This window comes from Strix aluco, chromosome Z, assembly GCF_031877795.1.
Source record: "Strix aluco isolate bStrAlu1 chromosome Z, bStrAlu1.hap1, whole genome shotgun sequence".
Lineage (NCBI taxonomy): Eukaryota > Metazoa > Chordata > Aves > Strigiformes > Strigidae > Strix > Strix aluco.
The window spans coordinates 3,023,607-3,094,182 of NC_133971.1; the positions used below are offsets into that span (position 1 = coordinate 3,023,607).

Here is a 70,576-nt window from a genome sequence, read left to right on the forward strand (position 1 = left end):
AGCGCTCTACGAATATGCCTTTTGTGACTGCAACAGTCTTCACCAGGCAGAGCAACAGACTAGAATATGGAGAAAACAGCTTTTACGTGAGGGAGAGGTCAGACAGTTAAACAAAAGCAGCAGAAAGCAACTCCAGTCCGCTGCAGACTGTAGTATTTATACAAAATGTTAAAAATTGGGATCTGCTTGTCTACCACTGGGCAGGGGGAAACCCTACAGGTCAGCTGCCTTATTCATCATTTTTCATACAGTCTCTTTAGCAAAAGGAATCAAGAATTTTCACTAGGCACCAGGGAGAGCTGAAGAATGTAATAAAAACATTGACATTAACTGCAAAGGTTAATTAAACATTTCTGTAACAGTAACAAGAGTTCAAACAAAGTGCTCCTCTAGTTTTCACCAGTTATACACAAATATATTTCTTGCTATAAAATGCTCCACACAATCACAGCCAGTCAGGGAAAATTCCATGTTAATGTAGCAGGTATTTTTATTACAGGTGAATGAGCATGACTACTGAGTTTTGTGAGATGCCCAAACCTTACTGTGAGTTCGTGAAAGGACTCCATGTTGACAAAGAGAACCAGTCAAGTTATTATTACAAGTAAATAGTAAGGCTGTCTGGTTGCAAAGCCAACCATTCCTGACTATATATATAATATATATCATACATATCTCTCTCATATACATCATGGACAGTTGGACTAGATGATTGTTGTAAGTCCATTCCAGCTTAATTCTTCTCTTCTTCTTCTTCTTCTTCTTCTTCTTCTTCTTCTTCTTCTTCTTCTTCTTCTTCTTCTTCTAATTCTATTCTATTCTATTCTATTCTATTCTATTCTATTCTATTCTATTCTATTCTATTCTATTCTATCATTAATTAGTAACGAGGGCATAAACACACACCTATAGGATCTTCACAAACATCATTTTACTTCTTTTGTTCTTGGTTGTTTCTGATGCATATCTGGCCATTTAAAGCAGATGATGCTTCTATCTGGCTTACAAAAATCTAAAAAAAGAAAAGGTTTGCGAAGAAAAAAATTATTAATAAACACCACATATTACAGATGAATACCCTAGTTCAGCTACAAACAGTGTCACATTTATGAATGGTAAGAATTAACCGAAGCCAATGGAAAACAGAGAAACTCTGTGAAATAAAAGTAATGGGTAAGATTCAGACGTAGCTGAAAAGGCCGGTCACCCCTTAACACAAACAAATGTTGGCTCATCTATCTTGCTCCATCTGCACAGCTTGCTTCTACAGTAATATATCCATTTCTCTTCTCACTGTTTATATAACCAAATGTGGTTGAAAAAGGAAAAGTTGCCCCTTGTGTTAGGAGTAGGAAAGCAACCCTCCTCCTCCCCACCATCCTCCCAGACATCACTCAATTAATTATAGGACAGAACAATTGGCAGAACAATTCATATTTCTGAAAACCTGTGCAAACCAAAGCTCTTCTGAGACTTTTAGGTGTTTCTGCCTATTCATATCCTGAAGAATTAAATTTTAGCAGGACTTTTACACAGATGATGCTGAAGTGAAACATTTGTTTAAGAAGCACAGACAAGGGTATCTGAGCAGGACTTCTGAGCAAAGGGTCCCCTAGAAGTGGGGAGCTTTGAGCAAGACATGGAATCACAGAATGGTTTGGGTTGGAAGGGACCTTTAAAGGTCATCTAGTCCAACTGCCCAGCAATGAGCAAGGACATCTTCAACTAGATCAGGTTGCCTAGAGTCCCGTCCAAGCTGACGGTCCCTGCAACTCACCCCCTTGCTGAAAAAAACAACTCCCTAAGCAGAAATGCTGGTTTGTAGTGTCTTGACACTGGGTTTGCCGGATGTCTAGTAAGTGTTAAGTTTATCTGTAGTGGAGGGTCAGCGAAACCCCCTCTCCTCTTTACAGCTCCCTACTGAACCTGTAGAGACTCTCTTTCTGGTTTCTTTGAAGATGGCCAAGGTATTCAGACATCATTATGGAAGGGAGAAAAAGGGAGAAACTGATACATGAAGTGCTACTATATAAGCTTTGCTCCTTAAAGAACGGTGTTAGTGATGTTTCTTGTTTCTCACCTTTTTTTGATAGATTTATTTTAAAAACATTTCAACATGATAACCAACTCCTTGTAGGCTTGCATTCTAGATTTCATGAAAGCATCCCAATATCAGTTGTGCTCTGTTAAGAAAGTAAATATGATACAGCTGCTATAGGATTTTTTTTATTATGTATAATTTAATTACATAAGCCTAAATATGGTGAGGAAATAGAGCCAACCCCCTACATTTGGGGATTCAGCTGTGACACTATAAGTTGATTCATACATATAAAACTAGTGAAATGAAAGAAAAATGTTTAAGTATGTGAGAAAGCTAGTGAACAACTCTTATTTGATAGTGTCTTATCTCAGAAGGAAGAATTAACAGCAGTGGCTGGGACCTTTGAAACATATCAAGGGCAAACAACTGAGGAGTCTTCTCAAACACAGTGAGCAGCCTGAATGTGGGAAAGCAGTTGAACTCCACCCAAAACAACCAAATTAAGTCTTACTTGTGCAGATATTACAATGAAATATTATTTACTGCCATGCTTTTAGCACGAGCTTCATTAAATCCAGTTCTCTGATGTTTTGGATCAGCATTATGGCAGCTCCAAAGGTGCAACATGCCTGAGCCAGCAATGTGCCCTTGTTGCAAAGGCTGATGGTACCCTGGGCTGCACTAGACAAAGCTTTGCCAGCAGGTCGAGGGAGATGATCCTTCTCCTCTGCTCAGCACTGGCGAGTCCTCACATGGAGTCCGGTGTCTAGTTCTGGGCTCCCCAGGACAAGAGAGACAGGGACAGACTGGACACAGTCCAATAAAGGGACACTGAGATGATTAAGGATGGGGCATTTCTCCTATGAGGAAAACTGAGAGAGCTGGGACTGTTCAGCCTGGAGAAGAGAAGGCTCAGGGGGGATCTTATTAATGTGTATAAATACCTGAAAGGAGGGTGTAAAGAGGACGGAGCCAGGTGGTGGTTTCAGCGGTGCCCAGTGCCAGGACCAGAGGCAATGGGCACACACTGAAACACAGGCAGTTCCCCCTGAATGTCAGGAAACACTTTTTCACTGTGAGGGTGAGCGAGCACTGGCACAGGTTGTCCAGAGAGACTGTGGAGTCTCCATCTTTGGAGATATTCAAAAGCCATCCTGGGCAACTAGGTCTAGGTGTTCCTGCTTGAGAAGGGGTGTTGAGTAAGATGACCTCCAGAGGTTCCTTCTAATCTCAACCATCCCCTGATTCTGTGATTCTGTGAAAGGTGGTCAACCACAGTCAACAACACTTACTCGTAATCATCCACCAAAAAATGCCTTGGAGGGAATTCAATGGCTTCTTGCTCTACAGCAGGTGGAAAAGGAAGGAACTCGCAGGAAAATCCTAAATTTGCTTTAATGGGTGATGTCAGCTTAGATGTCTCTTCCAGTTAATGATCCATCAAGTAATTTGTCAAAGTATAATCACACCTAAAAAGATAAGACAGAAAATTCTTCTGCTCTTATTTCAGCAAGCCAAATGCCTGCACATAGGATACAAGAATGTCATCATGTAAGTACTGAGCCTCCAAAGGCCATAGTCATAAAAGCATTTTTGTGAGAAATACATCTTTAAAAATACACTTGATGGAAAATATATGCATCTTCTGAGAAGAAATTTAATGCACTGACAACAAACCTGAGCTTTATCAGGTTTCTTATAACAGACTCAATCATTCTAAATGTTTCTTGCTATGTATCAACAAGCTGGAAACTCCTATTACTAGACTCACTTTAATTATCTAAGTATACCTTTATATCTTGATATGTTACCTCATTCTCTCCTTCAGATATTTATTATACATCAGTCAGTTTGATTGCCTTGTATGCAGAACACAAGGGAAGATTCACAAATATTCAAACAGTTGTTTCATATAAAATACACTGCACATTGGGAGAGGTATTCGTATTATTTTCTCAGACTGCCACGGTTCTTTCAATTATAGCTCTTATGAATTTATGTGTCTCATTATAAAGTCATTCTGATGGAGTTTGGGGATTAAGAACTGGAATCATTAGCTGTTTCTTCAGAGGAGAACAACTGTGACCTAAAAAAGGCAAGTTGTAAATAATAATTTCATTTTTAATATATTTTCCATGTTTTATTTACAAGCAATGCTCCTACTTATCTATTAACCAGTCTCCTTGAATTTGACCATTTTCAAAAGATTGACCTAATCCTGATTGTCTAAGTTTGAATAAATCATGACACGATCCTGGGAACTTGGCAAGTACATCAATGATTTTACATCTGGCATCACACACCAGCTACATGTGGAGGGAATGAAAAAATTTTCGATTTCTTTACCTTGCCTCATTAGTCATCATGTGGTGATGCATGCATTACCAAGTGCATGCAGTCTGCAGCTCCCATGACAGTTAGAAATCCAACAATCTCATAAAATTCATGAATTACTTGCTGCAGTGCTGATTATCTTGTGCAAGAGCTAATAAGATTATTAGCTCTGCTGAAAAGTGTATTTATAAATCAATATATGCACTGTCAGTGAGAATATTAACTTACAGTATGTTAGAGGAACCTGTTGAAGAAACAATTAATGTAGGGGTAACCTTCAAGTGTTACAAGTACTCTGTCAACCCTAAAATCCTTGCACAGAAGGCAGCAACAGTCTTTTTGCCAAGTCTGTGTCCACAGATGTTTTTCAATTAGCTGTCAGAAAACGCTGTATGCTCAAAAGTCATCTGATAAATTGAGTTAGATGGATTTGATGAAGTTTTCTTTAAACTCATGGAACAAGCCTTTTTATTTTAATTAGTGAGCTGGGGTCCTGAGTTACTGAAAAGCTAAAGGTTACATTTCAAGCTGCAAGTCAAAAGGTTTGTAATGGATTATTATTTGCAAACTGTATAGTCAACCGAGAATTTTCCAACCTGTACAGTTAATTTTTACATTTGTAAGGCAGAGGGTTCGTAAGCACAAATGTCATCGTCTTCTGCTACTGAGGTATGAACACTGTTTTGTAACATCACTTCTCTTGTTTTATTTGAAAACTGACTACGTAAAATAGATCATTCCAGTACATGTGTTAGTAAGACTGATGTTTATAAAACAGTAGTGGTTTTCCACATACTTCAACATTTTCATTTTTCATTGCATTTCGTGTAACAATTCATCTTGTCTCTCGAAAACTGATTATAGACAAAGCCCCAAATTCACTGAAATCAGTCAATAACTTTGCATGCCCTTCCACAAACTGTTTCTTTTATGGACATTGCATCAGTTCCAGTGAGAAGCACATTTTACCCATTATTGCAGAAATTAGAAGAAAGAATTTAATCAATTCATATAACTCTTCATAATAAATTAAAAAAATGGTTGCAGGTTCAACAAAATATCCTCAGCTATGATTAGTACTCATATTTATTCTTTTTAATAACTTGTTCTGTGAATTTGTCTCATATTAATATTGATCAAGCTTTGCTGTTGAGCTTCAACTGGTAACGGAGTAGCTTCTACTTTTCTCTGCATAAGCAAGCGCTTTCCACATGAGTACGCGCAAGGGTGAGCTCAAGATGTAGTTTCTATAACTATTCATGCATGTGACTGATACTTGCTTTTCTCAGTCTTTTGCCAGCAAGTCTCACAGCATCTACTCAAAGAAAATATAAAAAAGGAGTAGGCTGTGTTTTAACATGCACATAAATGTTTGTTGGGGATTGGGGCGGGGCAGGTTTTTGTGGGGGTGTTGTTTTATTTTGGGGCTTGTTTGTGGGTTTTTTTGCATTTTTCACTGAAGTCTAGCTACAAAGCGAGCGAGCAGACAAAAGGCCAGATCCTAAGAATGATCCTAGCGCAATGGACCTCCATGACACTCTGCTAATTTGCTTCTGCTAAAGAGTCACAGCCCAATATATTTCAGCTCATAATTCATGAATAAGATGTATGAAAGAGCTGTCGACCAGCGATGGGTGGGGAGGGGGTGATGGGAGGGGGTGCTTTCCCGGGCTCTTGGGAGTGTCACACTGAAATTCTGCAATATCAAAGTTTGAGATGATTTCTTTCCTCTCTTCTTGTTTATCCCCTCTGGTTTCTGCTAATTCACCTCTGCCAGAGGTTGTTTATCACTTCAGCTAATAAAATACTCCGTAAGTCTCACGTTTTAAGCTTCAGTAAAATAAACTACAATGAACAGACTGTCAAATACCTCCTCCTTTTGCTCCTTTCCTGTCTCTCCTTTCTGGGCTGAACAACCAAACAATCTCCAAAATATTCTAGCTGCAGTCACCACTTAAAAGTAAGCATGTCAAACAGCACATTAGGTCTTTACATGTAGTTGCTTTAGGATTCAAGTGCAAAATTTATATTTTTCTTATGAATATAATTAGCACGTCTTAGCTCAACCAATTGAAAATTTTAAATCAAAACTTTTTTTCAAAAAAAGAACATATTCAAATCACTACACTATTGTGGAATTGCTGGTTTTTCTCCTTAAAATGAAAAAATATGTGCATATAAATATATGTACAATCTATTTTTAAGTATACTTCACATTTTTTTACCAGTGACACTTATTTCCTTCCTAGCTAACACTAAAAATAAAACAAGGGAAAAAAAACCCTTTCCTTATGATACTCATGGCAAATTGTTAAAGTGTCTTCTCCATCAGTTTTGAAAGAGGGCATTTTTATTCCAAAATTAAGGAATAGGTTACCTAATTCCTTTGTTCTTCCATCTAAAATGAGTTGTATGGATGGTTTACAGGGCTTTTCATAACATAGCTGCTCTTTATTAACATAATGCCAGATCTAAATCTGTCTGTGCATTCAGTGGCAATTTCAGGTTAAAGAAAGAAATACTCAGTATGATAAGTAGCAATAACCACTATCAGTAATAAGGGAAAGAGTGATTTATAAACCCTACTTTTAATATTCTTGTGGCACTTAATTCAGCCATCAGTATTCAAATCCATCTGACATCTGTGGGAGCTCAGAGTGTTCAGCAACTTGCATAAGTACTCAATAAATTGCTAGATTGAGCCCTAATCCTGCAGTCAATGTTATGGGTAAGGGAAAACCTAATTATAGTGAGATTATTTTTTTTTCAGGTTTATTTACTGCAAGAGTTCAAAGCAAGATCACATCATTGATCTCAAACTATAATACAATCAGACTCAAGAAGGAACTAAAAGCTTCCTTGTAGGTCTGATCTTCTGAAAGCTTTTTCTGAATTATGAGTCAAGAAGATATAATGAACACTTATCGGTCTCTAAGGGATTTTTTTTTTTTAAAAAAAGGTGATATTATTGCAAAATAAACCTGCATAATCGTGATGAGTGAGCTCAGTGTCGCAGCCCCCCTCAGCCACTGGTTGCATGCAGGAATGGAGTTGGCTGCCGGCAGCTGAACTTGCTCGATGCAGGGGTCTGACGCTGGGTCGGGGCCCGGTTACATGCTGTGTCACACAGATTCCACCCAGGAGCTTCGTGGTGCTTGAGCAGCGAGTTTTGCCTCCGGCCTCACATGCAGGTCCCACCAGACTGAGTCAGGAGTGGTTCAAAGCTTGTCTCCACTGGAAGTCAATTTTTGCGACAGTAAAAATAAGATCCACTCTATCGCTGGATAAAACAGAGACGCAATCACGCTTCCAGTTGTGTGTGTGTCAGAATGAAGCCTGTTCTTCAGGCTTTTAGCCAGCTCATGGAAAGGAAGCTTCAGTGGAATATGAAGCAACTTATCACGGTGCAGCCTGAGTTTCAAAGAACATGAACATCAGCTAGCTTGTCTGACCTAGTGGAAGCTCACATTTACTTTAATAAATTAACTAGACGTAAACATGAGGTTTAAAGTACTATTTTCCATAGAAGTAGCAGAAGTAATGTATGAAATATTTTTTGTTTTATTTGCAAACATTAACAAATAAACTGAGGGCCTGATTCAGTTACACCTAACCATTTGAATAGTTCCACTGTAATCAAAACTGGAAGAAAGCATAGAAACAAGTATAAAGATATTAGTTTTCCTTTGTACTTACTCACTTAGCAGCAGTGCAAAATTCTCTTGCTGAAACTACTATCAGTGGCTTCTTTTCAAAACTTGAAAGAATAACACCCTTTGGGGGAAAAGCAGTCCAAATGGATAATGGATTTTAAAAGCAGATTTTATGTTTTATATTCTTGTTAACCAGTCCTTACACTGGGTTGTAATGTTTGCTAATCCAGCTCCTTACATTAGGTTGACAGTTGTTTGTTGGGTTTTTTTTTATTTTATGCACACAGCCACAATTTTATTCTTCTATACTATTCCTAATTTTAGCATAAATAAAAGTTGACCTAGTTATCTAAGAGTAAAAATCTCCTTAAAATATAAAATAGCTTTCAATTCCATTCTTTGAAAATTAAGATGATTGAGTGCATAAATTTAAATATCTAAAAAAAGTCATGTAAACTTAAGAAATAAAATTTAAAAGCAAACACAAAATAAGCAGCCAAATTCTACCATTCTTGTAGGTCAAAGTATGAAAAACAACGCATCTCTTCTAAACAATTACTGGACGATTTAGCAAATTAATGTAGCTGTTGTTTTTTAAGTTTCTCATTTTCTACAGAACCAAACACAGGCGCTATATGCGTGCTGACCAGGCTAAAGTATGTCCCGTGGTGATAACTGCAGTGAACCCCTGAAAGGCAAGGCCAAGGTATCGATGTCCAGTCCTCTCCACTGACACCCAGCCCACATGTGGCTGTGAGAAAGCACTGTAAAAATAATGGAAACCCAAGATATTCCCACATCACAGGGGGTAGCTTCCATTTTTTGTAAACACGTTTTGCCTACAGCACTAGCGAGGGTTTCAGGAATCAAAATATGAATTAAATATGAAAATATGTATTCTCAACCAGCAGGGATGAGCACCATCTTTACCACCAGACCTTTTGCAACCCGGCTCTCAAACCACTTCTCCTGCTTCTAAAAAGCATGAGAGCTCTTGCAACGAAACAGGCAGCAACATTTCAAAATAAATCCCTTTACAGACTTTAATCTGAGGGAAAGAGATTCAAGGTCTGTCGCCAGTGGTAGGAGATAATCTTGTAGGGTAGCAAGAAGAAAGTGCTTGAGCTGTAGATAAAAGACGAACTCCTGCCGCGGAACATTATACAAATGCTGAAGATACTGGAAAGATGCCAGAGCTCCCTGGTGTTGCAGGCTGGAGACACGAGGTACACAGCCACCGTCCCGCCGAGTGGCAAAGGAAAACAGTCGCCGAATTCGATCAAGCACAGCTACAGCAAGAGCCGGTGGGGACCTTTCATCTTCAGAGCTGTCAGAAAGCACGGCCGTTCCCCGAGAGCCTTCGCCGCAGTGAACTGCCCTTTGTTTACCAACAGTGATGATGACTTAGATGGGGATGAAATAGGGGGAAGAGAGCTAACGGGACAATGACTTCTTTTTATATTTCATCTATTTTAGTAGTGATGCATAGCCCATGCGAAATAATCCTGCAGCCAAAGCTGACACACTGTGTCACCATTAACTTTGTTAAGAGCCACTTACCATAATTTATAAAAAAACAAAGAGTTGTAAAATGTAGAGAGCTATGCTGAATGAAGGAGCCATTTATCATTGTCTAATGCAGGTAAAAAAAAAAAAAGAAAAGAGTACATGAAATAAGTTTGCAGATAAGCGAATTCATATGTAGTATAAATTGATCACAAAATGGAAGCAAGTGACAAAGTAATTGTCCTAGTAACAGTTTGCTAGCTGTTTAGATGTTCTGCACATGTGACCTTGTGCTAGGAAATGTCCCAGAATAACAAAAACATGAAAAACTCACACCCTCTGCAAATCTCTGCAGGTTGGTAGTACTCAGACTTTGTGTTCCAAATGGATCTGAACGAATCATTATTTTATACAAAACAAAATACTGTCGAGATAAGACAAGGCTCAGGTTTGCGGATGGGGTGGGGTTGGCAGTAGACAGGTATGCTGGTGGACATGGACTGATGCTCCTTACGTTTGTCTTCCCAGATGACAAATGCGTGTTGATATCTGTTTCATATCTGGATGAAAAAAATTCGTAAAAAAACAGAAAGGTAATTACAATACTTGCCAACACATGCTCTCATTTACCATCATAGTGTTTATGAAGGCCACGCACTAAAATTGGGAATTGTATACATCTTCATTACTCCATTTTTTTTATTATTATGCCAGTAGTAATCAACACCACCTACAGCTCCAGCAAGGGCTTCAGCTCTGTCAGAAATAGCATACTGAAGCAAAAGATGCAATACTAAAATATGCATGAAATATGCACGAACATGATATGGGAAAGTTTTTACATGAATTTTAAAATCACATTCATGTACAATACTGTAAAATCCATTTAGACTCAAACACCTCATTGTTTCGGGCCATTGCGGGGTTGCTGTTGAAACCTATTAACTGCACTTGAGCACAAACAGCCATTCTCTGGGCAGTTCATTAAAATCCACCCTTTCTTAAGCTCGAAGGGACTTCTGACTGTTTAGTTCCCATGGGAAATATTAAAAGAAAAAAATTGCAGAGAAAAATCATAGCATGTCACAACAGTTAATAATAGCTACAAATGGAGTAATTTTAAATAGTTTGCATTAACTTGATGGGATAAATATTCTGAGGTACTCAAGACCCTTAGGGAGAAGTGTCACAGGGATAAGCCATAGTGTGAAATTGCTATTTGAGTGCTGAATACCAATTATTTGTGATTTACTGTAATTTACTTTTAAACCCAGGAGCTTACCCAAAAGCAGTTGGTGTATGTTTTAAATGATGCATCAAGGACTTGAGATGTGAAATATCCAGGGACAGCAACAGGAACACCCTCAGACAATGTTCAAGTTACTTCCAACTATCATATGAAAAAAAAAAAAAATATAGGGAAAATGTGAGAAGGGAGACACTGAGAGTGACATGTACATAGACTATTCTGCATCCGGGCAGCTACAGTACTGAAAATTAATACAACTACATAATCTATTTTTGAGCAAGTTTAGTCTTGCGAAGAGATGAAAAACAGGTGGAGTGGGAGCCCACCCAGTCATACGTACTACATGGTTGTGACACATGGGCAAGAAGCTGAATTTTGTCCTTTTTAATGAGCTGCGGAATGGAGCTGGTTGGAAAAGAGAGTCTCTGCTCTGGGGAACACGCTTCTGCTTGAACCTCTTGAGGTCATTGCATCTTAGCCTTTTAACACCTTTCTCATGCCTGGAACCAACCTCTCCTCCTACACCAACCAATTTCTTGACCAATGAACTTCAGCGCAGCCGTTTTGCCCAGGGAGAGCAGATGTTAGATCAGAGTGGGACTCAGGGCACCCAGCTTCAGCCACCCAAACATCCATTATGCAGCCCAAGTTGGCTCACACAGGCACCCAACACCATCAGGTATCAGCAGGAAGTGATGCACTGCAGCCCCTGATCTTAAGATTGAGTGAAAATATGTCTTTCTCCATTAATTATAAAGGTGAGTCAATAGCTTGTCTGTTACTCACCTGATCTGTAGTTGGTCAACTGATTTGAAGTTCGGTGAAATGAATCCAAAGCACAATTACATGTTTTCATGGTGGAGGCGAGACAATCCAGCTTTCAGAAAGCAGGATATTATTTATTTAGAATAGATGTACCCATTATATAACAGCCTACATTTGTCAAATTTCTGCTTGAAGATGCAAGTAGTTTAAGGCTAAATCCACACTATACTCCAAATGGAAGCTTCTACCCATGACAAGTCCAAATCTGTTCTGTGGTTATGTTGCAAGAAAACAAGCCCTTGATCAGGCACAGGATTGAAGGGTATTGTGGAAATAACTAGTGAGAAATTTTCAGAGCTCTGCTGACCAAAGCCCACTAAAGGAACACAATTTCAACAACTGCCACCACTTATCCTTTCGGCAATACCACTGAATCTTCAAGGAGCATCCAGATGATGCTCTTAAGTCATATGGTTTAGTTTTAGGTAATCCTGCGAGGAGCAGGAAGTTGGACACGATGATCCTTATGGGTTCTTTCCAACTTCAGGTATTCTGTGATTCTGTGAATCTTACATCAGGTCATTTGCAGGATGGACCAGATAATGTCCTTTGTAGGTGCAGGTCAATGTCGATAATGCTAATAATTCCCACTTTACAAGATCTCCATCTGGTTGTGGCTCCAAATCCTTTAAGTGCAGTAAGAGTTATCTCTTGCACAACTCTCTACACTTTTATTCTCTTTGTAACCAGTGATCTAACATTTTCTCATGCTGTTTGTCTGCATTGAAAAAGTAGATACTTGCAGAAGTTACCTAACACAGACTTTGTGTTATGAAAGAAGCATCTTTTTCCTGATCCATGTTGTCAGAAGTACAAACCACTAGCAAAGCTATCTGTAACACCTGCAATATTCGTACAGAAGATCCTGAGTGTCTCACAAAACCTTGCTTCTATACCTCATCACTACGTGTCTAAGTATTCTTTGATTTTACAACATCACTTTCATGACAAGTCACATAAAAATAAATGTGCTGTGAATTGATTTTAAATAGCCAATGCTGGAAACTACAGTGATTTTGATTGAAGAACTTCACTTTAACAAGGTCAAAAGGCTTCGTTCCAGATTTTTTAGAGCAATGGGAAATTTGAACTGCTAGACATGAAGCAACATGATTTGAAAAGAACCTGAGGACCAGGTGAACAAGCTGAACTAAGCCATCAATCTGCTGTTGTGGCAAACGAGACCACGTGCTGGGCTCTATTACTAAGGTGGAGGGATGGGTTGATGAGGCTGCATCTGAAATGTTGCATCATCTTTTGCACCTCCAAGTACAAGACAGCGACTGACCCACATATTGAAGAAAGTCTGGAGGAGAAAGGGCCACTAAGATAGGGGGCTGGATCACAGTAACCATGAGTAAAAGGCTAAAGGAACTGGGATTGTTTAGCCTGGAGAAGAGAAGGCTTGAGGGGTATCTAACTGCAGTCTTCCATGACCAAAAGTGGAGTTACAGAGATGGAACCTTCTCAGAAGTGCACAGAAAAAGGATGAGAGGCAACAGCCACAGGTTACAGCAGAAGGAATTCCAGTTGTACATAAGGAAAAAAACCTCTTCCCCTTGTGAGTGGTTAAGCCCTGCAACAGGTTGCCCAAGGCAGCTGCAGTGTCCTCATCCCTGGACATATTCAAAAGTGGACAAAGCCCTGGGCAACGTGATCTACTGTTGAAGCAGAAAAGGAGGTTGGACTCAATAGCTGCTAGTGGTCCCTTCCAAGCTGATTTTTTTTTTTTATTACCACTTATTTCTGTTGTCTTTATTTCATGAAGTTAGCGCTTTGTCATACCTCCAGTTAGTTCTGTTTGACATATTTTTCCATAGCTAAGTAGTTTTGTCTGAAATGCAAGATGCTTTCCTGTGTTCCACAAACTCCACTTCCTGGTTGCAGCAGAACATGTCATTAGTATTTCCTCACATTTTGGAATGAGGGACACAAAATCCAGGTTGTGAGAGGAAAAATCTCCTTCTTTAACACACTATCCCGCCAATACCAGAGGAGTCTCCACCCTCTCAGCTCACCAGAAGCCTCCTCCAGAAGAGCAGGCTTTACTCCTTCAGTTTCACAGCTGCCCATGGATACACTTCTCAATGGTATTCTCAGGCTACGGAATATTGAATAGCATCTGAGACAGGATTTTAGAATAATTTTTGTGTAATTTTGAGTAATTTTAATAGAAGTAGTAGAGGAGGAGAGATTTGGTAGAGCATTTCTAACTTTCACTACAACAGCATATGAGATGAGAAGTTAATCCTCTTCCCTGCCAGATTAATTATGAAATGTCAAAAATACATTTTAAAGTTTCATCAATTTCCCTAACTCTTTTTACCTCTTAAACTGGAAGCTTTACCACATTTTTAATCTATTTCGATTCAACCAGTAGGCAGAAGTTCTCCCATTCCACAATTTTCTTTAAAATTTTCTATCCTAGATATTAGCAAACACTTTTTTGCCTATACAAATGGCAACTGATACACATATATGCATTCCTATAAGAAATAAACTGGTCTTCAATCTTGAAAGCTTATCTCTGAAAAAAAAATCCTAAAGCATTTTAAAATATATTTTTCACATTTCATTTTGTCCTACTTTTTCCCTTCATTTGAAAAGGCATTTTCATTTAAAAGGATTAAATTCAACTGCGATATATTTCTTTCACTGAAGTAAAAGTTATTCTTGGTATTACATTGGGTTCTGATTGTCTCTCATATTCACAATACAGTTTTTCTACTATAGATTTGTGCAAAAATGTATGCACATAAAATCACTCCACATTCTACTTCTTCTGAAATAGTGTTGTGTCTTCAATATTGCTCTGAAATACTGAACTCAGTTTTTAAAGAAATCACAAATTAATACAAATTTTACTGCTGCTTAGTCTTTCTTCTGACTACAACCATGACCACAAAGCACCCAGGTTCATAGACCTCAGCTTCTTCCTCATTTGCCTCCAATCCTGTTGGACTCGTTCTGCCTCATGGGAAGAGTATGAGATGATAAACCTCTGAGTAGTGCTGAGTTATCATCCTTTTCATTCATTCTACTGCTGTTGGTGTGAAACCTTTTTATGCTACAGCTCCTATCACAGGGAAAAGATTACTTATCTCCCTGTCCTGTAACTTGTATTTTTCTTTCAAATCTTAAAATCAATCTCAATAATTTTCTCTTGTTGATAAATCATAATTTCTTTTTCAGCAACTTTTATGTGGCAATTGATTCTGTAATACTTCCTCTGAAAAAGATTGTCTGCACAGTTTAAAGATTTTTTCACATTTTTTCTCCATGTTTCCTTTCTCTCCCTAAGACTGAAGTCACATCATATAGCTCTAAAGAAAGGTATCATCTAGGCCTGCTTACGGCTTTAACCACAGCCAGGTTGTACCAATGGATAAAACAGGTAGGTGCATATCTTCCAGTGAATTCATATTTTTTAACTCTCTTGTCCATGCTGAAAGTACTGCTTATAGTTGATAGTTATTTCAAATTCCAAATTGAAGCTTATAGAAAGGAAGGAAGGAAGGAAGGAAGGAAGGAAGGAAGGAAGGAAGGAAGGAAGGAAGGAAGGAAGGAAGGAAGGAAGGAAGGAAGGAAGGAAGGAAGGAAGGAAGGAAGGAAGGAAGGAAGGAAGGAAGGAAGGAAGGAAGGAAGAAGGAAAGAAAGAAGAAAGAAAGAAAGAAAGAAAGAAAGAAAGAAAGAAAGAAAGAAAGAAAGAAAGAAAGAAAGAAAGAAAGAAAGAAAGAAAGAAAGAAAGAAAGAAAGAAAGAAAGAAAGAAAGAAAGAAAGAAAGAAAGAAAGAAAGAAAGAAAGAAAGAAAGAAAGAAAGAAAGAAAGAAAGAAAGAAAGAAAGAAAGAAAGAAAGAAAGAAAGAAAGAAAGAAAGAAAGAAAGAAAGAAAGAAAGAAAGAAAGAAAGAAAGAAAGAAAGAAAGAAAGAAAGAAAGAAAGAAAGAAAGAAAGAAAGAAAGAAAGAAAGAAAGAAAGAAAGAAAGAAAGAAAGAAAGAAAGAAAGAAAGAAAGAAAGAAAGAAAGAAAGAAGAAAAAATATGTCCTTATTAAAAACAAAATTTTGTTTACCAAACATGTGAGGACAGAGGAAGGGAAAGGCATCTGTAGATTTAGCAGTCAGGCCCCAAACACCAATTTAAATAACTATTGCTCAGAGAAAGAATGTGCCCCAAAATGTCACATTTAAGCCAAATCCTCCTCAAGAATAGGTCTTCCTTTCTCAGAGGAAAAGAAATGTAAGGTATGACTATTTCAGGAACTGTCACGAATCCTTTGGAGCTCATCTCCTTTATCTTGTAGGACAGAATTCATTTTTTTTTTTTTAGGATTTGTCCCTATTCCACTTTAGTACTTATAATTAATGCTGTATGACTCTTCCTTGACTGCTTGTATCTCGAGAACTCAACAGGTCCAGTATCCGTCTCTTTTCTCCCTTTTTTTTGTAGAAGAAGCTGTAAATATCAGCTAATTCACTTACAGGTCATTTTTTGGTTTACTATCCTTTTCAAGGAAGAAACAGCAACTTTATGAGACACTAACTTTCTTCTCCTCCTTTGTACGCCCTTGTACAATTCACAGTTGTGAAGGCTCTGGGTCTTGTCCTGTGAGAACAAGAGCCTTAAATTTTTAATGGCAAAATGTTTTAAAATACTCATATTTTTTAAAATTGGTCAAGTAACTACGTTCAAAGCTTTTCACTTATGCAAAACGGACTTGATAAAGGTCCTTTTAAATGGTGCTGCCTCAGTATTCATTAAGCTGAAACACAAATCTAGCTATGTTGGACATTTGCAATTAACTCTATCACCATTTTCCACAGCACAATTAGGCAGTGGATAGCCTGAACTCGAAGTAACACGCTTGAAATAAATAGCTTCTCACAATACTTAAAATCACAATAAACCAAAAGATGTAGCTTATTTTCTGTTAATACTGTAGGTGGTATGCAAGACTAGCTAATCTCAGTTTGATACCTGTGAAAACATATTTAACACCTTAATTGTCTAATGATTTATTTTTAAAATTTCATTATTTATACTCCAGAAGAAACATTCGATGATCCCAACATATATAACACTACAAGAATTTCAAGCTTAGTGTTAAAATTTCTACATACATTGCTTATAAATAAAGTGCTAGCCATTGTTTTACTTTTTTTTTTTTTTTTCATGCAGTCAACAAAATAAGATAAAGACTCTTGGTAATACCAAAATAGATTTCTCTTCCTGCTGCAAAAGTAGCTTTTACTTCCCATATCTACACATTCTTTCTCTTTGAGATACAGCTGGCTTCCCAGACTCTGTGGTAGGAGTTACTGACAGGATAATCTAGTGTTCAGCTTCCCTGTATTCAAGTACTCCCTTTCATGAAAGAGTGTAAAATTTGATTTTCAAGACTTCTAAAATTTTTATATTCAGTTTTTGCTGAATTTATGGTATAAGCAGTTTTCTTATTGTGTGATCTTAACTTCATTTATCTGCATTCAACACGTCTTTAACAACGATTTATCGATTCTTCGGTTACGAAATTAAATTCTGTATCAATACCCAATCTATAAGTAATAAGGGTGATATACATGTTCAGGTTAACACTCCTAGCTGATCTTTGGACAACTCCTTCAAAGAACATTCCTTCATCTGTGTTGCAGTTTTTCACTGGGTATGTATTTCTTCAGACATCAATAGTTTCTTTTTAGGCACATAAAATACCTGGCTACTCACTTTTGCAAAATGTTCCTGTTTTCTGTGGATTTTGTGGCTCTGCATGAACACACAGCTCTTTGCTCTGGGTAGAGTTCTTCATGTTGCTTCCTGAAAACACATTTCATCTACATTCTCCAGACTCCTCTGAAGTCTCAGATTGTGCTTTTTCTAGCGTATTCCTGTGGGTTTGACCTTTGTAGTCCAGCATGGCACTGTCTTATTTCCTTTCCAAATCTAGTCTATTTTTATTCTTATGAATATTTTATTCTTATGAAAGTCTAGCAATTTGTTCACACTTCCCTCTAGCCTTTCCCCTCCTCCCACAAATTTTATCTAGGAACTTTTAGTATTCTTTTTCTTAATGTTCTTGCTTTTATTTTTCTTGGATCTGTGATCATAATTACAATCTTATTTAAAAAAAGGATTCACAAGCCTTGGCTTATCAGCTTTACATATGCTACACATGCCTTAAAAGTCTTTCTCTCTTGAGTGAGATCAATAGCAGAACTCAAAAATACTGTGTTGAGGAGACTGTGTTGAGGACAGTTCCACCATTTCAAAATTGCTGTCTGCTTAAGCTAGGTCTCTTAACTGGCCTACTTTCCCTTACTTAAATGTATACTGCTAAGAAAACACAGGTAGTCTACCTAGGACTTTTCAAAAAAATGAAATACCCTTTGCTTCCAATCCTCTTTGTTAACAACACTTGGTTTCATAAAGAAACAATTTTCTTATTCAGAGTTAATTAAATGATCTTTACTAATTTAAATTAAAGGATTTGGGCTTCTTTGGAGTTTCTACTTTCCCTGCAATTTTTAGCTACCATCTTCTGGTTCTGCTTTCATTTCTCATATTATAGACTAGCAGTTAATGAGGTTACAATTGAAACACCATTTCATGAGGGCCATGAGGACTGTTAGACACTAATGCTAATGTCAGAGGAAAAAATTCATGAGAGCAGAGATTTAAGTTTCTCTGCAAGGCTAACTGACTAATAGGCAACTGATAATTAAAGTTGATTGATCCAGACTCTCCAGAGGATATCACATTGCAACCCAAACCACTTAAGGGGATAATTAATTTATATATATATACCATCTTACCCTTAGAAATTTTGGCCATGGAATAATATTGCACTGAAAGTATGTTTTGTGTAGTATATTTGTGTACACTAGGTGTACTTTTGCTTCTTGTCAAAGAGGCTGCATTGTAACTTACAAGGTTAAAAGAAAACCCTACACACTCTGACACTTCAAAGAGTTAGAGTAGAAGATGGATAATCAGTAACTGTTTTGGTTTTAAACTCCAACTAGAAACACAGCAGTATAACTCTGCAGTCAACAGACAGGGAATTGCTCATTTTAAAATCATAAATATTTCAAAATAATTTATAGCACAGTACTGTAAGATTAAAAATGTTTTTAATGAGAATAATTCTTAGGAGGATATGCTGCTGTACTGAAATTCTGCTTACACCATGCCCAAGTCTTTAAATGCCACACATCTAAAATGTTACTTTCAACTCATAAAAAAAAAAAAAAATAGACTGATGATTCACTTTGTCACAACGAGTACCAAATTTTTATGAAATTTACCAGAAATTAACTGCCTTCTAGCAGACCTCTTCAAGAGCAACTGCGTTGGCATGTTTGTCAACCCTGACCTTCAGCATAAGGGATGGGAGTTTGTTTTGAGGGTTTGAACAGGACCTATCTCAGAGACATAGGAGGCGTGACTGTCGCACAGTTGGCTAGTGCATTCCCACATCCCCTCAAATCTTTAAGGCAAGAATAAAGAATTGCTGATTTTGTAAATAATTTAAATCTTTGGCTCTTTGTCTGGTCCTGTGGGGAACGGTATGTGTGTGTGTGTAGTATCAGTATGACCTACCCTGTTCTACATAAAAGAAACCAAGACTCCAACTCGTAGTAATTTGGGTGCCCTCTGCTGAACCTTCGCTGGTGGCACAGATGGTTTCTGAATACCAATGTGCATCGCACACTTTGTTGTTGGTGAAGAATGACATACCTGCTTCTGTAATCAAATGGATAAGGGGCCTGCGAACAGCTGACTGTGGTTGTTTCTTGCAGAGGAAAAGGGGGGAGAAAAAAACATAGCTCTTTTATGTAAGCTTGATGCATCACGTTTGGATCCAGACTCCAGTACAGGAGTGACTCTTTAAGTATCACAGCCTGTTCACAAGCATAATGTGTAAACTGAGGGTTATATTTTGAAACTTTTGCTATTCTGACACAAGGAGTGATGGCTGGGGGAAGGGAAAAGGGGAAAAATTCATGTGTGTAAATGCAGTGTGCCACATGGTCTCTCCTGCTTGCTTATGACAGAGACCATTCTCCTTCACAATCTAAACCAACCTTTTAACCACAGACTACCTCAGCAGTTACCGGGGTGGGAATCAGTCCTCCTCCCCTACATTATTGGCTTGTACTAACTTCTCTGACCCAACGAATCTTGAATTATTTCATACACAGGTGAAAAAAAAAGGAGCAAAAAGCAACACCATCTCACAGTAATGGGTAAACGGATCCTTATTCCTGTCAGGGGGAGAGCGGCAAGTTTTAGCATTTCAGGGTGAGGAGGGGACTGTTGGGAAACCAAGTGGCACATGCTGCAAAAAGGCAATTAAATAGGTGGAAAAACTATACAGTGCTGCCGTGCTTCCAAAGCACATATATGAAATTCCAAAACACATATACAAAATTCCAAAATATATTTTAGCAGGTATGCTGTGTCTGAAATCATACCCCTTCCCGTGTCAGTGCTTCCTTACTAACTTGCTCCAGGAAGCTCAAAAGTTTAGAGTTTCTGGGTCCTTCTTGGGAAGCTGATCTACTCTCGTGGGCTTAACAAAGGGTGCCTCATGCCGTCCCGTAGCAGGCATGCAGAAGTTAAGCATTGCAGCTCTCACTGCTGGGGCATCACAGTAACTTTTTTGGATTTAGTCCAGAAACAACATATGGGGAGATGAAGAATGGCAGCAGATGTAAAATGGGCAGAGAGACAGACTATAGTGTTGAGACAGGAGGAAAGGGAAAAGATGAAGGCAAAAGTAAAGATAAATAAAATACAGAAGCACAGTGATGGCAGAGGAGAAAAGCCACACAGGAGATTGCACCTCAGGAATAAACAGAGGAGAAAAGTGAATGGGAAAAAAAACAGAAAACGATACTAGAGCAGAAAAGATATGTAGAAACAGAAATGTGTCCCAGGGGACAATCTGGACAGAAAACACTACATCCAAAAAAAGGAAAACAGGGGAAAAAAATTATTGAAGGGAAAATCAGGCTGACAGGTGAATGAATTATTGAGCTTTGTTAGCTGTAAAATAAAAATAACACACACACCAAGACACGTATCGTTCTTGCATTCCCACATCTAGACGGAGACAAGCAGCCCTAAGCTGTATACATACAACATGAATCACAGCCTCTTCTTCTGATGAGTTCTGGTTTAATTAACATGAAAGAAGCATAACTTGACAAAGAGAACTGTGTTTAGCAGTAAAATGGGATCTGTTTTCCTTCTTTCTTCTGTAATACACACACGCACACTTCCATCACTGCCGATCTGCACATTTAATGCTATTGCTACAGACTGTACTGAAGTTTTGGTACCTTGGTGAGGTGTTTCTTGCACCTTTCCTTCCTGTCTTCTGAGCACGTGTAAATGCAGCAGCCAGATGCAGTTCTTGTGCAAGGACCTGCTCAGCAAGGTCTTGCTGCTGGAGAAAAGCATGTTAGTTCTTTCCATCTAAAAACACCACACGTCCAGCTCATGCATTTCAATTATTCAAAGGCAGCATTTTTAAATTTTCTGAGATGCAAAAACATCCTGCCTAGGCAGGTGACATCAAAAAACCTTAATTAGGCCAAGGAGCAACCTGATGCTGTAATTCCTCTTATGCTTCCTCTCCTACGGCAGTGTCTAACTTAGCACAATCTCTGTGGTACCTCTTATCTCCCTTTAAAACGCTTGTTTTGTTGTTTTTTCCGTGCAAAATGGAGGATATCAGTTCAAACTCTAACCAAGGACATTCCTGACATATGCTCCTTTGTGTTTCATCTGGCTCACAGGTGGCAACTTCTGTTAGAAACACTGTCTTTTATTGAACCTAGTGATAAAAGATATACTCAATGTATCTTGATATTTAAATTGATATCTGCTTAATAAATTATGGAGATATTCCAGTACAAGTACTTGAACTTCTAAAGAACAGTTATCTTTGCAACACAAGTGTGCCATAAACAGTTGCAGTGAATCAAAATTGACAGGGGAACTTGTTCAGAAAGTGTTTGCTTAGAAAAGCAATCATCAACCTGCTCCTCTGCTTTGCAGGAGTAGGACTTCAGGGATTGGCTTCAGATTATGCTCAGTAACAGTACAGCTTGAAAGCACATGTAGACCAGTAGCTAGAGTAGGCATGGTGTCTGGAATCATAAAATGCACAGAAATCACAAAACAGAAAAGGTGACTTCAGTACACAGCAATCCCTGTAACATACCAGAAGCAGCTAATGAAACAAATGAGAGCAGCAGGTGTAGGAAGGAAAAGAAAATAATGGAGCCCTAACTAAATGATTCAGGCTCCGAGCTTACCATTGTTGGTGTGTAAATAGCAGCACCCACGTTTTCAGAAGGATTCACACATACCTTTGTGGTACTGGCTATCTAACTGCTGCTGACTGTAAGGGCCACGCATAGGGGCACAAAGGCTTTGCATACATTCAACACACATGCCTATAAATGTGGGCACCTAAATACAAACATCTTGCTGTTTCTTTCATGCTAGTACAAATTAAGCTGCTAATGAGGCATTAGCTTTTTGGGCCAGAGCATTTAAATATCATCAACCTATAGCATCAATTTCAGAGCAGGCTATGAAACTAGTTTTAAATAAGCAGAGTACCCACTTCCTTAATTGTAGTAAAAATACAGATGTAATTTTTAGTAAAGACTTGCTGCAATTCATAAAACTGTCAAAAATTAAAACTTATTTGGGTCCATTTACATCACATCATCAAATATCACCCTTTTAATCAAGTGAGGGACAACCTTGACCGATCAAGGCAAAATCTGGTTTGCTTTTGTGTGGTATTTTTTCCTGTTGTGATACTTATAAACCCATTTTGGAAAAACTGGACAATTATCCCAGACCATTTCAGTAGGGATGAGTACACAATCAAAAGGATGCAAGTGATGTATATTGAAACATTTGGCTGAAGATTCAGGAGAAGGAAAGAGAACTGTCCAGACAAGTTGATAAGAAACGGCCAAGGAGATGCCACTTGCACAGTGGGAGAGAAATCAGTTCCTGAAATGGCTACAGAAAGACCATGCAGAAAACTAAGTCCCTGGAGAGGACAAAAAATATTTTTGGCCTTTGTAGTTACTGATTCAGTAGTGTGCAGGCACAAACTGTTTAGAGAGAGCATCGGGCTAGAAGGGCAACTCAAAATTGTTGCACGCTTCGGGCTTTGTTGCAGTCTAGAACTGTTTGCTCAAAGAACAGGTGTTTGCTTTCACCTTTACATTGTGACTTCCATTCAAAAGACACAATGCGCTTTACAAACACATGCTTCACTTGAATCATCGCCCCCCCACCACCCCCCACAGGTATTTGCATTTCCATCGTGGCTTCCATGCAAGGGACATGGTGTGCTTTACAAACACATTTCATTACAGCATAGGACCCACCACTGACAGTCAGTATCTAGAGCTCATAAAAGCAAAAGTACAAGGAGCACTGCCAAGAAAGCTTGACATTTTACTCAATGTTTTTGCTGTTTCTACCATGACAAGCATATTGTTGACCAGAAGTTTGATGACCTGGAAAAATCTGCCAGGTTTTGTGGTGAGCTAATGTCTTGCCCATTTCATATATCTAGAAGGCTAAGAAAACTAATACAGTTTTGGTTTTTATACATTGTAGACTCCTGTTTTGCAATCATGTGTTTTTCACTACAGTGTCTTCCTGAGAAATCTACCTCAGGTGCTTTGAAGTATCCTCAAAGGCAACCACATATTTTTATTAACAGAATTTAGAAGTTTAACTTCATTCTCTAAATCGTATCTATATGAAATGCCTCTGGAGAAGTAGCTGAATATTGTTATAAATGGCGAGGCAGAGGCGAAAATGTCTTTAATAAATTTATTTGCAATAAGAACAAGCAAAAAAACTAGGCACGCCGGGGGGCAGGGGGGGCTTCCCACTCCGCACCAACGAGCACCGGGTGGTGCTACGTCACTCTCTTTTATAGTCCCTCCTTCACATGCGCAGCGGGGTCCCTCAAACTTTCCCGGGCTTTCTGGTGTTGCTGGGGCTCCTGGCAGGGATTCCTCCAATCATATTTCACCTGCGCAATCCGGTGTTGCTGGGGTCTTCTGACAGGGGTCCCGCCAGTAATTTTCCACCTGCTTAGCATCTGTCACGGAGGAAAAAAACTCCAAACTCCTTTTAACAATAAAACTACGACAAATCTCCTTTAACTTGTGTACATGGCAAACTCTTAACAAAGTCATCATATTCTAACACGAATCACCACCATATTCTTCACAATATCAATGTGACAAAGCTGCTGAAACATCTAATGCGACAAACAGAATAAATCCAAGTAGCACAGGAAGGACAGGACTGGCTCCTGTTCTGCATGTGTTTCTGCAGGCAAACTGGACAAAATGAGCTTTGGGAGAAAAGGGAGCAGTGGCAGAATTCATGGAATATGATGACTACAAAGAAATTTACTTCTACTTAGTTTATGAGATCATTAACAGAAAACTTGCAATTAAGGTTTCTATTTCATGCTTCTTGGTAAATCAGATTTCCATAACACCACAGCACACTGGATACTTGGCTATTGTGGAAAGCCAAGTACTAGAAGCTTCTTTGATTCCAGTAGAATTTTAGTCCGTCAGTATTTTAATCATTTCTTATCCTAAAAACAGAGCTCAATTGCTGTTAAATTATTACATAAGCCATTTTAATCCTGCTATGATCCCTTTACTGATACCCTACAGCAGACAGTTTTGTCACCTACAGTAAAAACAGTTTCTCAATAAGACTGTTCCTTGAACAGGAGTGGCACTGGAAAAACGTTTCATAGCACCTCCGATTATCCAAGGAATTTTTTTTTCCTTCAATCTTAGTCTGTAAGGACCATAAATTAAGGGTTTTACATAAAAGAATACTCAAACTCCCCCTTCCCACCTAGCTTCAGGCTACCACCCATTCCTGCAAGGACAGCAGTGCTCCCTCAGGCAGCCGGTTTCAATATGATTCCTGCTTGAATTTTCGGTCCACACACATGTTGTCTAATCCCTGAATAAACGATGGAATCAGGAAGTTTCTTCTGGTTGTCAGGGTCCAGCAGGGCTACTGCATCTCACCACACTGCTGTTTTGCAACCTCTTTAAAATTCAAAGTTTCTGCCATCCTCGCTTAGGTAACGCTCCCACAGCCACCGGGAATATAAACGGGCACAGAACAGTGTGAGTGGATCAGTATATCCCTGTTTGTTCCCCTGACTGAAACTTATAAAAAGCCAGCTTACAAATGGCAAGCAAGGTCTTACATATTTTGCACAAAGTGTGTGTGCTGGCATTAATGCTCCTACAAATGCTCTACCAGCTGGCTGGTGGTGGCTGAGCCAGTTCCTCTGCTGAGCAGCAGCATGACCTCTAGCTATCAAAGATTACAGCAGCATGAAAGGCTCATTTTCCAGCGTGATGCTAAGCAGGATGAAAAAGGGTACTGGTGTAGCCCCCGATGGGCTGGAAAAAGGCACTACCATAGACCTACAATATCAAGCCATGAGGCACATGTCTACCCTGTCATTAAGGACCCACATGTAAATTAATGCATTAATGCTTTATGCATTACATATACTGCAATACCCAGTGATGGACTAATTATCTTTAACCTAATGTGTCACTTCAGGCATCAGCTCCAAGATTTATATAATGTGTTACACAAAGTTTACTTTGTCCTATCCACTCTGACAATTTTTTACCTCATAGTACTCCCTTATATTCCCTTCCCTAAGGACTCGTCACAATGACTCGCTGCTCACTTGGGGAGGGATCTGGAAACAGAAATGTAGAGCCAAACTCTCAAATCCAACATTGTAGGTACTCGGCACCGCTCCTCTTTTTGGCCAGGACACATTCCAGGTAAGAGCCAAAGTGCAAAGGCATTTTGCACATTTCTGTATTTTCAGTAGAAAAAGGGACCATCTTTAGTAAAAATATGAAAGGACCATACCCATCAACAGCCCTGTAGCTTTGTCTAAAAGTAGAAATAGAAGCTCAAAAGTGTTTCATCAGGCAACACAAGGAGGTTTCACATAACGGTGAGCAAGGTCCACAGCACCCTACACAGATGAGTCCTGAGGTACAAACCCACCTCACCAGCTGCCACGGTGAGGAAGGCAGAGTCATATGAAATCAGTCTGGCAGAGGCAATCCTGGCAATGGTCTCACATCTAACTGCCACCAACTTCACCCACTCTGCTGATCTGGCCACCTTGAAGATGTTTCTCTTGGAAGTTACAAGGTACTGACCCTTCTGTAAAACGTACAGGGGCAGAAGGCTAAGCTTTAGAACAGTGATACTCACAACATTCAGAGAAATGCAGACACACTCTTTGACACCATCTTTATGACTAGAATGAGATGAGCTATGTCGTGGTTTGAACCCAGCCAGCAGCCAAGCACTACGCAGCTGCTTGCTCACCCTCCCCCTGCCCAGGGGATGTGGGAGAGATTGGGGGTGAAGGGGAGATAAAGGGAGACTCATAGGCTGAGATTTAAAAGTTTAATAATTGTAATAAAATAAAGCAATAAGAATAATAGAAAGTACAAACAGGTAATGCACAATGCAATTGCTCACCACCCACTAACCGGTACCTAGCCCGTTCCCAGCCGGTGATCCCAAAATACCAAGATCCCGCAGTCGCAATCCTGGAAGTGAGAGAGAACCCCCTCCTTCCCCTCCTCTATATCCTGAGCATGACGTTACGTGATATGGAATATTCCATTGGCTAATTTGGGTCCAGTGCTCTGGCTGTGCTCCCTCCCAGCTTCTTATGCACCTACTCATGGACAGGACATGGGGAGTTGGAGATCTTGATCTCTGAGCAACAGCTGAATTCCCAGCACTCTTCCCATACCAAATCCCTTACTGAATCCAAAACACAGCACTATTCTAGATACTAAGAAGAAAAATTAATTCTATCCCAGCTGAAACCAGGACAGTCTAAGAAATTCATAGTAATGAAAGGGAGAGCACATTCTCTGGCAGTGCTGTGTGATAAGAAGGAATATTTTTTTAAAAAAATATCAGCAGGAAGAGGCCTGTTCCAAAATGTTTCATTTTCCTGGTAAAGAATGATTAGAGAACACTAAGATATGTATTTTTAAAGGATTTGATTTAATAACAGAATCAGCCATAGCAGATTATTTTTTCCCAGTACAGACTGAAGAAACATGGATGACAGTCTAGAGGACAAAAAAAGACTGTAGCAAATGAGGCTTAAAGTACCAAGCAGTGTGGACAGCAGCAGAAGTAAGGAGTTTGCGTGACAGAAAACCTGGCAGACAATAACCTCAGTGTCAGCGCTGGGAGAGAACAGCTCAATAAGAACAGTATCACAAGCCAAGGCAAGAGCACGGCAAGGTCGGCGGACGTGGCATCAGCAGTATAACGGAAGAGGACGTGACTTTTGGGGATTGTCAAGGCTTTCTTCAATTGCTCTGCTTCATTTCAGGTAACGCATGCCTGCCTCCCGCGTTGGCAATGCAGTGCCCATGGCAGCACCAGTGCTGCATCTCTGGCCAAAGCCTTTCACGCTTCTCTGCTTTCCTGCAGACAGCTGCCATGGCTGCCAGCTGATGCAAGGGAAAGCCTTTGCGTTCACCAACTCTAACCACAGGAAAACTCTACGTTGAAGTTTTTATTTCGTTCATACTATCCACACACAGACACGTGTCGTGGGGCAGGCATAGGGCTCTAAAAACCACAGAAATTATACTTTCAACGTACGTTCAGATTTGTCACCTTGAAAAGGGTCTTCCCCTTTCTTTACTTACCTATTGTGAGGATGATTAACTAGTTGTTAGATCAGCGATCATGTTAAATCTCCACCCAAAAGTTTGCGCCCACAGAAATGGACACAACTTCTTTCTGGGTTTGCGTTGACATGAGCATCTTCTCCCCTCCCTGTCTAAAATGCACTTCCATAAAACCTGATCTAAACATTTTCCTGAAGGATTTTCTCTCACCAGCACATGGAACAAATAAGATGGGCTACAAAGAAGCAGTTAATGGATCCTTGTAACAAGCCACAAAAAAAAATCACAAACATTACACAAGAGTGGCACTTCCTTCTGCCTATGCAAAATGAAACTGAAATCTCAAGGTGAGCCCTTTATTTACACTGAAACTTACATTTCTGATAAAAGTATAACCATGTATGAAACTAAATGACAAAGTAAACCACACAAATATATCAATGAGATTAACAAATAGCATCTATTATTAGCACTGGAGTGTAGCAGACAGGATAGCAACAGAACATACTGAAGTAGAAATGCAAGCTGAGTTTCAGAAATACTGTACCATATATATCCTCATGTAAAAAAGAACTAATTCAAAGAGCACCTCGAGTTCTCAAGTAACTTCTTTCATTTTAGGATCGCTGAAGTTTTCTTTTGGAACTTATGTTACAGTTCTAGAGAACTGCACATACCCAATGCTGCACAGCACTTTGTTTTTTGATTCATACTGAGGTCAACAGGACTTTTAGGCTGCATTTCACACATGTATCATCTCATAGTATTTAAAACCTGTGTATTAATACAGGGTATTATATATCATGTTATATAGATTATTATCTATAATATCACAGTATTTCCTAAGTACACTCAACATTGTTTATACAGCTGCTGATTTTATGCTTTCTTTTTGAAATTGTATCAATACCAGCACACAAAAAGTGAGTAACTCGCAGTAGCTGTTCCTGACATATACTGCAACAGCCACCAGATGGCAATAAAACCCAGCTAATGAGCAAAGTTCTGGCTTTAAAGCAACTTCAGAATCACTTTTAATTGTTGCCTTCCCTTCTTACGGCTGCTCTCGTTTATTGACAAGAAGTTCTCTATTCGAATATGTATTGTCAGATGACACATGAGCATTTTTTTTTCTCCTTAAAGACAGTTGCTTTTTTTCCCATTACTTGTGATACCATCAAACACTCTCATTTCGTTATTTAATGGTTTTACTCAGGTACATATGCAAGGACCTATTCTTGGTGAATATATGGTCATGTACATAACAAATCTACTTCAGTTTAAAAAGAAAAAGAAAATCCATCTACATTAAAAAAACTACACTGGTAAGTGAGAAAAACTCCAGAACTTTCTCCTACTCATTCAGTTAGGCAAAAATTGCTAGTTAGGCTTTATTTTCAGGCAGAACTACACACAGTCATGCATAGAAACACAACCTTCATGGTGAGGGTCAGTGAATAGTTCCGCAGCTGACAGATGACATACAAACTTTGCCAGCGATAAACCAGCCAAAGACCTTGCACTGGGACTTCTTCACCAACTTTTTCAAAGAACATTTCTTACACACTTTATCACTCAAGTATTAGTTTCATAACAATTACATTGTCTGCTGGGAAGGTCATTATGCTGAACTACCCAACTGCATATTCCATTAATCAAGCTTGTTCACTTTTCTAATGCTTCATTAATTTGGACCACTTGGATCTTCTGCTCAGTTAATTCTTGACCTCCTCATGTAACAGCAGAATGCTGAAGGGGATTTTTTTCCTTATCCAATTAAAAAAAAAAAAAAAAAGTAGAAAGAAGAAAAAGGTGGAAAAAATGCTAAAGTATCTTGTCGACTCTAATAGTAGGAGATGTGAAACTGTTGGGTGATTTGGGATTCTTTGTGCTCCTCTGTTTCCTCGGCAGGAAAATGGGACTTTCTCCCTCTGCAACCCTTCCTGAGGATCACTGCTGAGATTACTGCAACAATTAATTTGTTAAACCATTTCACTGAAGTCAAACGAGGCTCACCAGCAAACCCTGGAAGGCCTGGGAGTTGTTTGGCCCTAATGAATGAAAGTATGTGACAGCAACATTTGTCATGTTTTCCATAATTTAGCTGCTCAACATTACCTTTCCCTGCACTGCAGCACTTAATAAGGCCCTTAATGTCCCCTTAATCAGTCCCTACTTAATGTTACTGCTCTGCTGCCTTCTTTGTGTGACTCTTTTCCCATAAGATATTAATAGCAGTTTCAAGGATAAAAAATACTGACAACTCCATATGTTATACAGTAGCAAGCTCCTTCCTTGACTGATTTATTTAAGTAGAGAAGTTGCAAAAATTTCTAAGCTGTTGTTGAAGGATAAATCAACACCTCTATCAGTGAAGCATTACATCTTTTGGGACTCCTTCTGTGCACCAGTCACAATCAATCCAAGAAATATATCTGTGTGTCCCTTCACCAGAGCATGGAGAATTTTTCTTGGCCAAATTCTCAGCAAGGACCATGGGTCATTAAAACTTAAGATCTATTTGCCTTCTTTTTATGCTTTCCTATTTTTAATGCATACTCATGTTGGATGAAAAGGCAGTAGGTAGCAGACCTGTGGTTCAGATTTAGCCACACAGGTGTCAGAAATTTAGCGTAACACTATGCTACACATGATGGTCCTCTTAAGGATTTTCAAACAGGAAGTATGCTAGATTCTGTCTTCAGTGTGAAGCTGATTTTAAGCATCCCCAGCAGGCTAGTGAAATAACAATTAACAGTCTCAGCAGAGCACCATCTTCAAACCTGCTCAGCCAATTTTTTTTTCTCAATGCAATTTTTCCATCCTGCTGAAAAGAACTCTTCTTTTGCAACCTTCACAAGGTGCAAGATTAACTCGTGGAAGACACGTAAACACATATGCGTTAACAATTTACCTGTCAAAAGAGGTTTCATATTTTTACAGAAACTTCACAGAAAAATAACAGTCTTAAGCTGCATCACTTACATTGATCTGAACACATGAACACCATTGCAAGTTTTATCACCTAATATTTCCCTTCTTTGTAATTTTCATGTGCTGTATTCTACTGTGTTGGTGATTTCAGTGAAACGTATGAGACTACATCCAGAAGATAGGTTTAATCAGCTGGAATAAGAGAAAAGCCCGAAGTGTTTCCTCCATTCCTTAGTAACCATGTCAGCATCACAGGCAAAGATGGGATTGAGGGAGAAAACACTAATGCTAGTAGCTTCAGTGTATGAGTTCCTCTAGATCAGTGTTGCTCAGATCATCCTGGGTGTTCATAAAAACACTGTTCATTTAACAACAGCATTCTTCAGGTTAAAAAAAAAAAAAGTATCACTTACATTCATACTTCACTCATCATGGTAGTGAAAAAGTATGAGTCACTACAAGTGAGCAAGAAACGCACAGTCCAGTAAAATGAAGAATGTCATTGCCAAAGCTGGTGGTTCCTGGGAAATCAGAGAGAAATTCTTTATTTCACTAGCTCCAGAATTGAACCCAGGCACTTCTCCTAGGTCCAAACACAGTATTCATGGAGAATTAAGCATCTGAGAATGGGACTCGTAAGCAATGTTACACTGAATCCACAACTATCTGTCGTAGCCCACAAATGTGTCCCGAGGACACAGATCAGCCTTATCTTGCTGCTGCATAGCTGTTGAGTTGGGGTGGCAGGGAAGCCAATCTGCTTGCTTGGGATCCACAGCCTGGAGAGAGGAAAACTTCAGATGAGTTACCAAAAAAAAGAGGTGCATTTTCTGGTATGTCAGATAGCATGAAAAGGTGAGTTCTGCAGTGGGAAGAGTGTAGATTTCCCTGTGCAAATTACATTTGGTACAATTTTACTTACCTGCCTAGACCCTCTCCTGCTTTTATACGGATTTTATATGAAAAAAAAACAACACCAAAAAAACCCACAACCCAAACCCAAAAAAATAACTATAAAAAAAACCAAGAGAACTATGAAATCCAGTTCCCTGTTTTTTAAAAACAGAATACCTGAGAGGAACTCAGAAGTAATACTGTGAACTACAACAGCCTGCAGACATACAAACTTTCAGATACGGTACGCAAGAGTCACTTTTGGGGACCCTACTGCGCATCACGCTGCGGTGATGCCTGAACCCCGGGAGCACAGTGCCAGGGGCACTGTTTTCCCACGGGAAAACGCAGCGTAATGAAGCACTGCCATCTGCCAGACGGCTGCGACTGCAAGAGTAGCCTGGCCTTGCAGACAAAATGTCCCTAAGAAATCTGAGAGGGGTGCGCCCATGGACATACCTGTCATACAACCAGAATGCCATTACGGCTTAATTGTGATACGTTTTCAGGTTGTGTCCCTCAGGGTTGGCAGCCAACAAATGCCCAGTTTCTGGATCCTGATCAGCTGGAATAAGAGGAAGACCAAGCTGCTCAACTCCGGCAAAAATGAGACATGCAAAACTTTCTAATAAACCTTTGAGGTGCCTCTGAAACAGGGTGTCTCAAAGGACAGACAGGAATTGGGCAGGGATTTTCCCACGATCCCCGCTCTGCCTAAGCTCCACTTTGAATGCCTAAATCCTTTCTTTCATTCAAACTTGGCCCGCCCTGTAGAACACAAGATGCACCAAGGAGCTGTGAGACAAACCCCCTGCTCATCTGTGAGGCATTTCTGCCAATACTTCCCTCTGTGTAATTTCCTCTTTACTCCTCCCCACCTCACAAGCACTTTGCTGTGACCGCTTTATCCACTAACACTAAAAATTACCAAAAAATCCTTAAAACGCCCGTGCTCAGCAGACCATCCTGCATCACTACTCTCTTGCACTGTCCTTTTCTGCCTGAGCATCTTCACACCCTGAGGTTCCAGCACAAGGCCACGTATGGCTGTCACGCCCCCACAGCCATCTCTTCCCCCCTGCCATTTTGGTTTCAGCGTGGGTGTGAAGGCTGACTTGCAGTGCTCAGCACCCTGTATATTTGTTCACGCCTTGGAAACCTTCCCCGCAGAGCTGCTGAGCCAACGAGGGGTCCAGAGTGTCCGTCTCTTCACCTTTCGACAGCACTCGACGTCACTTAAGGGGCCAGAAATAGAGAGAGTAGCACGACTTCCCCAGCGGTGATAAACGTCGCTCTTGTTGCTGAAATGCTTATCTCACTAATAAAGGCAGGTTGGATGCGCTTATTAGTTTAGCTCAGAAAGTTGAAGTAAAATAGACTGTCTAAAGCAGAACTCAGCTCGCCTCGGGGTCGCTTTCATTCTGAAAATATTGCCTTACTCAGGGTCTGAAATGAAGCTAAGGAAGAGCTGGTGTGCTGAAAGCTGGTCTGCTTTTTCCAGACTATAAATTAATCTAATAAAAGATATTACCTCTCCTACAATCCTTGCTTACCAAAAAGCTTAACAGCTTATTTCTGGAGATAAATCGCAGTATATAACTTTCCATTTTGAAACACAAAGCTGACAGGTGTCATCTGATGAACCAAAGGAAAGGAAAATTAAAAAAATTCTTAGCTTTCTTACAAAGCTCCCGTCCAAATATTTTAAAAATCTTTCTACTGCTTTTGCTGGATGTTGGGAAAGATCCTGACAAAAACACAAACAACAAAACCCAGAGTCTTTGTATGGCCTCATCTATCAACAAGACTTATCTGCAAATTGCTAGCAAGAAGAAGAAGGACATGGAAAGAGAGGATGTAAAAGCAGTATTAATGAGAGAACGGTGGCGCGCGATCCTTAGTACCACCATGACCCGAGCGTGAAGCCAAGTCCTGCTTTCTCTGGCAGCACAAGGTCAAACCTTCTCAGAAAGGCTGTGCAACAAGTTTTGACTCCTGCGTTCCCATTATGGTTTGTGACTTTCTTTATTTTGTAGCTTAATCACTGCTAGGTCATTTGGATTTCATCATCCTAACTTTTCCCAAACCCTTGACAAAGACCTTCTAGGAAGTTTTCATTAAAAAAAAACCCACTGAGGAACAGTGGCTCTCCCACATTTTTCAAGGAATACATCTTCATATCTTTTTTATACATAACTGTGAGCCTGAGCCAGGGATGGAGGCTCTGAAGCTATGGTGCAGACTCCAAAGAGGTGGTTTCAACATAATGGGGAGACTGTAAATAAATAAATAAAATAGACTAAAAAAGTCCAAGCTCCACTGAACCAGTGTCTGCTCTCTGCAGCGGCAGCTCAGGTATCTTTGCAGCATGCTTTCAGAAGAGGAAGCGCCCTGCTGAAATACTGAACGGCTCTGAATAGACCCAGATTGGCTCAGACACACTCCCCAGCTCAGTCACGGTGCCAGCCCTTTTGGCAGGAGATGGAGGAGTTGGCAGGAGCCTACAGATGAAGTAGCTGCAAGGCAAGAAGGGGGAAACGCCTCGGGGGAGTGGGGAGCAAGAACAGGGACAACCAAACCCAGTGCAGAATGTGGCCATGTCCCTTCTAAACTGTGTTTAGTATTTTAGCTCTGGCCCCTCTTCGACTGCCCATCGTCCTCTCTGAAGTAGGTATTTCAAGCACATGCTTATACACTACTGACTACCACTGTAAGCTTGTCCTTTGGTCGTGTTTTCCAGGGGAGACTAGTTTAAATACGTGTTTAACTGTTTGTTTTACTCAGTTTAACAGCACTACCAATTCTTTTCTCAAACCAAAACTTGCAAACATGATATATATATATATAACTCAAGTATATATAACATAATAAAAGTGTGTATATATATATATATAACATAACTCAAGTTCTTTTTTTAATAGTAAATACACCTCGGAACTCAAGTTACCCTAAATTATTCGCAAATCTTTAGAGGTAAAATGAGGAAAAAAAAAAAAAAACCAACTAAAAATTACAAACAAAAAGTTTCACTTTGAATACTTTCCTTACTTATAGTATGTACCTTCTGAAAAGAGAATTATCAGAAATACAGCTCTTTGTTGTGCACATTCTTTCTCACTAATAAATACTATTCTGCAAGGATACAGATATGACCAGGGACAGCTGCTCCCAGCTCCTGATTCCTTCAAATTCAGGAACAGGTTTCACAAACTCCAACTTTCTTTACATCACTGAGGATAGCGTTCTCCATTATAAAACCAAACCCAAAATAAGCTTACTTAGTAAAATTTTCTCTTCTCTGTACCACGGCGCTGACAGCTGAACAGCCATTTCAGTGCAGATGGCAATCAGAGGAAGGTCTGTAGACACCCCTCTGCATCTAGGAGTTTTGGAAGCAGCTCCTCAGCGCTGCAGTGCATGGATCCACTTTATTATAACATGAGGTCTCACCGTTCCACACCTTAATGTGACGATATTTCACAAATGTAACCTCGTAACAGGTATAAGGAGGGGAAATGTTATTCCTCTTATTTTTATGGATGGATTGAGGATCAGATACAACCAATGATGACCAGAAATGAGTCCGTTAAGAGAACTTTCTAATTACGTTTCACATTTTCCATTCATTCACTGCATGAAATATAGAAACCGCCCTGCAGCATGCTTTTTCTTTCCAGGATTCTCCCTTTGATACGAACACCTTAACCACCAGACAACAGATAACATCTGCTTTGATGCTCTAGACCATTCTCTGCTGCCCCTTCAAAAGGGGGGGGGGGGCAAACACTGCATCCACCCCAAACCAGATAATAAATCAGGATGCTCTTTAAGGAGATGGGAGAAGAACCTGAATCTTCCTATTAATGCTAGTTTATTGATTAATGAGTCAGGAGAGCATTGCAAGGTTTCTGGCTTTGCTTTTAGAAAACATAATGACTGTTCCCAAAACCGCTGTGCATCACACCCATCCTTGCAGTTTTATCAAGTGCATGGTGAGAAGTCAGATTAGATAAAGACACTAATGGGGCCAAAGCAGAATAATTCCTAACCTCTGATTTCAAGTGGCTTTCAGCATGAATGTACTATTCAGTTGCATCAAGGCTGGGACAGCTCTGGGCACATACAAAAGTACAAATCTAGGCACCCAACAAACTGCAAAGTAAAATAAAATTTAAAAAAAAAAAAGAAAAAGAAAAAAAGAACTCCAAGGCTGGGTGAAAGCTCATAAAGAATTTTCAGAATATTGATTTGGGGCTTGGTGACCTAAATTCTGCCTGTTTCTACGTCCACATCTTTCTACAGGATCTCAGCCTGCACAGCAGTCTGAGACATAAAGGATTATCTCTAGGCTGCCTAAACCCTCCAGCTAAGATCTGAACCCTACTGACCTCTCAGAAACAGAGCAGAGAGCACTGACACCAGCAGTCATCGACACTGGAATAGTTAAGTTCAGATGAATCAGTACTCGTTTTCAATGGTGTCCAGGGAAGATTCTCAGGCAATGCAATCTGTATTACCCAGCAGGCCAGGATACTTTTTTTCTTTCTTTCTTTCCTTAATTTTCCATAATTTTCTAACAAACTTTTCTCTCTTGTCAACAACAACAACAACAAAAAAAAAAAAAAAACCACAAAAAAAGGAAAAAAAAAAAAAAAAGACATAGAAGGGAGAGCTTGCCAGCTTCAGGAAATGGTTCGTTAAGTGAGGTCTAATCTTTATCTCTTTATAGAGGCTGGAATATTGCCATCTTCCTTGGAGCTACTGACTCCAATAATAGACAGAGCTTCACCTTCATGGTTTTCGTCAGCCAAAAAAAAAAAAAAAAAAAGATTTGGACTCGATTTTTTTTACACTTTATGCAGACTTGTGTGCAGAGTCTATCATACACAAGGCCTGAGAAAGGTTATTGGAGCCTCCTGACAAATAATAACCAAACTAAGTGTATACAAACTAAATCTTCACTGCCTATTGTTGATCTTCACTGCCTATTGTTGATCTAAGATGATAAGACTTGATCATCTTTGCATTCAATTGCTTAAATCCTGTTTCAGGATCTATAAAACTTGTAATATTTCACTGAAGGACAGTTCATTTGTAAAAACAAAAACTTAACTCCCAAAAATTAACTAATATTTGCAGTTAACTAAACATCTGAAAATGGCTGCCACATACCTCTTTTAGTTGCACTTCATAGCATGTTCTCTATTTAAATAAAATCAGAATTAATTTTTTTAAAAAAATATTTGATTTTGACACAAAGGCTTCACCAATGGACGTCAGGGTTTGCAGGAATGCACAGGCGTAAGGCCGGCAAAACACAGCGCAGGCAGTTCACCCCGTTTGCCACAAGATGGCACAAAAAATACAAATTACTAGGACAAAAATAAAATTGATAGTATGCTATCAGAAAAGCTGCAGAAATTGAATGCATGTGTGACTTTTGGCAGGATGTGGGAAATGCATGAATACATGCACATACATGATTATTCTGCAGAACTGTCCATCTAAAGTTTGTTATTCATAACACACGCTTAACCAAATCGTGTCAGCCTGTTCAGTGCCCCAGGTTTAAATTAACCGTATATAACCATATATAACGGTGTGGTGATCTAGAGGGTGGCTGGAAACAAGCCGGCGTGGGGCCAGAAAGAAGAGCAGCAAAGAGATGGTGGGTGGCAATTTTGGTGGGAAACGGGCCCAGAAAAGTCAGGACAATCTGGGTAGGAGGAGGTGGGCGGCCAGCAAGAAGAAGGACTGAGCAGCAGGCACCCATCCAGACAGGCAGGAGAGCAAGCACAAGGGGGCAAAAGGCAGATTTATAGGGAAATTTTTGTATTTATACATATATATTATACAAGAGACCAAGATACGGATTGTTTCATTTGCGTGATTTCTGGGCCGTTCTGGTGAACTCAAAGCTCTTTTCTGAACTCATCAGGTCTTAAAAGTATCTGCTAGAGATGAGCTTCTTATCTCACCTGAATCTGAGACTTTGAGTTAAGAAACCAAATACTGCCAGATTCATACCAAAATCTCATGATTTGGGAGTTTATAGCCGTGCCCACGATAACCAACAGGATGCGACACAGGAAATGCTGTTCCAAATCCAGTCTCCTTGCCCAAAGGACAGGGAGGTCAAGGGCTGCAGGAAGGACACTCAAGATCTAGGGAAGAGATAACAGGGATGAATTTTAAAAAAAAAAAAAAAAAAAACAAACCAAACACCAGAGGAAAGTTTCCTGACTGGGTCACTAGGAAAAAGAAGGTCTTTATTTCAAACAAGAGCAGATCTCAGCTCAGATGCTTTGTGTGCATATATGCACTCAGCACAGAGTGAATATGAAATTGATTTTTTTTTTTCCACCAAGCTTTAACAGGAATTTAGAATTAGCCTTGAAAACTGGGTCAACTTTCATGTAAATCAGTGCATCTGATCGCTCAGGATATTTTGTAATTAACTCAGAACAACGGCATAGCAATATATGGAAATTAGAGAGCTTCAAAGACTGTGGGATTTTGATTGCATGGGCATCCAAATGTCCCACTAATTTCAGCAGACTCAGTTCTATGTGTTTGGAAAAACATCCAAGAAGGCTCGACCATGCCTGCAGCCCTCAAAAGCTGGTCCAAATTGCAGCTGGCTCACTGTTGCAATAGAAATTAGATTTATTGGTGGTGTTCCCCACATGGCCAGTATACCTTAAGAAGCAGGGCTACCATTCACTGTGTTTTCCTTCAGACAGCAGTCCAGGAACAGGAAAGAGCTGTCTGCTGCTCAGTATGACGCATGGTCAGGACTCGTAACTGTCTGCAAATTGGCAAAAGCTGAAGTCCTAGAAGATGACCCACAAGCTCACAAACGGTGTGATCTTCCTAATGGCGTTACTCGCACGAAAATGCTTGGCGCACATCCCACCTCCCGACAGCAGCTGTAGCATTCTCAGACTGTGCCTCCAGAAACGGGTCAGCAAAAGATGGGAATCCTAGGGAGAGTGGAGGCAAGTTAGGGCTACAAGGTCTGCAGATGATACACAGGGAGAGTTTAGAGCAGCTTAGCAACGTATTGTATCATTCTCCAACAAGCCATGAACGGGCAAATGCAATCAACATACAAAACACATCACTTGTATCAGCACTAGCGTGGCCAGCAGGGACAGGGAAGGGATCTTACCCCTGGACTCGGCACTGGTGAGGCCACCCCTCAATGACTGGGTTCAGTTTTGGGCCCCTCACTACAAAAAGGACATTGAATGACTCGAGCGTGTCCAGAGAAGGGCAATGGAGCTGGTGCAGGGTCTGGAGCACAGGTCTGATGGGGAGCGGCTGAGGGAACTGGGGGGGTTTAGTCTGGAGAAGAGGAGGCTGAGGGGAGACCTCATGGCCCTCTACAACTCCCTGAAAGGAGGGTGCAGAGAGCTGGGGATGAGTCTCTTGAGCCAAGGAACCAGCGGCAGGCCAAGAGGGAATGGCCTCAAGCTGCGCCAGGGCAGGGTCAGACTGGCTCTTAGGAAGGATTTCTTTCCAGAAGGGGTTGTTGGGTGTTGGAATGGGCTGCCCAGGGCAGGGGGGGAGTCCCCATCCCTGGAGGGGTTGAAGAGTCGGGTTGACCCAGCGCTGAGGGATCTGGTGGAGCTGAGAACGGTCAGTGTGAGGTTCATGGTTGGACTGGAGGAGCTTCAGGGTCTTTTCCAACCTAGATGATTCTGTGATTCTGTGATTCAGTGATGTTACCAGAAAATAAATGAGCACTGTACCCCAATTACATAGGAGGGTCACCTTCCCTATCTATGTAGATACAAAAAAGAAAAAAAATCCACATGAATATCCACTGGGCTCACAAAATATGTGTCTTCAGCTTCCCAGAAAAGGCAGCTTCCGTGCTCTTCATCCTCTCTTTAGATTTGCCCTGAGAGGTGGATGGGGACAACCAACCCAGAACTGGAAGGACAGGAGCTGTGGCCTGAGCTCTGTGGATGGAAGCTGCATCCCAGCTTTCACATGTCCTGCAGCAACTGCAGACCACGGCTTTGCGGTTTCTATGAATCACGAGGGACACGGTTATCTTCTAAATCATAGAAAAGAGGCAAAACGTGTAAATCCACAAATGCATGAGACCGACGGAATCTAAAGACATGACAGCAACAGGAGAAGCATTAGTAGGAGAGGAATTAAAACGCCTCTGCTTCTCTTGCAAGTTATCTTTTTACGGTTGGACTCGATGGTCTTCAACGTCTTTTCCAATGATTCTATGGTTCTGTCTAAGGAAGTATGAACGTTTACCACAAGATGGTGCAAAAACATAAAAAGTCCTAAGGCGCTAGCAGGACACGGAGGAACATCTCCAGTCATAAAAAAGGATGAGAACCTCCGCCAGGTGTCAGGTCAAGGGAGAGAGAGATATTTTTTTACTTCAGAAAAAGAGTAGATACAGGCACACGCTCTGAAAACTTTAAAGTGTTGGGTCTAAAGTTTTGGCTGTGCATCTCTGTGCAAAGGCGGCAGGGGGGACGGTTCCCCACCACCATCACACCTCCCGCTGAAAACCTTGTGTCACTGGGGAGGGGACTCTGCAAGAATTCAATTCACCGAACCCAGCGCTTTTACTCCCAAAAAATGGCACCACGGGGGTGGGGAAAAAAAAAAAAAACAAAAACCAACAAAATCCCCAACCGGGGGTGGGGGTGGGTGGAGGTGGGCAGCTATCTCACTTTGTGTCCCTAAAAGTGTCACGGGGGTCTCGTCGCCGTCGTATCGTGTTTCGCGTCCCCCTCCCCCGAACTCCGCAGCAGCGGGGCTCGGGGCGTGGCGGGGGCGTGGCGTGGCAGGGGGGCGGGGGCTGCGCATGCGCGCTGGGTCTTGTTTGTCCCCGGGCTTATAAGGCGGGTCTGGCGGTGGCCCCGGCAGCGCCTTTGTGGGGAGCGCAGCGGCGGCAGCAGCGCTGCCCCCGGGCCGCGGCCGGGGCTCCCCGCCGTCCCCATGAGCCGGCTGTAGGGAAAGCGCCGCCACAACCGCCTGAAGGGGTTTTGGCTTTTTTTTTTTTTTTTTTTTCCTCTTTTTTTCTTACAGTCTATTTTTCTACACTTTGCTATTAAAAAATAAAACCATGGTGCTGGGGAAGGTGAAGAGTTTGACAATAAGCTTTGACTGTCTGAATGACAGCAATGTCCCCGTCTACTCCAGCGGGGACACAGTCTCAGGAAGGGTCAATTTAGAAGTAACGGGGGAAATTAGAGTGAAATCTCTCAAAATTCACGCAAGGGGACACGCGAAAGTGCGTTGGACTGAATCGAGAAACGCCGGATCCAACACTGCCTACACACAGAACTACACCGAAGAAGTAGAGTATTTTAACCATAAGGACATCCTGGTTGGCCACGAGAGAGGTAAGCCTTTCCCTTCATCATGCTTTTAATTTTTTATTTTATTGGTTTTTTTTTTTCTGGGGAAAAGGGGGCATCTTTGCATCGTCTCGCTTTATCCCTGGGTTTTTTTTGGGTTTTTTTGTTTTTTCTTTTAAAATGGATGCAATTCGCAGTTGAAGAGCGGGACGTGCCGGGGTGATGGACCTTGATGTTAAAGCTGCAGGGGATGCATCTGCAAAGTGCCTGCAAGCAGGGCTGTGTTGAAATACCTGCCCTTCAACACAGACGTTTATCGATACTTCTATTTCTTTTTAAATGCATGACCGCTTCGGTTTTTTGTTCTTCTGTAATACTAGCAGGATTTGCCCCTCCGTGGCGAGAAGAGCGATAAAATCAAAGCCAGGGAGGCAGTAAACGACTACATCGGCAGCATCCTGGCAAATCCTGAAACACAATGAAAGCCTAAAACTAGACTTTTTGACACACCGGGGTTCTGCTTTTCGGGCCGATAATGTGATGATTTTTTGTAAGGATGGCTCTTTCTTGGCAGATAAAAGATTCCCCGTGGCTTATTTTGACATATGCTATCGCCACCCCACGTGTAATTTTTTTTTTTCCCGTTTCCTTTTTTTTTTACCCTTTTTCCCCCTTTAATTTCGTTGGTGGACACCCCGATGTAAAGATTTGTCCAAAAAGCCGCGCTGGGGGAGCAAGTTTGGGGAGGGGGTCGCTTAATGCGAGCATCCCTCCCAAAAACGGGGAGGCGAGGACCTTCTGCCCCCCCACCCCGTGGGGTATCCCCACGCCGAGGGGTGCACCCCCAGTCGGCAGACCCCCTCTCCGTCAGACTGAAAGGGCCGGGGGGGGTTGGCTGGGGGGGGTTTGGTTTTTTTTTTTTTCCCCCGAAGTTCGCAGCCTTTGTTCGAAGCGGTTCAATCCTGTTTGGGACCGGTCGGAGGGGGGGGGGGGGGGGTGTGTGCTCCGCGCAGATTGGCCGCACGCGTCAGGTGGTGGCGATGACTTAATTCCTTAGCACAAGAAAATAGTGTTAAAAACGGGTTATGTAATTGTGGTGCTGCTTGCTTTTTTTTTTTTTTTAACAAAATATGCATCATATTTTCTGCAGGGGTAGGATATTTCCCCTTCCTTTGGGGGAGGAGGGATGATTTTTGAAGAAGAGGCGGCACCGAGCCGATTACCAAGCATTTCTGAAATTAACGCTGTGGCGGAGCTGGGGGGCTGTGCGTGCGTGTGTATTTATTCTTTTAATTAATCCCTCGTGCGCAGCGCGCTAACGAGGTGACTCGCGGCTCAACCACCACCCCCCTTCTCGGCCGCCGGCTTTGGACTCGCCCGAGCGAAACTTCACGCACCGGCGGGTCGCGGCGGGTGACAAGGGGAGTGCGGTGTGTGCGGGGACGCACCGGCCTCCCGTTTTGAGGAGGAGGGGGGGTTTGGTGGCGGGGGTCGTGCCCACGCGTGGGAGGTGCTGGGGGTGGTGGACGGACCCGCGGAGCCGCGTCCGGCGCCCGCGGCCGAGTTTCAATGACTGCCCCGGGGCACCGCTCCCCCGCGCTGGCCACGCCCCCCGCCCTCTTCCTGATTGGCCGCCCATCGTTTGTTGGCCTGTTGCTAAGGCGATGCCCGCCGCTGATTGGTGGAGCGGCGGGGTGAGGGAGCAGGTTCCCTCACGGGGGGGGTGGGGGGGGGGGGGGGTGCGCTCCCCTCACCGCTGTGGCGGCGGGAAGCCCCTCGCTGAGGGCGGGCGGGCCGCCCCTGCGGCCTGTCACGTCGCCACCCCGATAACCCCCTGTGAGGGGAGGGGGGCGGGGGGTGTCTCGGCGGAAGGCGAGCGCGGGTCGCCCCGCCTTTTCTTCCCTCCCTCCCTCCCTCGGCCGGCGGGGAGCGGATCTGCTGAGCGAATGCGGCGGGTGTAACGTATATCGTATGTATATGAGGCGGGCGGGCTGGGGATCCGCTCGCGCCGGTTTAGGCCGGTCCGCTCCTGCTCCAGCCTGGCCCCTGATTGACAGCTCAGCACTTGTTTACCACAGCGGCCGCCCGGCTCGGCGGGACTGCTGAGCTGGCAGAATGGGAGGAGGAGGAGAAGGAGGCGGGGGGGGGGGGGGGGGAGGCAGGACGGGAACTTGTTCGTGAGGAGGAGAGATCGCCGTGCTGGGAAATAAGAGCCGCAACCGAAAAGCAGCGCTCGCCTTTTCTCTCAAACCCACCTTCCTCCCCGCCCCCCCCCCCCCCCCCCCCCCCCCAAAAAAAAATATTCCTCAAAAAGGAAAAGCCCACCCTCGCGCTGATACGCGCCCGTTCGGCGCGTTTTCCTGGCATTTATTTTGTTGATGTTGCGCACTGAAGGTGCGTTTGTGTCGATAACTTGCCGGTGGGCTCTTTTTGTATTGTTCTATTCCTTTTTTTTAAAAAAAAAAAAAGATTTTCGGCCCTTGCAGTGCACTGTAGGAAGGGGAGCACGGGCATTTCTGCAGGACAATGGGAACTTAAAATCCTCCTGCGTCTCCATTAATGCTCCAGACCATTAAATATAATTGGTCGCCTTTCTCATTGTCTTGCTATATCCCCTTTTATTATTCCAGCGCTTTTTATGCGCAAGATGCTCAGTTATTTTTCTCTCAACTTTCTATTTTGATGCAGTCAGCATTTTTCTGGGTTTATGGTAATTACGTCAGAATAAACTGCGAATTTCATGCAGCGTTTAAAGAAATCATGACCATAAACAAAGGTTGGCTTTCTTGGTGTGACCAGAAAATATCGGGGTCTTGCTGTCTTAAGCAAGATCAAGTGAACCTATCAAAAAAATAAAAAGTTTAGCTGTAGACCATGTTAATCGGGCAGCTTGCCATTTTCTGTGCCCGTGAATTTGTCTGGTACTTTCCAGGTGGTGCTTGTACACCTTTTCTTTTTTTTTTCTCCCCCTCCTTTTTTTGGTGATTAATTTCTGGACACTGTTGCCAGGCAGGAGATAAAAGGAAGCCGAATTACTAAATTTAATCTTACACAGCAGACTTTGTGCAGACTGTTTAATGCTGTTAAAGAGCCATCTCTGCTCAGTTTTAATGAGGAATCGCAGTGGAAAGCCTGATTTCCATTACAGGTCTTGCAGGCAGGCCTTGAAATGGCAGCAGTTGCAACTGTGTCAGTGCTCAGAGGCAGGATTCTAAATTAAAGCAAATTAACTTTTTCTGCTGTGGAAGGTGAATCTGGTGATTTCGCCTACCCTACTGTAGGTAAGATTTGTCCCTGCATCCAGCGGATAATACGAATGGACCTGAGACCCTTGTTCCTGGGACACCACGTTCTAAAGTGCTGTAATGAGTGTGTAAATCCCTTTTGTTCTGGTAAAGAAGCTCATGTAATGTATAAAATCTGTGCAGGTGGAATAGCATGTTGGTTTTTTTCTCCCTCCTAGACGATGACAATTCAGAAGAAGGCCTCCACACCATCCATTCGGGAAGGCATGAATATGCATTCAGCTTCGAGCTTCCACAGACGTAAGTGCCTGCACACAGTCCTGGGCCCTGCTGCCCACCCGCCTGAGCCAAACTCCTGCTGTGGGTGGAGGGGAAACCTTTTCAATGGTAGTAGGAATTGTGCTCCGACATGCACCGGAGGACATAATCTCATTAAACTGAAGAGGTTGCTTTTAAACCGGTACACGCTTCCTTTTTTTTTTTCTCCTCATTTCAACAAAACTGGAGCTCATTGCTGCCCAGTTTCTTTTGACCAAGTCCTACTGACTCACTAGGTCTTCGCATATTTTACCGCTTCCCAAGAGGAGGGAGAAGAATTTAAACCCTGACTGGAGTACTGACAGAGTGGCTAAGGTACCTTCTAACCCAACCAGCAGTTTACTGGAGCCATGCAGACCAGCAGAACTAGAGATAAGATCAGAGCTGAGTTGTCTGGGCTCAGTCTGGAACAGAGGTAGCAAGTTTAACTGTGTTTGAACAAAAGAGGAGGTTGTTCTCCTTTAGGGTGCACGTACCCAGGCTGGCCTTTTAGTGGAAAGCCTGGGTGGAAATAAGCAGGAGGATGGGTGGATGAAGCAAGAAGAATTCCCATCCCTAATCCCATTTGTCTCAGAAATTAGTGGTGAAGCAAGAGTGAGAGTGGAAACATTAAGATATTGTTCCCTCGCCCTGAGTCTGAAATGTGTAATGTAGACATTGTGAATGGAAGATTGATACCTAGAAGAGTTACCAATATGAAAATTGACTAAAAATACAAGTTGTAATAAAATTTAAATACACAGGAACAGAGGGAGTCTTGACATGGATGGAAAAAGGAGCCTTCTGCTGTAAAAGGCAAGCAGTGAAGTCATAAAGGTTGAAAAAAAAATTGTCAGCGTGTGATGTGAAATAGCTCGGTACCTAATATTAAAGCTAATAAACCATCTGTTTACTAGAGGTGCTGGTTTTAGCAGAACCTGCAGATGATAAATGCTTTCACAGGTCTGCTTCAGAGTGAACAGCATGGGACTTTACAGTAGGTCTTAGTGGAACAGTGGAGAAGAACTGTGTACATGGAGATTTTTAAAGACACCTCGGCATTTCTCAACTACAAAAAGAAGGCTAATACTGATCTTCCCCTAAGTTGGAAGGGGCATATAAATCTGAAAAAAACCAAAACATTATATGTGAACATGAAATGCTTAGCTTGAAGTGAAGCAGATAGCTAGAAAATATCACAAGAGTTGGTCAAAACACAGCTTCTTTTTAAGTGACATGAAAGAATTTCTGTGAAACCAGCTGTTGATAATACTGAGAAAACAAAGGCTGGTATTAAAAGCCTGAAGTTCAATGCTGCCTACTTATTTGTTGTTTTGTGTCCATAGAATACTTCCAAAATTTGCTTAAAACTGCAGAGCAGCAGTGGAAAGAAAGAAGACACACTGGCCTTACTGATTATTGCCATAAAGAATATGGGGCAGGATGAAACGTTGAAGACCCATTAGAGAATCCTTTAATTTGGATTATTAGGGGGGAAAAATAAACATTTCAGATGTGCAAATAGAGAAGTCAAACCTGTAACTGAAAAGTACTAGCATGGCTAGTATTATTTATTCACTATGGAAGATGCAGAAACTTAGCGAATAATTTATTTTTAGTTTATATATTACAGTGTTCAAAACATAGTGAAATAGAAAAAAATACTTGTATAAAATTAAGGAGAAAATAAGTTATGGAAAACTACTGTTAATTGGAAGTAACTGGAATATAAAAATCTTTTGTCTTTCAGCTTGTGATGTTACAGGATAAAGGTGATGCTGAAAGGCTTGGAGATCCTTTGCACATCGTTTTTCCTCCTGCTAGCAAAAAGGACTTCTTTCATGTGTCAAATTTAAGAGCAGATAGTCTTGATTATTTTTATATATATTACACATATGCATCTGTACATTATACAGATGTTTTAAGCTGGTCTCATCAGAGTAGAGGAAAACTAGAAGGTACTTAAAGTAGCCTCTGTCTTCAGAACTCTAAATTGAAATATGTATTCTGCTTAAGGCAAAACTACAGAATTGCTGAGTTACAGCTAAAATCAGTCTATTGACATTGAGATAACCAGTCAAGTAAACAGTAGACCATGATTTACAAAATACAGTATCTGAACCAGTAATTCACAGAATCATCTAGGTTGGAAGGGACCTTGAAGATCATCTAGTCCAACCGTTAACCTGGCACTGATTGGTTGACACTAATGCTAAGTTTAAATTGGTAGTTTTAATTTGGCCTTAAAAAGGCATGCTTTACTCTAGACATGAAAGTGGCCTCTTCAGTTTAAAGGAAATGTGTACTCTCCTGGCATTTTCTAGTACAATTCTTTAATTGATTCTTAAAATCTATGCAAAACTATAGTAGGATGAATTGGAGATGATTTTTTCTCCCGCCTTTAATCTTGAATTATTCTGAGATATGGAAACTTTGCAAATAAGTTACGCTGTATTAAATGCTACAGTGCATTAAAAATGCAGTTCTAGATACTAATCCCTGATCTGATCAATTGTGTCATTATTAGACAGACTTTACTCAATTTTGACATTTGTGTCCTGCACAGACCACTTGCTACCTCATTCGAAGGCAGACATGGCAGTGTGCGCTATTGGGTGAAAGCCGAATTGCATAGGCCTTGGTTTCTACCAGTAAAATTAAAGAAGGAATTTACAGTCTTTGAACATATAGATATCAACACTCCTTCATTACTGGTAAGAATTGACAGAATTACTCACTCTTTGTTTCTGGCATAAAAATAAAGTATAATAACTGAAACAATATCCACATCTAGTTTTACCTATTATTTATTCCCTAGTTTAGTTACAGCTGATCTTCTAAGTATTACATCAGTTCAGCAACTCTGTGACTACTGGTATTTTGAAAGCTATGTTTTCCTGTACTTGGAGTTGCTTCGCTTTTAAGATATGTAAAATGGCTTTGTCAGTTTAAATCGGTAATACTAAATTGTGAAATGTCACTAAGAAGGAAAATTTTGAGAACTGTTCCTCTTTGATTTTTGAATAAAGAACAATCTGTGGAAGGAACAGTGGAACTTTAAAAGAATATTATAGTGAGAGTCTGCTAACTTAAAAATGCAAAGTAAAAGATGTGCTGATGTGCATAATTGATAATTTCCATATGGATGGTTTTCTACCAATGGGGAGAAATTATCACAATTCTGTAGTATTTTTCTGAAATGTCATTTCATTGAAATAACTTCAGTATCACAACTGCTTTCAATGACGATTTGATTTCAATCTGGCCTAAAATTCCTCTTGTGTTTTTCTTCCTCTTCCTCAAATCCTAAGCTATGGAGGGGGTGGGGGGGGCAGAACCCTCAAAGTCCATTGAAATAGGTTTCTTGTGTGTATGGGTGAAAATTTCATCAGACTTGCAAAGGGATGTTGGCCTTGCACAAATTCCATTAAAATCAAAGGACTCCCATTTTGATTTTAATGGTCTTTGGATCAAGTCCTAAATCCTGATACTGTGTAAAATAACAAAGTCTGTTTAATATAGATGAAACGAGATCATTTTGAAACAGAGGAAATAGCAGGAGTCAAGGTTACAGTACTTTAGCTTAGTTATTGTTTCTGAAATACAGCGTGTTGGAAAGATGTTCTAGTTTACTGAAGAATTAAAAGCTCTGCCAATAAGATGGTGGGATATGTAGGCTATAAAGCCTTTTCTCAAGTTACACAGTATTTAAGTATAAAAGCTGTTCTAAGTGTGACTGTAGTATGAAGTGTAGCAGCAAAAGCAGTGTTAATGGGTAAAAGGATTAGAATCAACCTTATCTCATAGTGCCATTGAACCTGCTTGAGTTCTTCCTCTAAATAAAACTGTCTGTGTTTATCAAAATGCATAATTAAGTACATTAGGAAAATTTTCTGTGTCGATTCAAATAGATGAAGACATTCACGGAACTCTTAATTAAATGGGCAATGTTGTTCTTTTTTTGCAGTCACCCCAAGCAGGCACAAAAGAAAAGACTCTTTGTTGTTGGTTTTGTACCTCAGGCCCAATATCCTTAAGTGCCAAAATTGAAAGGAAGGGCTACACCCCAGGTACGTAACAGAAGTAATTCTAGGAAATGTTTTTCCTTCCTTTTTAAAATGACAGTTTGTACTTGGTGCTTTTATATAAATGAAATATTTAAACTATTCTTATCACCTCAGTCTGCTTTCAGCAGTCTTCTTGCTGTTTTCTTAACTGCGACTAATGTTGCTCACTTACGCTGGCTGGGTCTCCAGATTGTCAAAGGACACCTGCTCCTATTAGATCTGTACATCTTTCTTTGAGATCAGCTCCTGGTGATCCTATTCCTGTTTGCATCAGTGGGTGTTTTTTGAGGTAGAGCATTGCTAGCAGTACCCAGTGCATTATACACAGAATGTGGCAATTGGCTTAAGCTGCCTTGCAAATGTAAAGAGAACATGAAATTCTGTTTTGTTTCAGGTGAATCAATTCAGATCTTTGCTGAGATTGAGAACTGCTCTTCCCGTGTGGTGGTGCCAAAGGCAGCCATTTACCAAACGCAGGCATTTTATGCCAAAGGGAAAATGAAGGAAGTCAAACAGCTTGTTGCCAACCTGCGTGGGGAATCCTTGTCATCTGGCAAAACAGAAACCTGGAATGGCAAACAGTTGAAGATTCCACCTGTTTCCCCTTCAATCCTGGACTGTAGCATAATCCGTGTGGAGTATTCACTGATGGTACGTTGGGTGGTCTGTTTCACTTGAGCATGAGTAGTTTCCATCGTTCTTGCAATGGCTAGCAAAGCATTCTGTGCCAGCTGATTACAAAAGTAATGCATATACTGGGATTAGCCTCCTGACAGGAGTTCTGTGACTAAACTCGGTTTAAGTCACGCATGTTCTTAAGACAGTTGTGTGCCAGCTAAGCAAACGTTGTTACGAGTAGGTGACATTTCCACGTGAGGGCTCATGTTAAGAATCCCGAGTTGGTTCTGACTCGGGGAGCTTTTTGTCTCCCATCGCGGCATTGACCCTAAAACTAACAATGAGAAACTTAAGTTCCTTGTGGAACACTCCATGGATAGAGAATTCAATCTAACCTGATAGTTACAAAGTCTAATAATTACGAAGTGCTCATATGAACCTGCATTTTAATCATACACGTCTTCTGTTGTTGTTCTTTAGGTGTATGTTGATATTCCAGGTGCCATGGATTTATTCCTTAACTTACCACTGGTTGTTGGTACCATTCCTCTACACCCGTTTGGTAGCAGAACATCAAGTGTGAGCAGCCAGTGTAGCATGAACATGAATTGGCTCGGTCTGACGCTGCCTGAAAGACCAGAAGGTAATTTGAGAATGCAAATCCCAATCATCTTCCTAGTCTGTCTTCATTTTTGTCTGCTTTATTCATGGCTGTCGTGCAAACAGACCCAAATTACATCCTTCGTAATAAAGGCCACAGGAAATCCCTTGTGGATGTTTCCTTACCACCTGCTTGTCCTCTGGAGAAGAGGAGGATTCTCTCCCTGCTTTCCTCTCACAGGCCAGTGGTGAAATCCAGCTGCTTGGGAGCTGGCACAAGTGAGAGTGCAGGATGGCACTGTTACCCATGCAAAATCCATCCTGCCTCCAGCATCCCAATCGCATCCTTGGTTACGAGGCGTTGTGGTAGCGTCAGTTTACGGTGTCCTTTACCAGCCTTAGTAGCCAAGGCTTTGTGAAAAGAGAATGTAATTCATTTTAGTGGGGCATCTCTTGTTGGAGGAGAACCTCTGTGTCTCCTTCCCTCTGTCACATAATCTAATAAACATGCCTTTTTTTGTGTACGAATCCTGGGCTTGAATTTGTGGAGCACAGAGGAATGCAATGTTCTATGATACCTACAGAAATTCAGTATTCTGGGGATGCTTTAAATTATAAAGCCACAATAAGCAGTGGTTGGTCTGCTCTTGGATTTGAGCACGATCTCGAAGGAAAACAAAACAACCTACCATGCCTGACATGCTCAACAACTGCTAAAAAGTCACTGAAGTCCTTTACTTTATGATGATGAAAGTTTTAACATCTATCATGTTCTATATTTTCACCTGCGTAAGAACTTGTTGGTGGAACTGCGTGTGCCTTTTCCCTGCAGCACCTCCTAGCTATGCAGAAGTGGTCACAGAGGAACAAAGACAGTCCAGCCTTGCACCCATAGGTGCTTGTGATGACTTTGAGAGAGCGCTTCCAGGACCATTGTTTGCATACATCCAGGAGTTCCGTTTTCTGCCTCCACCCCTCTATTCAGAAGTAGGTACCTCAGACAGAATATGGTGATTAATTCACTGTTTTTTCTGAATTCTGTCTTGTGCCATAAATGTAGGAAGCTGTTCCTCCTTCCTAAAAATCATCATTAAAATGATGCACAGGGGATAAGGCGACTTCATTTTAGCAAACTGCAGGTGGATTGCATCAGATAGCTTTCAGGATTCTTCACAATGCTGATGCTTTATAGAAATTTCCAAACTGTTGTGTACCCTCTTAGCAACCTGATGATTAAAAACTTGGATTAGCTGTGTTTGGTTAATTGGCTAACACCAATGGTTTGGGTCTACAGATGCACACCATGTTTTTCAGCTCTACTTCTTTCCAAAACTGCTCTGTGTTTTTGCTTCTGCTAGTTGTCGTTTCAGAACTTCCATGTAGAGAAGTCACAAAGGGTATTTTCTGACTTGGGTTTCTCAGTTCTCCAGCACTTATGCCTGCATTTTTAGTTCCATGAAAGCCACTCAGTAACTGATGGAACTTCAAGAGCTTTCCATGTTTTGTATTTTTCAGGATAAAGCAGTGGCACAGGACAAAAGTTTAAAAAAAGTGTCCTTTGGCTAAATCTTGCCTGAATTTACCCACTGATTTTGTTTCATTTCTTCTCTTGAAACATTAATCTGCTGTTCTCTGGGCAGAGAGGGGGCATGGCTTTTGTGTGCTGGAGACTCCTCTGAGGACTGTGTTGTTGCTTAACCGTAGAATACAACTCAAGTCCTTTTCATGTTACATACTTAAAGATTGAGAAAGAAGCCGTTCTTGTCCTCAAAAAATGGTTGTATGAAATTAACTGATAAGAATGTTGACTATACACTTCATCTGTTCTTCCCATATCCAGTTTTGGGGACCTAAGTTAGCAGGTTATACCCCTTCTTCCTTTTGTAGAAAGGAAGGGATAAGGTGTGGAACATGTGAACCTGTAACACGTTTCATGGAGTGTTTGAGGATTAATTACTTGTAAATTAAAAGTAGAGTGACTCTTTACTGATAACTTTGTGTTTTGGAAGCAAAATGCCTTCTGAAATATTTTTCAAGTTACGTTTTTAGTGATGGAGTAAAGTCGTCAATAGTGTACAATAAATCAGAAGACTTCTGTGCTACTAAAGCAGATTTCTTCAAGTTTTTCATTAGTTCGTCATGCTTACCCTTAAATTACCATCAGCCTGTAGTTCACATTTTTCCACTATACCTGGTTACTAATTTCTCACTCAAAGTTTTGTCTGATTGACTAGAAGTTTTTCATTTATTTGAACAACCTTTGGATTGGGAATGCCATTTATTTCTATGATTGCCTTAGACTTGCCAGTTCTGGTGGGGTTTTTGTTTGGTCTATTTCTAGTAACTGACTCTAAAAATGCCTTGTGTTTGGTTTTTTTTTCCTCTTTTGGTTAGATTGATCCAAACCCAGATCGGCCCACAGATGACAGACCATCTTGCCCCTCTCGTTGAAGGAATCTATCCTAAAGAGCTGACTTCACTTGGGTTTTGAATCATACCTGCCGTGTTGAAGGTCAGGGCATCATTGTGGAGACACGCTTTCAAAGGAAGTGGTTTTGCTCTTGCCTGTATGGTGAATACATGAAAACAACCTGTGATCGTGCTTTGAAGCCTACAGTAACATTGTAGGACTGCTCCACATGCTTGAAGACCTGAGCTCTTTATTTTTTCTCTTTTTTTCCCCCCCCTTAAATACTGGCACATACTAGGAGCAGCCTTACTAACCTACAGTCATGTGTGTCAAACACTCAAACCACATTGTAAGAGAGGGAAGTCTTCCTCTTATGATTTGGAAATTTGCACATGCTCATTGCTTACGTTGTGCGGTTCAGTGTCACTACAGCTTTTTTCTCCTTTATGCCGGACTGTTGTTACCCCTCCTCTTAATTTGTTTGTGGTCCGCACAGTAAGGAGCAAAGGAAAGCTTTGGCAAAAAAAAAAAAAAAGCAACAGACTTTGACAAATGCACTGACTTTTTCCTTTTTTTAATTTAATGTAGCCTGGACTTTACCTGCATATGCACATGCTCAGAATTGTCCTAGTAGGCTGATCATGTATCACCTCTTCAGCTTGGATCCTATTGTGGATTTATTTACAAACATCAAATGCCTTCAAGCCAATCCTTCTTGCTGTATGTTTTGCAGCCTACTGTAGTAGACAAGCAACAGATATGGGGATGGGGTGGGGGGTGCAGAGTTTGTAGAAAGAAACTTAATAGACTTCCATCAAGATTGTATAACTTCTTGATTTCCTTTAAGAATTTGTTGCCTTTCTACTATTCTCGCAAAGCAGCATTTTGTTACAGACTGCCTAAAAATCACTTAATCTCAGGTGAACTCATCACTTGCCAAACTGTTGGAATGCTATTTGTTTTGTTACGTTGCACTGTTGAGTTACTTCTTTTTTTTTGGTTTTTTTTGTGTTTGTGTTTTGTTTTTGTTCTTTGAGAGGGGGATCTAGAATAGGGACATACACAAAAGTTACAAAACCCACCATCATTCCCGTTTCTTTTTCTACGTTACAAAAAAAGATGTTCAAGTTGTGAAGCTTTAAAAAAAAAAATGAAAAACCAAGGCACATATAACAGCAGCACCAGCAGACACCAGCTCAACCTCAAAAGAATTTTAAAAGGAAATAGTCATACACTGTCTAGGTTTTATAGACAGATTGGTATCTCAAGTAGTAGGGATGGGAAGGGAAAGTAAATTTATTTTTATATATAGTTACCTAATCACCAAAAATTCTATATGTAATGAGTCTCTAGTTGAAAGTATATTTCAGACTGCAGAAAAAGCTTGGACTCTGCTAAGAGCTCAGTTTGTGCACTTTGTATTATCTTCAGGGTTTATGATACTGTAAAAATAGCGAGACTAGACGTATAATTAAACTGGGCAAGATCAGTGTTAACCAGCCATGCTCAGATACTGGTTAGCTAGAGTTGCATCTTCCGTGGTACTCTCTCAAGAGCTTTAAAACAAGATGGAAGGGTGGATTTCACCCTGTCCTCATTCAGAAAGCAAGAAAAGCTGTGGAAACAGCGCTCACCCTTGAGGGTGCCCCAAGGAAGAGGAGTGCAGTGGAGCCGCTAGATGAAATACCAGCACTTGCATGCTAGAGATTGACCACAAAAGTCAACTTTTCCTTTTTCAGAAACCATGTAACACAGGCTGTTGACAAAAGGGAACGCGCTTCTGGTGTTGGGAGTTAAATCATGATGCAATCCATCGAGAATTGATCTCCTTGTGCAATAAAACAGCTCGGAAGGGAGCGGGAGAGGGGAGGCTGGCCTGCCTGCGTGGTGCTCCTGGAAAAAAAAACAAACCTCTGCCTTGTTTTTAAGGCTTCATAAATGCGACAAAAGTAGGCTTTTCCATAAGTGGCCTTCACGAGAACATGAACGGTAATTCATGTTTCAAAAGCGACAACAGGGTGATAAAATGAGTCGCGTTTTAAGTGATTCAGTTAAAAGACTTGGGCTTTTGGCAAGAATATTGGACGGCAAGGAAAGTGGGTGATGTCTTACGTTATTAGGCCAATTTTGTGAATGTCCCTTCCCTCTACCCTCTCCAACCAGACAATTTTAAAAGCTGATGGGATCGTTGGCATAAAAGGGCATTTGGTGGTTTTACTTTTTTTTCCTTTTTTGTTACTTTAACAGACTAGGGAACAATTGCTGATATACATAGCATTAAAGTACTTATCACAATATAATGGAAAATCGCATACAAAGGATTGACCAATATTGTAATAATTGACATGGCATCACAGCTTTTGTGATTAAGGTAAAAAATTCTATATCCTTATCAAATAAAGACTTACAGTTTAAATTGCATTGTCAGTTGTTCAGAGGCATTATTCTTCCACAAGTATTGGTCAATTCTCAGCGTTATAAAACATGAGGTTCACAGCTGTAGCCCAGTATTTGATATAGAATTCTGATCTGAATTAGGAAAAAGTAAGTAAAATCCAAACATTAGAGAAACAAAGTGCAATATTAAATGTTTGCTTTATAGATTATATTCTATGGCTGTTTGTACTTTTTTTTGTTTTTAGTTTTGGTGCTGAATATGTCCTTGTAGACTCTGTTTCAAGAAAACAATATGTGGAAAACAGTTTAATTTTTCCTATTGCTCTTCCTTGTGGAAAATAAACTTTTGTAAAAAAAAAAAAAAGCTTTAAATGTCATAACTTACTACACATGACCTGAATATTCAAAGCACGTCTGTGTATAAAACAATAACCGCAAGGATCGCGTAACAGGGGGAATACTACAGCAACATGTGAACTACTTGTCTCAAAATAGGGAAAAAACTGTCTAGAAGTGTACAGCCCCATACTGTCACAGTCCCAGCACCCCGCAGGAGCATCGTACTTCTGCATACCCTGCGCAGCTGAAAAAATTCCGAGTTTGTTAATGATGGAGAATCCAGGCAGACTTTTTTAGGCTCTTGCACCCGGCCCCCCCCCCCCCCCCGCCCTATTAATAACGCTGTTAATAATTTTTGCCCAACTTCTGGTTCAAACCAGTAAGAAACATAAAAAAGGTGTTCTGCTGATCAAGGACGCCAATTAAATTCAGACACCAGAGTAGGCTGATTTTACTGTTAATAATTAAAGGATACGACTAATACAGAAAATAAGCAGAAAAATACAGAATAGTACACTTACTACATACAGTTAAGCAGGATAATGCACCTAATTACTACATGACGGGGAGAAGAGTGATTTAAGAAAGATACATCCCCATTTTCATACATCACTGACATCCAGATCTGCAGGTGCTGGGCAGCCCCAGTTACAGTGAGGATTTGGAGAACCTTTCCCGGCAAGTGGGAAGTCCTACACAATGCGTCCATCCATAGGTGAGGCATCCAAAGTCACTGAGAGCGGGTCCAGCCTTATATACCCAAAAATCAGCAAGCCAGAAAGACTTGCACCTTTGTTTTGAGCGGAAACATCTGGTTTCATCCTCCTGTTGGATTCCACCCAAAGCCTGGCCAGGGCTGGGGGGGAGAACCAAGGGAGTTTCTAATGAGGCCAAACTCTTGGGTTCTTGGCCTTGAACGAGGCTGAGCAAGGGAAGTTGGACACATTCTCTCACCATTTCATCCTCCCTACTCATTATATTGTGTCTAAACTACATCTTTGACTAGTAAGCATACACGTTCCATTAATGATTAGACATAATTATCGCTAATGGTAATACAGATTTCACTAATAACAGATACTAATAATGGATAACGTTTAGTTGTGAGGTTCATCTAGAGGTCAACCTTTGGCCCTAGCACTACAGGTGGTTTCTCATTTCGCTCATCCACTTGGAGCTCCTTCATGGCAGAGTCTCAACAGAGTATTTTTCTGTAATACCAGCCCAACCCTTCTTGGTAACCAAGTCTCTAGTGCTATGTGGCAGTGTTAGAATTTAAATTAACATCAGCATCATTTTAGGGACACACACTTCAAGCAGTTCTGTGCAATGTTTTCTTGAAACCTCACCTCTTTTAGAACAGCACAGCATTTTCTTGAAACCTCACTTTTTTAGACCAGCACCTCTACTTAACAATTAATTTAAGCTTAGGTTTATCATCAGTATTATTATAAAGTTGAAAATTACCGAAGTTTTATTGAAGATCTGATTTTCTTTAGTGCAAATGTTTTTTTATTTCTGAATATTAAAATACTTGCGCACATGTACAAGTCTGTGCCACACCCGGATGTAAAACTAATGGCTCTTCCACGTCAGCTGTCCATAAAAACGTACAGAAGGGCAGCAAGTTAACAACGCTTGAGCACTTGAGCTTCTGAGAGATGCAAGGCGATGTCGCAAGATTGATCAACACCTTTTCTGGCAATTAACCTAGCTAAAACCTGTATCTAGCGCTTTTTAACCCCCTTCTAGATTTAAGCCTTTTTGTGTTTTACAGAAATGAACCGCTCACTCGCCATAAACTCCAGCCACCTTAGCTTTCCACAGCACGGCCACGAGCACCAAGCCCAGCTGCAGAGCTTGAAGGAGGGTCTCCAGAAGCCACACATGAGCGTCCACCCAACAATGGCTTTACACGAGAAAACGTCTTTGCCCTGGGTGAATCCTGCTGATTTGAACCAACTCCTGTGTCTTGAGGTACACAGCCATGGGCAACTCTACAGAGAGTCAAATGCCCAGCGTGGATTTTCGGTAGGCTGGTGTTGCAGGAGGACAACTGGACGTGGAATCCACACTTCCCACGTGTCGTGGATTTTGAGCGGAGCCCCCCCGTCAGAGGTCCGCAGAGAGTTGAGGACATGCCAGGCATTGCACTTGCATGACCGTCGCTGTGGATTTCAGCTTCTAGATTTTGTTTTTTTAGTGAAAGCCACTAGCAAAGGCAGATTGTCAGGCGTGTTCAACCTGCCCTCCAGACCATGTCCTGGAAATAGGAGAGAATTATCCTGTTTCTTCTCCCAGCAATCATTCACTGCTGGAACTCCCCCACCTAGCTACAGCATGCTATTTTTAGAGCTGGATCTCCCTATCTCCTGACCTAGTGGACATTAGGACAGAGCGTTAGCTTCTGAGTAGAGGCCAGGTGCTGCCACGAAATCAGAGTCGAACGGTGTACCTCTTATCTAATCCAGCTCAAAATGGGGAGGATTCAAAGTTCAGAAGGACGCTGCATTTTGAGTTTGCTTCAGGCACCTTGCTATGATAAATGTTTGTTGTATTTGGATGAAAGACAATGACCTAGAACAGAGAAGGCGAGAGCTTTAAATAGAACATAAAAATTGAGTTGTTTAGGAGATGTGTTTTTAGGGGGGTAGGAAGATACAATTAAAAAAAAAAAAAAGCACATTCAGAAACTAATACCAAAGTGCAAAGCCTGGCACTATGCGTTCATTCTCTGCTGCTCCAGCAGCGGAGTCTGGTGTCTTATACAAGAAAAAACAAAATCTCTCTAAGATGGTGCATTCTGTCTACCACGAGCAGCTCCCTGCAGAGTTTCCAGCTGGGGACACTGGAGCAAACAACCAAGTGCACAGTGGTCCCCATTGCTTCCGTGCATCACTGCTGAGGGACCCTCACCTCCCCTCTCGAGTCTTGCCAGGCTAAAGCATGCCTTTGACTCACCAACTCTCCACCAAATGCTTGGGGATGGGGAGGCCAGGACCCATTAGCTGTTTCCTGGTTTAATAAAGTTATTTCTAAAATGAAGTTATTTCTAAAATGAACTGTCGAGTGCAACGCCGTTCAGTCTTCCTCAAAGGAGATATAGTTTTGTTCACAGCTGAATACACAGAGGGACCATAGGAGGAGGGGAGGAAATACTGCAAAATCTAATATTACTTACTTTTATCTGAAAATTAATGTAATTGCCCAGATCTAAGCAAGGCCTTGTTGTCACTGGACTGCCTAGAATCAAAATGAAACTTCCCGCTAGAGATGGTCATAGCAACATTCAAGGCAAATCTGCCACAGTTGCCCATCAGCTAAGAAACAGAATTTAATAAACCCCTCTGTGGTTTGGTAGCTCTGTAAAAGGTGTGGAACATTCCCTGGGGAGTGACTTCTGATTAACAAATGACTTTTTTGTTATTTACACCCTTATTTGGGGGCCTACCCTAAATCAGTTGAAGTCTGTCAACACTGGTCTGTTTCTTCTGTAAGCAGCCCATTTTTCCTGGTTAGAGTTGCTAAGAGAATAGATCACCGTAACATCTTCAGCTCCAATTTCAAAAATTATTTCAGTATTAAATATGTGGTATAAACAAAGAGAAACCTGCATCAGGGTTTTACAGCTATTTAATTACCTCCCATAAATTAAACTAAACGGTCCTCTTACCTATCTTTTAACAGGCTAAGACAGGAAAGACAGTTTTACTGCTGCCCATTATTTTTTTAGTGCATCAAACACCATTTATTGTGAGAGTTGCACACCTCTAAAGCAATAAAGCGATTCATCAGTTGTGCCACATAAAGCTATCCTCCCCAACAAAACAAATGAAGAAAACAATACCTGGCCTATGCAGAAGTAGAACAATGTAGTTTAAATTAACTCTCCAACCACAAGTCTGTGCTTATTTTTCTTTCCAATTTTTCCCTCCTTTTTCCCTTATAATTCAAAGTAATTCAAAGCCGGTGAGTCTTCTCTTAATCCCTTCTCTGTCTTCCCTTTCCTGTATTTTACTGAAACTTTTTAATGTTTCAAAACATACTTCTTTTTGTGCTTGTATTTGCTCTTATATCCTATAAAGCCCTTATATAAAGCTGGATTTCCTCAAAGAAAATGCCTTTCATCCACCTTTTTGACCTGAAATGCCTTCCCAGAATGCACTTGAAAAGCCATGATACATTTTCTCCCCAAAACCATCTTTTTATTGAAAAAAACCCACCAGGAGTAGTGATTACATAGAAGACTTGTGAATTCCTACTATAAAACTTAGCTTTTATTCATGGTATGACCTAGTAAATAGGCAGTTGCAATACAGGAACTATGTTAAGGTATTTCAGGACCGTTACCATGAAGTATCTCACAATGAATGCATATTGGCTTACCTTGAAAGTGATTTTATCACAGCTTAAAAGCATTCACAGGAACGACTAATATTGGAGTTCACTGCAGTGAACTTGTATCTTTTTTACTACTGAGATAATACATCCTACTACTGTCTCACAATTACCCCTCCAACCGAAAAAAAAAAAAAAAAACAGCAAAATTAAGCTTTAAATGCCTTATAAACATCATTTTCATGTAGCTAACATATGGAAACTCTGTTCTAATGAAGGCTGTATTACCCTACCCTCGTGCTGATCCTTTTTGCTTACCATATGCAATTAGAAAGCAATTTTAAAATACATTCATTTCTTTGGCATATATTTGGTACTCTTCCATGATTTTGCATGCCCTAATACTAACTAGGCTTCTGGCACTACTAGAAGAAATAAGAAAAAATACACTTGAGAGCGCGCTTAGGGTTGAAACAGAGTACAAGCAGCACGTTGCTTCCATTTATTTGCTGCTGCAAAAGGCAAGCTCCGCTGTGCTGAGCCTTACGCTCTTGGCAACTGGTTGATAAATACAAAATACTCCAACAAGTCATTTCTCTCTCCTTGGCTCCCAGTGAGCAGATCTGAAGGGGAAGAAGAAAAGTTGCTGTCGTTACAAGCGGAGAGCAGCGCAGGGAGAAGCCCAGGTTTCGCCACTGGCGACTGACCTCTCTACCCAGAGCATCCAGGCAGCCACCGAGAGAGAAGCCCCGACGAGCACACGGATATCTTTAGCTCAATAGTGCAATCTGCAGTTTAGAAGTGCATTGCAACAGGCAAGTCCCTTGCTGAACACAGTGGGAGCCCTCCAGGAACCGCTGGTGGAGAAAATCCCCTGTCAACCTGCATCACCTCCACCACCTGTGTGGGTCCGCAGGGAAAACGCGTGCACAGACCCCAAACACAGGCACAGGCGGGCTGAGCAGGCGGCGGGTGAGGAACAGCTTTGATTTATGTGATCCAGAAGCCTGTTGACTGGTTATACAAAACAGAGATCTTGCGAGTTCAGACCAGGACATTTTGGACTAGGATGCGCTGTTGTATCTTCCGACCTTATAAGAAGATGTTCTGTTTCTGCAGCCCATAGATCTTTCTAAACATGGTGACAGTTTTAATAAGGGGTTTCAAAGCACTGTTACAGGATTATTCAAGGGTGCTCTGAATCATACCCAGGAACCAAACCAAGCGCTTTTCTCCAGCCCTTGTGCAAAGCAAGTTGTTGACAGGAGGAGCAAACACTCTGGTGACCTTTAAAAAGTTTCACATTCGTAAATTTTAACCCAGGCCCCCAAGAAGCACTAGAGCTAGCGTTGTTACAAAAAGACAAGGAGTGAAAAAAACCTAAGAGCCACGTAGCTTGTTGAAAAATGGAAACTACTGGGATTTGTCAGTGGCAGCAGTGTGTGTCATGGATGTAGTCGGTGCGACATAGCAAGGAACCTCGTCACGGTGCCGTCTACTTAATTTTCCCCAAGGCAGTGGGTGCTGCGTATTTGCTTTCAGTTTATTCCCACATCACTCAGCAATGTTGAACACAACGCAGCGGCAGCAAAGAAGGCTTTGCAAATGGGGCGGCCGCTCCAGGGATGATGCTCACCGCCACGCACAAGCCGTGGGGTAGCACAGAACATCCTACACCAGGCGATGTAAACACGGCACCCGCGTTAGCAGGGGTGCCACGGGGACAGCGTGTCTGGTCAGCAGGCTCCAAACAACGTCCCCTCGAAGCAGGGATCGCCAAAGTGCACCCTCATCCGCGGCGAGCGCCGGCTGACTCTCCGGAGCAGCTGCAGAGAAAATCCGTCCCTTGGCTCCCCGTGTAACTTCTGTAAAAGGTGCTGCTGACAACAGCCTGCTCACCCCGTCCAGGGTGGGCGAGAGGGACCGTGTCACCACGTTCCCTGGGAGGGTCAGATCTGTCCACACTTGCATGGGCTTTATACTCTTGGCTTCTCCTGCAGAATTCACAGCTGACACTAGTTATTTCTAGGAGTTCTTTCTCTCCAAAAGGAGAAAGCAAGGGTGGGGGAAGAAGAGGGCTGCAATTATTTAAATAAATAGCATGTAAGCAACTGGTCTTATTAAAGAAACAGAAATAATAGGCTCAGCCTTTTCACATCTTGTGCTTATATGGATTATGGCAAGCCCAGTTCTGCACAATCACTTGTACGAATGCACATTTCGCTTCTACATGATGGTGCATATAGCTAGATAGCTTTTTTTTTTTCCCCTCATATTACATAAACACACTACATAGAAAAGGCAAAAATGATCATCAGATGTAGAATTTGTGGCTCACTGACTTTGTTTACTCAGTTAAAAAGCTGAAATTTCTTCCATTCTGTTGACTTTCTTGTAGTTCACTGACTTGATTTGGCTCTTTAACTCAATTTTCTTCTAGCTCTGTCTCATGACTACTACATTACTAAACCTGCAGAAAAAGAAATTTTCAGCTTCTCCAGTCACATTTACTTCCGTGGAAGAAAACTGATAGAGGAGTGCTTCACTCAAACCCCACAGGATCAACACAAACCAAGACAACCAGAAAAAGGCGGTTCTGGGGTAACGACTGGACACTGATCTATGAAGAACATCGTGTGTTCCCCTGCACCAACATCTAAACAGTCGCTGGCGATACGCCTAGATATTTTGGACGTTGCATGTCTGTCAAATAAATCAAAGATCCAGATGCAGAATCTGGCAATGATGACATTCTGCTGGCGACTTTCAACCCGTAAGCTAGTGCGCAGGGCACAGAGAAGTATAAATACTCTGGTTTTTAATCAGATATGTTATTTCAGGAAGTTGTTTTATTTATAGGAAAATTGACATACATTTATTTCTGTTCATCAAACGGGTATTTCAAAACCTTTTTTTTTTTAAAGGAAAGGTTCTAAGAGGAGACTTCTCTCTCAAATCACAATCATCAGAAATGTGGCATCAGCCTTCAAAACATCACCTCCATAGAATGACAAGGCAGAAATGGCTTAAAGATGTGTATGAAGGTAATGAAATCTAAAATATTATTTCTGAACTGAAAGGAATGCAGCATCCTACAGGGTGGGCATACTGTAAAATTAAGACACACAGTCTAGCTTGTGCATCTTACTAAAGGCAAACTTACTGGATGCATTCTTGTGTTTCACTTCATGATTTCTTTGGCCAAAACCTGAGAATTCTGCAACCAAAACTGCAGAATGCTCCACTGGACTTGCCAGCTTCACAGATCCAGCACGGTGCATCCAGTGCCCTCACAACTGCTCTACACTTATGATGGCATGTCTGACACCTCCCAGGCTGGCGGCACACCGATGATGTCATTAGGCACATGGATTCATTTTGCACATCTTCTGCCAGGTTCAGAGGAACTGCTGTAATTCATTAGTAACGTATAAGGTAGTATTAAGAGGCTTTGTTTTTTTATAGCAAAACAAGCTAAACAATTACTGAAAAATATACTAGATTGCAGATTTTTGCTTTACATCACCGTGTGTTTCAGAAAGATGAAAGTCTTGCCAGCCAGCCTGCACTGAGTTTTCTGATACCCACTAATAGACACTGCTCTAATTTCCACTGCTCTCTAAAGCAACCGGTGCTCTCACCAATGAGTTATTTGTCCTGTCACTTCTGGAAGGACAGCAGAGGTGTCCACCCCTCCCCGCGAAGCATTTGGATAAAGAAAAGTATGTTGTTTAGTGCAGCTAAGCCATAGGCAGCACGGAGGATTGCCACTTTGAAGACCCATTATCTGAAATCCCGTTCACTAGCATCCGACAGCGCTGTGCACAGAAGGACACTCTGCCCAATAAGAGGCTGCCAAAGGAAAGGAACCAAGTGTCCTGTACGGACTGTGTTCATGAAACCTAGTCTCTCAGAGTACCACGATTATCTGACGAGTTACCTAAAACGGTGGCCATAGACCAAATTACGACAACTAAATCATACAGTTTACAACTACATTGTTATGTTTACAACAAATGTTTTGCTGCCTTTCTCTTCAGAGCCATGAACACAGTACATATTGGCCATGTCTGAGAGAGACAGACATTTCCAAGCATGAGGTGACTATCCTAATACCTCCTAAGAACTGCACAATGAAAGGCTAATGATGGTTAACCCTTATAACCCAATATAACCTCACGTTTTTAACCTAATACAAACTATAGCTGTAGTCTTCCGTTTAATATAACCACATTGGGGCCCATCTTCTCCTTTCATACATTCTCAGGGTCAATGCAATGTTTATGCTAACCACTGGAAACCTGTTTTTCAACAAAAATATTTGCTTAAGAAAGCCTTTATGTATTACAGAGAATATTCAGTGGGCAGTGGAGCTAATAAATATGCACAAATAAGTATGGGATAGAAAGCAAAATCTCTAATTTGCTTTCTGAATTTGCTGCTGGTGACCTGTGTCTTTGAAGATTAGATTAGATTTATATTAGATTTATAGATTTATAGATATATAGATTTATTTAGAAGATTAGATTTATAAGCAACCCTTATAGCCAGATATAGTTTCAGTGCCACTATCTAATTTGGCTGCTGCAGCTATATGCTAGGTCAACCATCTACCAAAACTTTAGCCTTGATCATTTTTACTAAGTGAAAGCATTTAAGAGTACATTTTTTGTGAATCCAGTGTAATTCTTATGCCATAAAAGCCTTAGTATGCAGGAGACTCAGTATTTGACAACCATCTCAGTGATCTCATTTTACAGTCTTTGTAATAACATATTAAGTATTTTGAAGACCAGTTCCCCACCTTCATACACTTTTTCCACTATGATCTCAATAGAGTCTTCAGACTTTCAAAGCTAAGCAGGCTTAGAAGCTTTAAATAGCAATATATTTCACATATTTTCCATGTCCCACATCTTGCAGTATGACCATAAAGTGTTAAGTGAAGCCTCAGATAATTTTGGATTTGAATGAGGTTTCATGCGAATGAATCATAAAAAACACAAGCAGCACTTTCTGTAAAGAGAAGGGAAGGGATTCTTTGCCAGGGAGAGCTACCCAAATGATTTCCTTCATTATGGTTTTTCAAGTCCATGTGCTTCTTTTTAAGTAAAGGAAGACTAGGCAATTGCTATAATCAGCAACACATTCCAGCTATTCTGGTCTAGAAGACTACATCAAATAACTTGACAGGAAAAAAAAAAAATTTAAGACAGATTTCATTTTCAGATTAAAAAAAAAGATGTTTTACAAAGAAACAAGATATCAGCAATTTACTTTTCATATATCACATCCTTTTCCTTCTTCCCCCTGTTAATGATTATAATAAACAAACCTCTGGTGGCTTAAAACTAAAACTCCTTTCCTTACAAAAAAAATTGTTTTACACTGTATTTTACGTAGAGCTACATTTTTTAAATGTCCATTGATGCTAATCTGGTTGAGCATAGGCTTCAGAGTTCAAGGTACATGATGCATATGAAATTTCTGAGTTTCCTGTTTTCATATACATGCATGTCATTTGGATAGACATTGGAAATGGAATTTACAGACTAGTCTATTGTTGAAGACTTTCTTACAGGTATTAACTATTTCAAATTCTTTGGTATGTATAAAGGAAACGAAAGGTGATTTTGGAGGTAAACTCAACAGATTCAGACGTCCCTTTATTTTATTATCTGCTCTCCAAAGGTACATCATGTATTTGGTAAGTTTTGTGCCATAAATCTCAACAAAAACCTGCACATGAAATGAATCAGTTTTCTCACTTCTGTTTTCTTCATATGCATTCAATCCATATGTTTGAAAAGCTTTTAAAAGCCACAGTTATTAAATATGTAATTTTGTTATGTTAAATTTAGAAATAAGGAAATAATACATTGGGAAAAAAGTGCATTAAAAATGAAAGGCCTTGTAAATGACACATGCCTATTTTTGATTTATGAAGCATTCGGGCCTGGAAAAATGATTTGAAGGAAGACAGCTGGTGTATGCATACCAGAACATACAACTGCAGCCTGAATGAAATTATCATGGTTATTGTTAAAGCCTGGGACAATGCTAGGACAGCTCTAAAGCTAAGTCCTGCAAAACCTGCTCTGACAGAGAGCTGCCCCTGCAGCCCGGGTCCAGCTCTCACGCTATTCTGACAAGTTTTTTTCCTCGCCTACTGTAAACAGGAAAACAGAACGGACAAGCCAGGAAAGAAACGCGAAATACGCCGTTAAACGTGCTGTGTCATGAGTGGATGAGACGTGCTTGAACAGAGGGCTTACTTAACAGAAGCTGAGTCATGTTTTTGCAAACCAATGCCTGGTTTCCCCCGCCTTCCCCCACACCCCCCAACCCCCCCGCCTTTTTTTTTTTTTGTTGTTATTTCTGAGTCATCTCAGCCAGCCCTGCCATATCCCTCCACTGCCTGGATGATCGAGAGCAGCTGTTTATAGCAGCCGTCTTGATAGCACGCAAGACTGAACTGACAACTTCTCAGAAACACCAGCAGGAAAGGGAAGAGGGGCTCAGACCAGCACCACCGAAAAAACCCTGACAGAGTCATTTTCATTAAGCAAAAGCTCCCCTTTCGTAGGCCGCGTTATTTTTTTTTTTTAGGACAAGCAGCACGGCAAAGTAACCCTGATTGCAACAGGGCACCGCACTGACTCTGCTGTGACTAAACCCGCATCAAGCACCAGGCGATGAATCCACTAACCCGCCCTCGGAGCCTTCAGAGATCGGCAGTGGACTGACGGACTTACCCTCACGTTGCAGGTGGGGAGAAAGCGACACGTCACAGGCTCATTCCACTGCCTGGAGGAGAAATCAGAAATATTGAGTTGCTGTAACTCTCAGCGCTCTGCCAGGCAAATATGTCAGCGCTGCAGACACGGCCAGGCTGCGGGCTGCGCTCTGCTGCAGAGGGTTGCTTAAACACCTACAGCAGAAGAAACCTTTAAAAAGCTGGAAGGCAGGGGTGGTTTTTTTTGTCTTAGAGGTAATGATGTGAGGCAGAAAACACAATATATTATCCATACTTTACTATAAGTAAATAAATAAACCAATGAACCAAAACAACAGCACAAAAAGCCCCAAACTTGAAAAGCAAAATATAAAAGTATTCATTTCAATTGCTATGTTGTCACCAGAGCATGGAACCCCATTCCGAGTTTTGATTTTTGGTTTCAGTTATACCTGAGCTTTAAAAACCTTGTGCCTCAAGTCCATTGATAACAGGAGAATCCCCATTTAAAAAAAAAAAAAAAAAAAAAAAGTAAATGGCTAATGCATCGTTTAGGAAGGTTTGAAGACCCAACCGGACACAACTCTGACATCAAAAACTTGACATTCACATCAACTTCAAACTTACGCCTTTTCAGAAAATCTTTTCCTTGTCATTTCTTTTGAATGGCGCAAGTTGGCAATACTGATTATTTTAGGTCACACACAGGAACCACTAACAGAAGGAAACTGTGAATTTCTGCACAAGTAGCAATGAGATTGTGCTGCTCAGGAGAAATATACAGCAATAGCTAGGTGGAAGAATAGAAAGAAAGAGGTGAAGAAGGCACTGAGAAATAAAAGCAGCTGAACTGGTTTTATCTTACTTTCTTAAATTACATTTTGTCACTGTTTGCTGTTAACTTCATTTCCAAAAAAAAAAAATACAAAAGGAATTATATGCCTCACTGTTGTTGATTTTCTCAGAAGGTAGTAGCAAGTAGAAAATAATTCATAATTACTTTTTTTGCCTTCTCTAACCTATGGTGACCTAGGGCAGCTTTCTCTTTCAAGTGCCCTTAAAGCTGGCCCCACACAAGACAGATGCATAAAATAGCAGAGGAGCTCTGCGCGGGGAAGCGATACATCTGGCAGCTTCAGCTGGAGCCCTCGGCAGTAGCGACTGAGTTTTAATTAGTATACAAAACTCTGTCAATCTTCATTCCAATTTGTCTTGACGGGTCATCAGCATCCTTCAGCGAGATGATTTGCAAACACCTGGGGACAATGCCACTGTAGCTGCCCAGGGTGGGGTCGTCCACCCCTACCTCTTTCAGATGAGGCCCAATTTATTCCTGAGAGAAGTCTTCCTACCTATGAAAAGCTCAACTTTCAGTAAGAAGACTTTTGCCCCATCTACCACTCATTATCTGGGGTTGTGCAGCAAGTTCACCTTTCCTTGAAATACCACTCAAACCCTCATGTTGCCCCACTGCGTGATGAAAAAAGCCAACACGGCACATCACTGTTTTCTCAGTCGTTCACCTGTCCATTTTTAAGCTCGCCTCAGTTTTGTAGGCAGCAGACGTTTTGCTTTCAAGGTCAGGATTGCTTCCAAAACCTCTCTTAGATAAGGAATGATTGGCATCTGTTCTCAATCCCCAGTTGTGAGATTGGGTCTGACCTTCCCACCCGTGAAAGCAGGGTTCAATGAAGAAAGGTAGGAAAGAGACTAAAGGGATGAAGAGGATCCACAGGCTACATCAGACAAGTCTTCACCTCCTGTGATGGTGGAGAGGGCTGTGGAATCAACCCAGCCCCAGGGCCTCCTGCTGGGAAGTTATTCCTCTTTCTTAAGCAAGAGGTGCCCACTGGTATGATTTCATCATGTGCCTGATGGTGCTTCCACACAAGTTCCAGTCCATGGAGTGAGGCAACATAACCCCCATGGGAGCCTTGGGGTTTTGTCTGCAGCAAGTTTCTAACCACCTGGTTTGGGGAGAAAAGCTTGAAACCTGGAAGATTAAACAAACTAAAAATCTCAAGCTGCAAAGAAAGGACAAAAAAAAAAAAAAAAAAAAAGCTACAGCTATGCCCTGCATTACATTTTAAATCTACAAAAAAATCTAAAATAGTATTTAGCTCATTGCTTTCCAAGAAACTAATCTCATGCAGTGTCAGCAAGTACACTCTGGTCTTTTTTTTGACCTCCATGTTCCCAGCAAGCCTCTGCCCTGTCCCAGCCCAGCAAGACCACGTTCTTGTTCGAGTTCAAGGGACGCAACTGGGAGAAGACAATCCAGAGTTTTATCCTAGCATGAGTTCATCATTAAAGCTGTGCAACTCACCCAAAATATTTAATTGATACTGTCAGTTGCCATTTATTTTCTCAGATGATGGACAAAAATAGAGTGTAGCACATGCTGGTGATACCTTTATATGCTAATGACCCTCTAACTCCACTTCTACGGGGGGGAATGGGGAAGATAATCAGCTTGGCACTTACTGAACTCCCTGTTCATGAACGCATTCCTTTGGGTACTCACAACAAATGTTATCTTTCCTTTCATCCTTCTGTTTGTCTTCACTTATGTCATAAATAACTTTGCAAGCAATAAAATTCCTTGTCTCTTAGGTAAATAAAGCTTAGCCTATTTTATAACCTCCACAGTAGGATTTTTTTTCTTTTAAGGGGAAACCTAAATGCAAAAGCAGACATTCATTTTCATAAAAGTCTCCATGGGATTCACAATTTCATACACCACCCCCCCCACCCCCCCACCCCCGTTGTGAAGCAAGCCAAAAAAAGCCAGGACGTTCACTGTCAACAACTCCAACGTGACTCCTGACGTTGTGCATGTTGGCTTTTGCTGCTCCCCTCCTATCTCTCCATCTTATTCTGAGCCATACAGAGAGGGGGGAAACATATTTGCAACAAGAGATCAATGCGCAATTGCCAAACAAAGAAAAGGTGTGGGGCAAACATGAGGATTCCTTTATTTTGGATCCTCTTCCACGGTAAGGGAAGAGGAGATGAGGAGTTTGGGGAGTTCAGTGTGAAACACTGAAGGTGAGAAGATGCAGAGCAGAAGGAAGGACCCAGTGGGACTGGGACAGAAAGGAAGCCTCAGATATTTTTCCTCCCTCTTCCTAGGTATTACCTTGCAATCAGACAACCTGTCTTCAGTTTTCTTGTCACCTCTATTCACAAAAAGCCTTTGTGAAGATACTGAGTAATTACAGGGCAGAATGAAATCTCAGCCACGGCATCAGGATTTGTCCCTACCTCTTAAACTGGCAATTTAAATGAACGTGTCATTAGCACCCAACAAATTAGTCAGTACCATTCTCAGGATTACAAACTGTACCATTAACTATCCCAATACACAAATGAGGAAGTAAATTAACCACAAGCCAGGTCACTTCTGTCCTACTCAGCAAATGGGAACAATTCAGTCACTGAAGAAAACAGTAGAAACAATGCGGTGAAAGTGGAGGAGAAAGTTTCCTTCAACAGAAAAAAATAGGTAGTATAGTAAGTTTACCCAAATGATCATAACTCTTTTGTCTCCCCACCCTGCGATACTGGGACTGTACATTTGCCTCGTGTGGTACCAGTAGGATTAGTTAGAAATTTTATAGGCTACACTACCCTGTGTTTAAAAAAATCAGGTTGTACAATCCACAAACATCAATTAGAGGGACGGGGGGGGGAGGTCGGGTGGGGCACGGGGGAGGGTCTTCAATGTAGGGTTTAAAAGTACACACTCAGTGGCTAGCAAACAACTCTTTTTGAGAGCAAATTCTCCCGCAATAGAAAAAGGTCATAAAAAGTATATGTAAAATTTACACACTAATAGCAGGTTGTCATTGCACTGTATGAATGCACTGTAGTTAGCTCCCAAAGATGCTGAGCTGGTGAGGAATATTCAGGGTGCCTTAAAAACCAATATGAATATGCTTTATTCATCCCCAAAAGACATATATGAACAGAACTGGAGAAATCCTAAAATAAGACAGGAAGACTGATTTTTATTATTTACTGATCTATACGCTACAGTTAATAAAAGGGCTGAAACTGCACTTTGTTACACCTTAGCTAGCACATCCTTATATTAGGAAAACCCAACAGCTAGCACCATTACAAATGCTCAATCATCAACTATCTCAGCTGAACAATGATTCCTCTATTAGCATGAAGTAATTTGCACTTCATTACCTCTCACTTTCATTACGATCCCAACCCCTCACAGCATTAAGAAATGTACAGAATGTAAATGAGGGGAATTACATGAAATTCCAAAACTTTCAAAAAACCTTTCAAATACCCTATGTCTTAGATATAGTATAAGAAATATCGTAAAGGGGTACGGTTCTCTCTGGAACAGTATATCAGGGTTAGCTACAACAAGGAAAGACATGGAGGAAAAACCCCGCAACAATTCCATTAACATCTCTGGGTCATGTTCACGGGGACACCTATCCTCTCCCAGAAAACACACTCTGGATTTTAGGGATTTATAAATATATATGCAAATCTTGAGAGGTCAGCTCATTTCAGCTAAAATAAATTTTATTGTGAATCAGTGATTAACTTTCTGTAATAGCTGACATGAGTGGCAAAACATGCCAGTTCTACCTGCAGCCCTACTGATACAGTTTGAGGGTGTGACATACCTTAGAAAGTCTTATGAAGAGGGAGTATCAACCGGGATATAAGGACAGCACTAAAAATAGACACAGCTTTTTATGACAAGCAGTCTTTTCCACCCTTGGCATCTACTATGATTCAATAGTTACTCGGAAGGGAGAGAGCATCTAGTGAATGAGTCATCAGGCTACATCCTGAAGCAATTTTGTTGTCTCTAGTGGTCTTCTGCAGAAGAAGTGACGAGTCCCAACCTCTGCAAGTTGGAGGGATCCAGCTGGGAGCAACACTGCCAGCGGCAAATGAGTAAATGAATGAAAAGGACAAGGCCATACATG

The 70,576-nt window shown here is 41.0% G+C and overlaps 1 protein-coding gene across 2 annotated transcripts; it reads left to right on the top strand.

Annotated features, from left to right (window-relative positions):
• Window positions 1-39,948: 39,948 nt before the first annotated feature.
• ARRDC3 (arrestin domain containing 3) lies at window positions 39,949-54,563 on the top strand. 2 transcript variants are annotated; one of them, XM_074812053.1, is made up of 8 exons: window positions 39,951-40,610; window positions 44,029-44,110; window positions 46,674-46,821; window positions 48,075-48,177; window positions 48,569-48,825; window positions 49,273-49,435; window positions 50,225-50,379; window positions 51,787-54,563. In XM_074812053.1, exons 1-8 carry the CDS (start codon window positions 40,331-40,333, stop codon window positions 51,841-51,843), a joined length of 1,245 nt encoding a protein of 414 aa, XP_074668154.1. In that variant the 5' UTR covers window positions 39,951-40,330; the 3' UTR covers window positions 51,844-54,563. The 2 variants fall into 2 exon arrangements, with proteins under 2 accessions (XP_074668155.1, XP_074668154.1); XM_074812054.1 differs by lacking the exon at window positions 50,225-50,379 and having other exon boundaries at window positions 39,949-40,610.
• The last annotated feature ends 16,013 nt before the right edge of the window (window positions 54,564-70,576 follow it).

Bases quoted from the DNA above. Each gene is read 5' to 3' on its own strand.
- ARRDC3 (XM_074812053.1), top strand. From the start codon at position 40,331: ATGGTGCTGGGGAAGGTGAAGAGTTTGACAATAAGCTTTGACTGTCTG. The intron at 40,611-44,028 runs GTAAGCCTTTCC...TCTCCCTCCTAG, and splicing joins CCTGGTTGGCCACGAGAGAG to ACGATGACAATTCAGAAGAA. The intron at 46,822-48,074 runs GTAAGAATTGAC...CTTTTTTTGCAG, and splicing joins TCAACACTCCTTCATTACTG to TCACCCCAAGCAGGCACAAA.